At 40.0% G+C, this 72,089-nt stretch overlaps 3 protein-coding genes across 5 annotated transcripts; all 3 read right to left on the bottom strand.

Annotated features, from left to right (window-relative positions):
• Nucleotides 1–18,851: 18,851 nt before the first annotated feature.
• Nucleotides 18,852–51,361, bottom strand: rpa1 (replication protein A1). 2 transcript variants are annotated; one of them, XM_082501937.1, is made up of 17 exons: nt 51,055–51,361; nt 50,672–50,719; nt 47,902–47,980; nt 47,510–47,618; nt 47,264–47,352; nt 47,041–47,115; nt 45,143–45,257; nt 43,724–43,826; nt 43,516–43,584; nt 42,991–43,183; nt 40,808–40,944; nt 38,532–38,680; nt 28,938–29,067; nt 24,465–24,641; nt 23,270–23,377; nt 22,891–22,977; nt 18,852–19,615 (listed from the first exon to the last, which is right to left on the bottom strand). In XM_082501937.1, the coding sequence occupies exons 1-17, from the start codon at nt 51,082–51,084 to the stop codon at nt 19,508–19,510; spliced, it is 1,806 nt and encodes a 601-aa protein (XP_082358063.1). In that variant the 5' UTR covers nt 51,085–51,361; the 3' UTR covers nt 18,852–19,507. The 2 variants fall into 2 exon arrangements, with proteins under 2 accessions (XP_082358063.1, XP_082358062.1); XM_082501936.1 differs by having other exon boundaries at nt 45,143–45,260; nt 51,055–51,360.
• Nucleotides 51,362–52,056: 695 nt separating this feature from the next.
• serpinf2b (serpin peptidase inhibitor, clade F (alpha-2 antiplasmin, pigment epithelium derived factor), member 2b) lies at nt 52,057–56,036 on the bottom strand. Of its 2 annotated transcripts, XM_082504160.1 has the most exons (10): nt 55,407–56,036; nt 54,986–55,083; nt 54,711–54,779; nt 54,552–54,611; nt 54,124–54,424; nt 53,798–53,941; nt 53,496–53,684; nt 53,197–53,339; nt 52,891–53,095; nt 52,057–52,738 (listed from the first exon to the last, which is right to left on the bottom strand). In XM_082504160.1, the coding sequence occupies exons 3-10, from the start codon at nt 54,762–54,764 to the stop codon at nt 52,386–52,388; spliced, it is 1,449 nt and encodes a 482-aa protein (XP_082360286.1). In that variant the 5' UTR covers nt 54,765–54,779; nt 54,986–55,083; nt 55,407–56,036; the 3' UTR covers nt 52,057–52,385. The 2 variants fall into 2 exon arrangements, with proteins under 2 accessions (XP_082360286.1, XP_082360285.1); XM_082504159.1 differs by lacking the exon at nt 54,986–55,083.
• A 92-nt stretch (nt 56,037–56,128) lies between these two features.
• Nucleotides 56,129–71,091, bottom strand: wdr81 (WD repeat domain 81). Its single transcript, XM_082504158.1, has 12 exons — nt 70,770–71,091; nt 69,680–70,204; nt 65,725–69,230; nt 65,535–65,642; nt 65,136–65,335; nt 64,781–64,962; nt 64,285–64,450; nt 63,683–63,848; nt 62,743–63,552; nt 62,515–62,660; nt 62,193–62,375; nt 56,129–57,912 (listed from the first exon to the last, which is right to left on the bottom strand). Exons 2-12 carry the CDS (start codon nt 70,039–70,041, stop codon nt 57,586–57,588), a joined length of 6,156 nt encoding a protein of 2,051 aa, XP_082360284.1. The 5' UTR covers nt 70,042–70,204; nt 70,770–71,091; the 3' UTR covers nt 56,129–57,585.
• Nucleotides 71,092–72,089: the final 998 nt, after the last annotated feature.

Genomic DNA, 72,089 nt, shown 5'->3' with positions numbered 1-72,089 from the left:
CACTGGAGCCCCTGGCACACACAGAACAGAACCAGCAGGCACACGGGCCTCTGGCAGGAACGCAACAGAACCAGCAGGCACACGGGCCTCTGGCAGGGACGCAACAGAACCAGCAGGCACGGAGACCTCTGGCAGGGACAGAACGGAACCAGCAGGCGCACGGGCCTCTGGCAGAGACAGAACAGAACCAGCAGGCTCACGGGCCTCTGGCAGGGACGGATCAGAACCAGTAGGCACACGGGCCTCTGGCAGGAACAGGTCGGAACCAGCAGGCACACGGGCCTCTGGCAGGGACGCAACAGAACCAGCAGGCACACGGGCCTCTGGCAAACACAAAGCAGACTGCAGCTGCACTGAGCAGTGACTCAGCTCAGGCAGCGACAGTCCGGTGCAGTCCTCAGCTGGCTTCTTAACCTCCAGGGGTCCAGAGTCGGCTGGGGGCTGGAACCCAGCCTTTGGGGAGGCCCTGGAGCAAGTAACAGTCTCTAAACTAGCCAGCTGTTGAGGAACGATTGCATTTTTAACGTGTTTGTCTCTCTGCAAATAATACGTACTAGAAAAAGAGTCAAAAATGGCAGGCACGGACGCAGCCTCCCGTACAGAGGGAGTCTGTGAAGACGGAGACGGCATGAATGACTGGGCTAGCGGAGATACCAGAGTCCGAGTTGCTTGCGGCTGTGCAGCTAAACGAGGTAAAGACAGCTCAGCAGGAGAATGAGCAAGCAACACACAGTTCTCCTTGTCGTCTCCTGCACCAAACAAAGTCCCTGGATAAACTGTTCCACAGTCCAAGACAGAAAAAGGGTCCTTCTCACTCACCACGGCCGGCAGTTCTGAAGTTCCAATATCCGGCTGTGGGGTGACGCGCTGACGCTTCCTCCCGGGCAAAGCCTCCGGCGGGCCGGGCAAAACCTCCGGCGGGCCGGGCAAAACCTCCGGCGGGCCGGGCAAAACCTCCGGCGGGAGAAGCTGACGTGGCTGTTCCGGGGCGGCCGTAATCCGCTGCTGCTGGACAAAGTCTGTGGATTCCCGAGCTCGCACCACCCCCCGGGCTTTATGCAGGTTGCAAATTAAGCCTGAAACTCCCTTAAGCTGGCAGAGGTAGGGATTTTCTTCCAGGATTGCTTCGATGGCTTTTAACCCCACCACTTGTGCCCTTGCGTTGGTGGTGTGGGTTACCCAGTCCATCAGGCGTCGGATGCGTGCGAGGTCGCTCTCTCCAGACAAAGCTGCTGGGTCCATGTTTGGTCGGCTCGTACTGTCACGGCTGGCGGAGTGAGCCGTGTGGTGTGGAGGAAAGGGAGGACCCAAAATGCAGCAGTGACTGATGATACGAGTGATGTTTATTTACAAAGTGACAATGGCAGAAACAGGCAGTGAGGCATGACAAAACGACTGAAGAAACCTAAACTGGGAGAACTAAATGACAAACCTGAGACCATACAAAAGGGGTGCGGGGCAGAGAGACGCAGAGACAGGAACACCATAGAACGCAGACGAGCCGACAATGAACACAGACCGACACCCACTAAATATACACACACACACACAAGGTAATCAGGTAATCACACACAGGAGGGAAGAACAGCTGAACCTAATACACATGAGGACCGGAGGACACAAGCTGAACACAATGACAACAGACACAGACCTTCAAAATAGAATAGGAAATCCAGAACATGAGCCTTCAAAGTAAAGCAGGAACACACAGACTGATTTACAACACAACACGGGGACATGAACAGAACACCAAGGACAGACACAGGTAGGGCTGAATACACACACCAAACTACAGGTTCAACCCTAAACCAATACAAAATCAGAATAAACACAAAGCACAAAAATGAACTTCAAGGAAACACAAAACGCTGGGCCAAAATGACCCAGGACCATGACAGTATTGTATTGTATCTTCCCCTGTGCCATCATTGCACAGTCAAGTGAAGCAGTACTGACACTCTCTATTGTTCTTCTCTACTGCTGCTTTGCTCATATGTTTTCATTTGTTCTATCAAATGATTACAACACAGGCCATCTAAATTTCACTACAAACCTATCAGTGCATGTATCTCTGCATGCTTGCTGTCACTTCCAGCATCAGTAAAATAACTTTTATGCTGGTCCACAAAAATGTATTGAAAGTCATATTTCTCCACATCATGAAAGAACATGACCACGTTTGCGATGATATTGTGAATTTTGTTAAATTATTTCCTCCCTCAACCGTTCAGAGAGGTTGAATTTTGTTCCACAACCCAGCTCCTTCTTTTTGCATGATTTTGAGAGCTGCATCCTGATCTGGAGGTTTTGAGGTCTACCTTAGGAGTGCATGTATACGGTCTTCTAGTTATTTTATCTTCAGGATCATTTTCATGCAAGCAACAGGTATCCAACAAGGTTAGTACATAAGCCATAAAGGGTGCAAAGGTTGTGTGATGTTAGAATCACACCTAGTGTGTTAAATTAATTGCCAACATTTAAAAAAAAGCATACATAAAAGGGTTAGTCTTGAGAAGTCAAAGACTAAAACACAAGCAGTTCAACAACTTAAATAAATCTCTTCTCAAAAATCAAACTGCAAAGAATTTGGAAAGTTTCATCGTCTATAGAAGGTAATATTAAAAATCCTGATCTTGATAAATCTGTGTATACAGGGGACAAGGACAAGGCAAAACTAATATTGAATGACTGTGATCTTCAGGCCTCGGGGTGACATTTCATTAAAAACAGTCACAGCAAATGTGTGGATAATTTCTTGTTGGAGGGGGGAAAGTTCTGCACACTGCTATCTGCAAATGATCACACACTGCAGTGGTTCCTATTTTAGGACAGCCTTTGTGCACTGGTACAAACAAGCAGAAATGTACTAAACTGTTTGTACATTAGAACAGAGGCACATCATGTTCTGTTCAATTAACTACAATTTGAATTCATTTAAATAAAAAAGAAACTAGGAACAATAATGTTTACGAAACTGTAATTGAAATTGAATGTGCTAAAGCATAGGACCTAATGAAAAATACTTACAGTATAGAGTGTATGTATTATAAAATGCTAAGTATATCAATATTAATTATATCTTAGTTACCTCTTTGTTAATGTGGCCACAAAACACATACACATGTGCATGAAAACATTAAATCCACTGAAAAATGACACAAAACAATCAATGGCTGCAATAATTAAGGGACGGCTTTTGGCAGCATTTTCCGAATCCTACAGTTAAATGCTTTGGTTAGTGAGGGAGGATTTACAGTAACAATACAGGTGCACCCAACCCAATCAAGCTGCCAAGTGGCTGCCAATAAACCCAGCCTGGGCTCAGCTCCCCATTGATCAGCAGAACTGGTCGGGTCACTGTGCGAGTACGCCTCATTACTAGAGGTGGCCTTTTATATTAGCTTTTTTGTAATCAAAGAGAAAGCAGAGAAAGGGAGCCAATGGAACAACAAGGGCATTTACAAATCATTTTATTCCTTAGCTCTCCCCATGGGACAACATCAACAAATATGTGTGATGAAATGCTGAAAGGCTTTTTTTTTGCATTCATTCACTGTTTAAAAAGACACTAATAATTGACCCTTTTAGGGCTGTTTTTGTTAATAGTGGTCTCTGTCGGGTTTCATCTCACCCTCATCATTTAACTGTTCCTTTGGACCCTCTTCACTTGCATCTTGGCATTGACATCCCTTTATTCAAACATAATAACCCATTATACATCTCAAGCCAATCATTCCATTTCTACTTATCCATTTATCCATGAGAAAGACATTTCAAGACATAATCAATTTTTGCCAAATCAATAACTTGAAGAAATGAAATGGGGACTATATTCTCACTGAGCTGTCATTATGACAGTTTGCATTACTTGTCGCCATCATCTGCTGCTTGATGGTATCCAGTCAACAAGTACAAACATGCAGAAGTATAAGATGCACAGTTAGCACAGTGCTCTGCCATATCGGTCTTTCAAGGCAAAAACCCTGATTTTAATTACACACCACCTCGAATGATACAGCTCAGTGGAGCTGAGTTCGCTGCTCCAGTAAGCACAAGGTACCCTTTTGCAGAATCAACATTCCTTGAAACCCAATAAAAAAGTAATTTCCAATTATTTAATCATATCTACAAATGTTGACATTTGTCATTACAACTGCATTACCATGGCAAATACAAAATGCATTTGCATTTCGCTCTCAATGAGCGATGTAGCGTTACAGCTGGAGCTTTAGCCTCCCATTTCATGTGTCATCCTGTAAAACAGCTGAGCTTTAATTGGAACCGAGTCAAACAGCTTTGAGTGTTGTATTTACTAATGCAGTGTCTCGATGAAAGATAATGGTTCGGGCAATGTGAGTTAATAAAGGCTGCAGAAATTTAAACATTTTTTAAAAAGAGCTACTCTAATAGGTGCTTCAAAAGAAACTCTCACATAAGAGCTTCTTTCCTAATTGCAATAATGGGTTGCAATAGTTACAGTAGGGGGCATATTAGCTCATTGCTAATATGGTACACAAAATACAAACAAAACTGCTAAACCTGTAGTTTGTCTGTGAAATGATACAGCAGACCTGTTCAGTGTAAATATAGGTATTATGTTGGATATACTAGAAGTTTTGGCTTACTGTTATCATTAGCACAGCTAATGAAATATGCTACAAAATGTTGTACCCACAGCCCTCTAAGTCTCTTTAGCAGCATTTTCCAGAAAAATCTGTCATATGATTTGGTGAAGAGATGATGTCCCTATAGGCTCCCAAAGTCATCATTAAGGATTAGACAGCCTGACAGATATGTCAATATTTGTAAGGCCATTCAATTGCAAGAGGTGTTCCCATTTATCCTGAATGATGCTACATCAGCCCCATAAGACAAATCTTGAGTGACAGGTATTTATCACTGAAAGATGCAACTACTAATTAATCAGACTGGATTTAGAGCAGTTTGATTACAAGTAACATGTTCCCTGAAAGCAGTCCTTGATGGCTTGTGGATTTCCATGCGACCCGTAGAATGTAATTGCTCTTGGGTCCTCATATAAATCATTTTTCTTGGCTCTGTAGTAGCAGAATTAACTCTTTGTCATTTTTGAGGCTGTATTCTGCAGCAGTGTCGTGCTGGATGGCACTTCAATATGCCACGCTCAAACGTGTTCATGCATTTTGTCAACGTGCATATAAAAAGGTGGATAAAACATTGAAAGACCTCCTCAAAAGACTTTTTTGCTGCTTTTCTGATTACTTCTTTTCATCGGGGTCAGTTCACCAAATCAAAAAAAGAAAAGAAGAAACATTTTTTCAGGTTACTCTTTGCAGTGCCTAACCATGCAGACACTCTTTCTTTTATTACACCCAGGTTTTAAGATGTTTACTGCTCAGATTTATGCTTCACCCTAGACTAATGGAGTTGAATGGAATTATGTTTGTGGTGCTCAAAAAAATGATGGTAAAATTCAAACTGAGCATCAGTGTGCAAAAACACTGTCTGGGTTACACTGTTTAATCTAGAGACCTCGCTGTGAACTGCTTTATTTTAAACCAATCTCTTTTGAATAACATTGTCTGTTCACTGCAAAGTCTGTCGATAGAGTGTCACAATAATAGGCCTGCACACTGTGCACATTCAAATTAGCTTTGAAGTAAGATTATTCTAGAGTTTAAAAGGTGCTTTTCTCCACCAGCTTCGAAATGAATTGCTGAAGCTCAGTTTGACATACTTGTACAGCATTACATCATAATAGTTTTCTTACATATACACCTAAATATGCAAAACTAATTACTGATTATTAGTAAGTTGCTAAAATAGATACATGCTATTTTTAAGAACAATAGTGAGGTGTGTCTGCTCATAATTTTTTGAAAAAGTATCTCTGGCTGAAACTTTAATGGCTTACTAACTTCATATCAGCATTACAGCTGGGTGTGATCAGAAAGGTGATTTACTGTGTTGTAAACACACCAAGTAGTGATGTCACCGTGTACCTGTACAACACTCCTGCAAGGTGAGAAGTAAACCACTGGAGATTTAACCTGACGCACCAGATGGTTTGTTTTTCAGAACCATCTGGCAAGTCATCCTTTTAAAATGTTTGGAAACTTGCACTGGCACTTCCATACTTGACATGCAATTGAATGAATCATTTGTATTTTTTCACCATAAACCAATAATAATACTATGTAGTTAGCATGTCGTTAGTTGAATCTGGCTGTTATTTGACAAAGCATGCAGATAATGCCAAAGTTGGAGTCTCCTGGAATCATCTAGTCTTAAATATATATTTGCCTCACAATGTAAGAACAGTAACAATAAGAATAACAAAAGCAAGTTTTTCACATCTCAGAGAGAACAATTGGAGTTGCAAGGTGGGTGGAGGTACTCCAGCTTCAACCCCATTTTACCACAGAAAATGTTACATGACTCACAGTGGGTGCGTTTTGGAATAAATGAACAAACGTCCCTAGCTGAATAAAAGTCCTTGACAAAGCAAGACTTACCACTGGGCAGCTATTTTGAAGCTAAGTAATTCATTTCAACGGTCACTAGGACAAAAAAGAAAAAAAAAGAAAATGCATGAACAAACCAGTCCATCTAATAAAATACACTTTACTTTACTGAGCACTCAAAGTGCTTTCGGCTACACATGACATTTTAAACACACATTCATGCTGTGCTTTGATTCTGTACACTTCATCAAATTGATTTACCTTATATCCACGGGTAATTTATAATCCACAATTAACCTAACATGCATGTGTTTGGACTGTGGGTGGAAATCAAAGTACCTAGAATAAATCCACACAGGCACACGGAGACGCATACAAACTTCGCAACAGGAGGCCCCTGTTGGGATTTTAACCAAGAACTTTCTGACAATGAGCCAACAGTGCTAAAGAGTGCATAAATTTATATTTCTGACACCATCTTTGCTGTAACAGAAAAAGTTCATCTCAGGGTTCTTCGAATGCGATGTCTTTATCTGAATCATCTGTAAATCAGAATCAGAATACTTGATTAATCCCTAAGGAAATTATGTGGTTACGGTTGCTCCGTAGGATGTCCAAAAATGGTGCAACTACTGCACTGTGTACTGTGCATTATATGGAAGAGTTGTACAGGGAGATGGCCACAGACAGGAATGATTTCCTGTGTCGTTCAGTGGTGCATTTGGGTAACCTCAGTCTCTCACTGAACGTGCTCCTGTGACTGACCAGCATGTCATGAAATGGGTGGGAGGTGTTATCCAACATCATCCTTTTCTTAGACAACATCCACCTCTTGACACCTTAAGGGAGTCCAGCTCCATCTCCACAACATTACTGCCATTGCAGATCAGTTTATAAAGTCTGTTGGCATCTGCAACCCTCAACCTGCTACCCCAGCATGTAACAGCATAGAGGATGGCACTGGCCACAACAGAATCATAGAAAATCCTGAGTATTGTTAAAAGACCTCAGCAGCCTCAGATAATAGAGATGACTCTGGCTCTTCCAGAGCTCAGTTTATTAATAATGTGTATTTCGAGGCATATATAGTTTTCAATAATGTCCACATCGACCCCCTGGATTGAAACGGGTCACAGGTTTCCTGAAGTCCACGGTCAGTTCTTTGGTCTTTGTCACGTTGAGCTGCTGATGATTCTGCTCACACAACGTGTCATAGGAGTCACCCACAGCCTGGTACTCCACCTAATCACCCTGATGCATCCAACCACCGCAGAGTCATCAGAAAACTTCTGAAGATGGCAGGTCTCTGTGCAGTGGCTGAAGTCTGTGGTGCAGAGGGTGAAAAGGAAAGAGGAGAGGATGGTCCTTTGTGGTGCCACCGTGTTGTGTGTCTGACAAGGTGATCAGCAATGTTGAAGATGCACAATCGAGAACAAAAGAGAGGTATCCACCTGCATCATTATCAGACTTAAAAGTTCAAGTTCCAATTTCAGATTTTGCTACACAAAAGCAAAAATAATACAATGCTGAGAAGACTAATTATATATGATGCACTTAAAAAGATTCATTTTTGAAGTTAGTTGAATTCAGCAACTACAGCATGTGTTGTCAAGTGCAAGAACAAATGACCTACAAAGTCCTGCTATAAAAGAAAATGTTTAGAAAATGAAGGGTGGCACAGTGGTACAGCGGTTACAGCAAGTTCAAATCCAGTCTGGGGCTCGTCTGAGAGGAGTTTGCATTTCCTCATGTGTGTGTGGATTCTGGGTATTCTGGCTTCCTCCCACAATCCAAAGACATGCGTGGGGGTTAGGTTAATTGCCAATTCTAAATTGATCGTGGGTGTTAATGCGATTGTGAATGGTTGTCTGTCTCTATATGTCTTAACCCTGGAGCAGATTGGCAGCCTGTCCAGGGTGTACCCCGCCTCTTGACCTATGACAGCTAAAATAGTCTCCAGACCCTCTGTGACGCTGAACTGTATAAGTGGAAGAGAATGGATGGATGGAAAATATGAAGACAGAATTTGACAATATAATAACTAACCAACCTTTTTACCAATACCATCTTAATTAAAATTCACATATATTGTATTATACAGTACATAAAATGATTTACAAAATACAAATTGTATTTCCCTCACACTTAATTTTTTTTTTTTTTTTGCTTCATTTTGACTTGCTTTTGGAAACTGTCCATCCTTCCCTCTGACATGAAGCTTTTTTTTTTTTTTTTTACTGCACTGTAAACAGAAAGGCAGTCAAACAGAATCATCAGTGACTGAAGCATTTCTCCTGGTGGGCTTATTCTTTATCAGGATAACTCAGGTTATACAACATGGCAGGGGCCAGTGGCAGGCCCTCTGTCTTTATACACAGTGTAAACCCCCGTCTTAAGGGGTTGTTGTTGATTCCAGAACTGACAGGCATGAAAGAAGGGATTTAGATGTTGACCCAAACATCTCTCCACCTGACTTTGAAGCCTGTGAGTAAGGCCCAGTATCACACAATCCCGCCACATTGCTTTCTTCTGTAAAGCTTCCAGCACCGCTCCCAGTCAAAGATGTACCCGCAGGTTCCAATGTAACATTTCCCTCTGCTCATCTACTTTTGTTACATTCCCTGTGTGGCTCAGTGGTGCAGTGGCTGATGAGATAAACAGTCCAGATACTGCCCAGACACACAGACCATTAAATGTCCCCCAACGGATACCTCACCATGAAAGTCGAGCACCAGTAAGGAAACATATATGTTGCTGCTTGGCCAAATCAACACCTCAATTAGGCAAAAAACAATGACTGCTAGCTGAGGCTACTACTGGCCTGAGGAGATGTTCCCACCCACACAGCAGTGTTATCTACCACACTACAGACATGCATGCATGGCCTGGAGCTTCGCAGACAAGACACACAGTTGGCATTGGAAGTTCTTGTTTAATTATAGCTCTTCACAGTAATGCTGCACATTACCTTAATGTTTCCTCATTAATGGTTGTCATAAAGCATCCCATGGCTTCTCTTGTAACCCATATTTTCAGTTTGTTGGTTTTATTAGTCAAACACAAGGCACAATGGCTTGTAAGTAATGATGTGAAATGATAGCTGCAGGGTATTTGCTGAATTAAAGCCACCGAGTTGGCAGGGCAGAAAGTGAAACACCTTGACAGCTGGGTAGTGTGTGTGCAGTTCAGTATCTTCTCTTTTTCCCCACACATAATAATGTGAGGCTCAGCCACAGAAAGAGCAGACTACACTTCCAAAGTCCCCTGCCAGAAACACAAACAAGAGTCACTGATCTTGTCAAGACCTCTAAATGATCAGCTCTGCTTCTTCTGCATTGATCTCTCTTTGACAAAAGAGCTGACGCCACGGTATATGACACAAATGTTTTTTTTGTGTGTCCTTCACAAATGAATATTACAAGGATCTCACAGTAAAAAGATTATTTCACCAAACTAGTTTCTCAATGTCTCTTTGTAGAGGTCTATTTGTTAAGTTTGCATGATATGGTGTGGCATTTCACTTCACTAACTGCGAAGACATGCATCCTCTCGGTAATAAGCCCAAGACAGCACATTTTTGTAGGAATGCTTTAAATGAGACAGTCATAAACAGAACAACACATTTTAAAGAAAAGGAGCAAAAACTGAGATTTTCAAGAGGATTTTCTTTATTCATTTAACTCAAGCCTTCATTCATTGCCAACACTCCTTTTCCATCGCTTTCAGATAGTAAAGGGTTTCTCCAGTTTCAGCCTGGTCTTCAAGGGGGTTGTAAAAAGATGTCAAAATATCATCTCCTGCAGGAAGTGTGCAAAGCTGCCTGTGCAGGCATTCTGTCAGCTCCCGAGACAGCAAAGTCGCTCTCCCTGACTCCTACTTTTTTCATCTTATCCCAGAAACAGGAGAAGGCTCCACTGACAAGTAAGTAAGTAAATAAGCCAATTTTGCCTTGCTTTCTAGTTGTCCCTCCAACTGTGTCCCTCTGGCTGATCCGGTTTAGCATCTGCCAACAACAAAGAGATTTGCGAATATGGAGCACAGTGCAGATACAGGAGAAAAATTACTCTGTCACCACGGTGCATCATCCTAAGCATCCAGAGGGACAGACTACCGAGACATATTGTAGCAGGGCCCGAGGCTACGGCCTCCACTCAGTGGGTCCGTTTGGCCTAGCCTACTTGACATGGAGATATAATCTGCATCCCGGAGAGACACAGAGGAGCAAACAAATTTTGTTTTCTCAACAAGCATCAAACAAACATCTTTGAATGCATGAGTTCCACTTGGACTCCCACTGCACTGAGGCGATAATGTGACCAAGGACAGATATTGAGAAAAGATAACAATGTAAGAGAAAATTAAAAAATAAAATAAAATAGAAAAATAAAAAAATAAAAACAGGAAATGCTAAAAGTGAATCTCCACACTGAGGAATTCTATAAATATAGAAAGTACAGAGATGAGGAAAGAAGCATAGAGGATGGGACTGAGTGAGTTTGAAGTCATGTAGAATCCCCTTTCTCCAGCTTGCGTGTCCTCAAAGCACATGCAGACGCACACAAAGGGACAGAGTAGAGGTCACACACTCAAGCCTGAAGGCAGCAGCATTTCTTAACAATTAAAGTCCCAGTGCATGAAAGAGTGAAAATTAGAGAGAAGAAAAGAAAGGAAGGGAAAGTGAGGCACAAAAGCAGCATAAGGAGGAACCAGTTACGTAACTAAAAGGCCTGTCCAATTCCTACTCCACAGGGACATGTCCCTGTATAGAAGCTGGAAAGAATGGAAAATGGAAGCAGCGAGAGATGGAGAAAAGGGGCTGAATGGAGAAGGTGGATGTAGTGATGACGTATAAGTATCCAAGAACTGGACTTTACAGTACTGGCATCACAGTAAATTACTGTTTACAATGCCATCGGAGTTTATTCAAGGAGACAAGTGTTTCCAGAGGGAAGACAACAGACCCACACGCAGTACGTTCTCACTGCGGTTAGACAGCCTCTGACAGGCTCCAACACTTCTCCTTGGCCTGTCTAATCACTTGTTATCTTGACACTTCAATGAACTCTGAGATGATACCACTCCTCGATATTCACTGATGAGAAGCCCTTATTCAAAGTAGTGGGTCATCCAATTAAAGAGCCGAGACAAGGTCACCAGCACCTGTACATACAGAATGAAGACCAGTGCATGGCATGTCAGTTCCTTTGTGAGTTTTACAAAAGAGCAACATGAAACTTCAAAGTTATTTTGAAACTGGAAACCATACTAGAATAGTAATTCCAGTGACGCTCAGAGTCTTTGATGTATTTTTCTTTTATTTATTTTTTTCCTTTTTTCCTGCTTCAATGTAATGAGTAGATGGAAAATATACTGGCATGATTCAAAATGCCCCTGTGGTGCTGATACCTTCCCTTCAAGAAAAGACAAGAATAAATAAATATAAAATGACTGACAGGACAATCCCACCCCACATCACCACTGTCTCTCCTAACACATATGGAAAGAAAGCCAAAAACAGTAATTATATCAAAATGTTGCTGCTTTAAACACATCAGATATTCTCAAGTGGGTTCCTATTTGAAGAAACAGAAGATATATTTTGTACGCTCAGTAATTATGTTGAGAGATTGCATAACAAACCTTAAAGGATCATTAAAAAAAAAAAAAAACAGCCAAGGAAGTCAGCCACTCAATGATAAGATTTACTGACAAACAAATCAATGTAGCTGAGGTCTTGACAGAAAGTGAGTGCCTTTTCTAATTATTTCTGAAAATATGTTTCCCATCTTTCTTTTTGTCACTATTCAGGCTAATATCCATAAAATACTGTGCACAAGTCTTGAACCATTCCTCATTTCTTTATATATTTTCTTTAAAGGAGCCAGACTTTCTTCTGATTTTTATTGTGGTCTTAGATTCTCTGAAGGTCTTTAAATTATTCAGAAAAAAATGTAGCCAACTCAAGAGATGAACCAATGTTGCTCCTACACATAGCAAGGAACCTTTGTTACTAACAACCTGTCACAAAACACATCTTTTTAAGAAGTTAAATTTCTGAAAGATTACAGTTTTACAGTCACAAAATAATATTTTCCTACCAAGGTGATTCCCTAAGAGCCGTTTCCTGGAAACTTGGCAAACCTCAGCAGGGTGTGCTGTGTGTCCCTCAAGAATGTGGACAAGTGGAGGACAAAAGAAGAGCTATTTACAACATATGAACTGTATTTGGAAGTCACGTCCTTATAAAATGGGGGGGGGGGGGGGGGGGGGAGAATCCAGCAAAGATCAGTCACAAGACCTGAGAAATGCACCTGACCCTTTAGTAACCAGTAGACGGATCAACTGAAGGGTCATCAGGAATTGTATCAGCCATTCTTAATGAAAAGAAACCGAAACAGCTGAGGTGGACTATACTGGCATAAGCAGAGTGGAGGCTCTATCATGGTTTGGGGTGGCATTTCAGCCAGTTCTGTTGGGGATCTTGTCAAAAATTGATGGAACTATGAATCCAGCAAAGTACAGTCAGATACAGTCAGAAACTTCATTTTTCAGCATTACAATGATCCAAAACACACTGCCAGTACAGTAAAAAGCATACCTGAATAGAAAAACATACAGTGGAACACTATCAGTCATGGATTGGCCTCCCCAAAGCTCAGACCTCAACATTGGGAGGGATTGTGGGATCATTTTGGTAGAGGAAAGGACAAAAGGCAGCCAACATCCAATAAAGAGCCGTCTTTAATCAGTCTATAAGATTAAAGAAATGACAAAATGGTTCAGGCTGTGTTGAAGATAATGTTTAATACCAAATATTGATTTTCAAGCTTGTATTGTAAAAACTCTGGTTTTGCCTTACATAGTGTAATTCCATGTATGTTCGCATGTTTCGATAAATCACTGTATCCATTTCCCATTTTCCTAGAAAATATAAAGAGATTAGGCTTACAGTATTATTCAGATGTAACCTAGTAAATTACAACTGCCCAATGTACTTTGATGGCTTCTTGAAAAAAAAAAAAAAGAATTAAACAAATGTCGTCATGTAATAATTTATTAACATTGCAAAGTGGTTTTAAATTGCAGGGACTGATGAAAGCACAATGATATACTATACAGCCTGGCAAGCTTTGTCTCTGTTGAGTGACCCATTCTTGACTGTGTTGGAGAGCAGAGCTGTTTGCAGCTAATGCATTCACAACCCGTAGGTGTGAAAAGTGTTGTTCAAAACAAGTGAATAAATTGAGAGAAATCTGTGTGGAACTGGGGACACAAAGTCAGAGGAAAGTAAGCACCTTACAATTCATCTATATAACATTAATTTTTAATGACGCAGACAGCATCCTTCACACATACCAAATTGCCCAATACTCAGCTCTGAAGTATCCAATCATTATCACTTACATGTTGCAAGCAGTCTCCTGAAAGATTTTGCCAGACAAAATTATAGAGACCAAAACTATAAAACCCAAACTAGATGATGCTACCGTGCTCTGGAGAATTTACAAAACAGATGTGTCCGCAGTCTGCAATTCTGTTGAGAATATTTGTGTGAGAAAAACGGACCACAGAAATGAAAAGGATTCACTGAAATTGAATCAAAGTAAAGTGCATTTTCCAGGATCCTGACAATGATGAGGAGTCACTGCAGAAAACAATACAAACTCACTGCTCGGCCTTATAATCTATTTCTTGTGAAGACAAGCAGAACTTTATCTATACCCAAATCCAATTAAAGTGGAAACAGGATTGGGGCCCAAGACACAATTGTATCTACAGATTCAATCTGCTCTGCTTTTCAGAACAACAGTGGATTATTACTTTATTTGATTGCAACAATTATTGTAACGATCGGCTTTCCACCTGCCAGACATTTTGACTGTCAGTGTAATTTTCTGCACCCTATTTGAAGACTGAACACAAATCCTGGCAGAAGTATTCCCTCTCTCGTACAATCACAGTTCTCCAAGTGGCCAGTCAGGAAATTTTTTTTTTAAAAATAGCCATGCTGAGACAGTGCTACTTGTGTTTGGTCAACAGGTCCCAAGACTAGTCTGGACTGCTGCACGCTCAAATACAAACACAGCCTTCCACCGGTCCCAGGAAAGGACACCCGTGCACCAGGAAGGCAACAAGACTCATGAATCATAAGAAACACACACACTGCTAACTCCCATTCATTACAGCAGTACCCAAGGGGTCCTCCTACCGCCCATACATCTTCTTAATGTCAGTGCCACAGGCTCTCCTGCATTCCACAGTCTCAACCTGCTGGTCCAAACAAGCAGTAGTGGCGATAAAAGCGAATAAACAGCAGACTGGGAAAGGCCAAGGCTGAGGCTGTTGATAAAAACAATAACTTATTGATATACAACATATTCTCATTTTAAAAAAAGACCCTGTAGTCTATGTGTATTCTAAGTGACCATGCACTCCATAATGTCTGGACCGATTCCACAATCAGGAAGCTGAAATACAGACTACCAGAAACACATTAAATGCCTGTACTGAAATCAGTGCATTGCAGGAATACATTTTTCCATAGGATTAATCGATCCCACTCGCAAAATGGCTTTTGTTTGTATTTATGTTAAAGCAGACACTGAGGCAACAACTCAGATTTTTTTTTTCCTCAAGCCGTTATGTAAACAAATCGACATATAACACAGCTATCTATAACAATGTATTACAAATTTACCAGATGAGCAAATCATGGAGTATTATTGAACTGAACCCTATTGCCATTACTCCTGCATCCATAGTCAACAATGAAATGCTGTTTCCCAAAGACTGAAAAACAGCAGTATATCCACTTGATAATACACAATGTACACAATGCAAGATGAATATTCACATAGTGAACAGGGTTGTGTATTTGAAATGGAGATGGGTAGTCTAATTATGCACAAAGTTTACAATGCAGTGTGCAAAGTTGTATAGGTGGAGAAGTCGGGTGATCGTGTAGGTGAAAGTTGGTGTGTGTGTGTGTGTGTCACAAAGTCTACATAGTTGTAGGGATATAGGATGGTTCAGGAGGATGGGTAAGGGGTAAAAGGGTTCATCCTAAGGTGTGAAGCTGTTGAAAAATCTGTGTCTTGATTCAGATGCTCCCTGATGTTGGGAGGGGGAATAACAATTGGGAATGGTGAGATGGGTTCTGGATGAAGATGGAGCTTCTTTAGATGCAGACCTGGATAAAGATCTGCAGCATAGAGAGGGAAATAGCACTAATAATCTGTTTTCAGAAGTCTTTACTGGGTTTTCTTTAGACATCGTACAGCTTTGAAACCACACTCCATCCATTCATTCTACTTTTTCACCAAACACATAGACTGGTTGGGCAAACTCCCACACACCCTTGAATATCCTCAAGAGGATGAAAAGAGTCCAATGTTCCACAACCGGGACAAAAACAACATTGTTCCTAAAAAAATTGCTCTTATGCAAAAAAAAAAAAAAAAAAAAAAAAAGGACTCTGTAGCATTTAATCTTTAAAATTTATGACATAAAATAAAGATCAAAATATTTGCAGAGGTAGAAAGGCAACCAGCAACAGCCCAGGAGTCATCAAGCATTACAAGGTGCCTTAGGTGCTCCATCTTATTGGCAGTTGTAATCAGAATTAAATTCGTGTCATTCTTTAAGGGGACATGTAAACCTATAAATTATATTTTCCAGCACTGACACAGAAAATGTCAACCCTATAAACACCTCGATGAAATAAATGAGCACAACAAAGAAGCAATCAATGGCTCATCAACAGCACCGCCTGTGGTTCGCCAATATGTACTATGCCTGGTGTAAGTTGGGGCAACAAGAATACTTTCTTCATAACTCAGCAACACACATGCCCAGTGGTGTTTGGCACAGAGCACAACGTTAATAAGACTGATCCATTTTATTCTGCACTACTGAAATATGCTCATGCCTACTGGTCATAATCGTGTAATCACTACATCACAGAAGTGTGCTATGCTTTCAGGGAAATTATTTACATTTCAGAATATTTTACTCACATTTGGAGGAATAGACAGAAACCGTGTGACATCCTTGCACCAAAAGCCAAAATACCTTTGGCAGCGAGTATAATATAATCAGATGCATTTTTAAACTAATGCATATGGCAATAAATAAATATTTATTATTATTCACTACTGCAATTCTAATTTATCCCAGTCCAAAGGCGATGGCTGGATTCACCTGTTGGAAGCCCCATACTGACTGTTGCCAAAATCCCATCCTTAGTGCTTTGTGTAAATACCCGACTATGATATGAAGACAGACTCAAGCTTTTAGTTTATTCCGTAGATATTGTGATAAAATAATACTAGTGCCAAGTTTGTAAATAAAATTTAGATTTGGGTTGAATGTAAATTTTGAAATTACAAGACAAAGCCATAAGGCTTGGTAGTAGTTAATAGCTTGTCCCACTCAGTATTTTACATTATGAGCTCTAATTGCTACAACCAAATGATCACCTTGAGTTTGATTATGATGTTCACAGGGGTAATTGCACACATTGTTTAGTTGGCAATCAAGTCCTGTAACAACAGTTGATTTGATGAGTTTTCATATAATTTAATTTCACCTTCTTAAATGTGTTTTTTTTAAACTGGGAAGAGTTCAAACTGCTGACAAGCAACTCGTTTTCAACACCGCTAGCAGTCCTTTCAGTTAAACTGTATAAATGGACTACAATGCAAACATCTACCAGAGAAATGAGACAAATACAGTAACCATTTGTTATTTAACAGTTGATGGATGAACCCTGTCAAAGCAGGGTCATCAAAAAGAAACTGCATTCATTTATAGTAAAACAACTGTAAGCTTTCTCAATAAAACAGACTACTTATTAGAATAAGCTGAAGGGTAAACAAAAATAAAGCTAATTTATATTAACTAATTTACACAATGACAGACAAGTTTATCTTACTGCTCTATTATTCAAGGCGTCTCCAGGGCATTGAACAAGACCAGTTGCTGGGATTATTACTCTCAGCAATTTGCTTTTTGCACACTGCATGATAGAGATTAACTAAAAACATTTTGTGATTGAAATTAAGTTGTTGCTTCTGCCAAACAGTCAGTAGGTAGGTTAATTATTTAAATGCAATTATCTTTGATACAAAATGGCCTTTACTAGGGTGCTAAGCTTAAATTTATATCTGGTACAAACTTACATTTTCAGTGTACTGTACAGAGTCCTGGGAAGAAAGCCGTGAACTATACTGATGCGCCATCTCGCCATTTTAAAAAGTTTTTAAACTGTGCCCGATGGAGCTGTTCGAACCAGAAATGGGTCTTTTGACTGATTATCGGTCACAAACGTTTTGCCCAGCCATACTCACCCACTGCTAATAAAGCTGCAACTGCAGCTTATTCTTGGGTAACGAATCTAATTCAGTCCACTTTGTGTTATCAGTCTAACAAGTAAGAAATCCAGTTATAAACAGATTACGATGTTTTACGTTTTGTTTTTTTGCCTGGAACTATGTAATCATCTCAACTTGAAAACAGGTGTGAGAATTAAATTACCTGGTTATTTTACTTTAGCCAATAACAAGTTCTCCTTTTTCACAAAAGCTTATGGGGCAGCAGATGTAAACAAGGACAATGCCACCTCACCACAACAAAGTCCCCAGAGATGCTGCAAGATCTACAAACCTCATCCTCAACAGTAGTGCACAAGCACATGAATAAAAAACAAAAATCAGTTTGGATGCCTTAAAAGCCCCAATGTCTTTGTGTTTGGTAGACTAAACAGAATAAAGCATTACTGTCTATATTTGACACCATCTGACACTACATCCAAGTTGTGTTGCTCTGAAAATACTCTAAATGTACTGCAACATCTAGAAAAGCACTAATAACTGAAATGAAAAGGAAGAGAGGTTTTTTTTGTTTGTTTGTTTGTTTGTTTTTTAAAAGGCTACCTGGAAAGAAATGGAGGGGTCTGGTTATAGTAAACCTAATCCATGTCTCCAAGCATGTTTCCCCTCCAAGTAAAACTTACCTTTCCTTACCATTTAAAGACAGGTCGAATCCATTTCAACACACTACAGGCAACAGAAACGATCAACAGAAACTAGATGTTATCACAAGAAAAATGGGAAGGTGCAGCCTCACTGATGTTCTGCTTTAATAGAACATGAAAGTGAAGTTTGCAGGGAATCTGTTGCACATCTGAGCAAAACCTTTGGAGATTGAGGGCATTGTGCACCAGCTCTCGCATAAATCCCCTGAATGCACACTGGGGGCGGGGGGCGCACACATTATTGATGTTTACTATTTTTAAAAAAAAAAAACAAATAAAAAAAAAACAACGAGAAAAATGGGGGGGGTTCAGCCCAGGATCAGGTGTTCCAAGCACTATTGTTTTGCATTAATTATGCACAATACTTAACAGGAATACACTTTTTTTTTTTTTTTTTTAACGTGATTACAAATATCTTTATTCCGACTGATAATTATCACAAATAAACAAAACTACAGAATCTGTGAAACACACAGTGGACACAAATATGTCTCTACTTAACACAAAACAGAACGTAGTACATTTCCCATTAGGCCCACACTGCACATGTGTGTATGTGCTTATGTTTGCAAGTATGTGAGAGTCGGAGGAGGAAAAAATAAAATAAAAAAGAAAGAGTGGGAAAGCAAATGGTCTTATCTGGCATGCGCAGGTCCAGCCCTGCCATTCTAAGTGCACGTCAGAGGGTGAAAAGGAGTGCTTGCTACTTTGCTGGTTTTCTGCTTAAAAGCAGCTACCACCTCCACATGACCACAGTATACACATAAACAGGTGGCTTACTTAAGACAGACACTGTGGTGATTTCTTCTTTTGTGCCTTACTGACCCACTCTCTCTTCTGACTTCATATAATAACAAAAAAAGAAAAGATCCTTTTTATATGATCATGACAAAAGGACAAAGAGTACCAAAAGATCATCAACCTAGCTGATTGGGCAAGCAAAAACTACAACACAGTGACAGCCTTTTTTTTGTACAGAAAATGAAAGATTTGCAAGGACAAACAAAACTAGAACACTTGTCAAAGGTTCCTAGTGGTTAGCCGCCAGTTTCCTTATGTTCAGGATCAACCTCTTGCTATACTCTTTATGATCAACAGGCTTTACATCCATCACTGTAGCTTTAATCCTCGATTCATCCTGTCAGAAAGAAAATGACATTCATATGAGAAATGGCATAAAAAAAAAATCAAGTCCAACAGATAGATGTATGTACGTATACACATATATATATCTCCATTTCTCTATATCATATATAGATATCCATCTATACAACAAAGACAGACAGATCAATATATATCTGTCTCTATCGATATAGATAGATATATCTCCAAATGGCTGTATAAATATATAGAGCCATTTGGACTTTGGCATTTATCCCATGGTAAATGTTTTCAACAAGATTTTGCTAACGACTAAAAATCATTATGTAATATAATTAATTACCAATGAAAGACAGAGTCGAACATTTAAAGCCTTAGACATCTCCATAGCTGTCTAGACAGGGGAAGGCCGTTCTACCAGGGCTATTACTCTCTGCATTTAAACAGTGGTTACACTCCTTTTGTCTCCGCTGATCATCTGTTGCTTAAGTGGGTGAAAAGTAAACCATTTTTCTTTGGATATGAACCCAATTCTTTAAGAAAAAATAAATCCTTTTAGATCTTAATGCTTGGTTTTTTTTGTAAGTGAAATATGCAGACAAATATAAAGCGACCTCAAACTGCTCAAATTTAATCATATGAATGGAAATTGATGTTAGAATCAGGGCAGAAGACCTAGGGGAGCCCTGCACGGTGCACATTTTAGCACAGGAAGGCCAAATTTCACAAATGCTAAAAGCAAGAAGTTCAGATATAAATATGGGTGTTTTATTTAATTATCACGAAAAGTAAAGTTCATCAATTAAACACAAAGCAGTTGTACCAGTTCTGCCTAAACTGTAACAAAAATTGAAGGCTAATGAACACACTCCACGTATCCCACATAAAAAGGTGGACACAGCTTTCCACTCTTAAAACCAATGCAAAGTGTGTAAAACCTTCACTCTCTCCAAAAACCAGCAGGGGCGACTCATCTGGCTAGGAGAAAAGTCATGTACTGTGAAGAGATTACTATAGGAGAACAAGTGCACTGCTCACCTACAACCCCAGTAAACGCTTTCCTAGAAAGACTTCAGTCCTATTTATTACAACATTATGCTCTTTTTGTCCCCATAAGAGTCACGTAGTCTCACATAGTGCAAGACTGGGCAATTCATTTGCTTTACTCCAGGGCTACTTTGTGATTGGCAAGTTTTTACTATGTGCATGCAATGTCCCTCAGGTGACAGACTGAACTTCAACTACCAACAGTTGACATCATGGTAGATATGTCCTTTTATATACAGTCTGTTTATCCTGGGAGTGTTATACCAGTAGTTCCTTCCAGACTGGAAACTGGATGAGTGCAACTCATCCAGTTTGGAGTGGTGGAGTAAAAAGCCTGCTGTGCTGAGACCAATCAGTGCCAGAAACCACTTGGCTCCCCTCTAAACTCACACCCCTCACCTTGCACTAAAGCCCCAAAGTGTGTGATAAGAGAGGACCACATCCCATCAGACAGAACTCATGAGGGCAAAATAAGGGAGATATCCCTTCAAATCCAGCTATTTCTATTTAAAACTGGAATAGTAGTGATCAATGTGGGAGAAAAGCTACAATAAAAACTCTAGAGCTACTTGGTTCCAGGCAAGTAAAAGGTCAAGTACTGACTTGAAATATTTATGAGGTCAAATAAACAATTGATCAAAGTATTTAATCTACAGATTTACATTAAATTAAATTATGCATAACATTTTTTGCATGATAAATATAATTAAGAAGTTTCACCAATTAATCATAGTATTACACAGCCCCCATACTGCGCTTAAAAGGACAATAATATCATTTATTTAAGACCTTATGCATAGAAATGTAGTTCAATGAGATTAATAATGGCAACCTCAGGTTTTGACTTTGACACCAGCAACATCCCACAACCCTGTCTTTGTTTTTTATTTTAGTATGAGTTTCATTCTAATTTGAGTTTGTTCGCATCGTTAATTCCAAACATATCTCCTTCACACTCTGTTTTAACTGTACAACCATTAAATAGTGTGATAATCAGAGAAGGCGCTCTACTTTGTTGTACATATACATTTTTTTAAAAAAAAATTTTTTTGTACCAGTTAAAAAAAAATTAAAATAAAAGGAGAAAGATGTAATAAAAAAATAGCAATAAAATGGGAAAGGATTTCCTACAGTATGAGATGAAACTTTTCATTTTCTTTAACCAGCATTATAAAATACAAAGGATATGATGGCAACGATACTTAATAAGTCCTTAATTGCTGAAACAATCCAATAATTATCTAAATTGCCAGTGCTTGATTACCTTCTTAAGTTTAATTTGAATAATTGCACTGCATCGCATCTGTGTATTTGGCTAAAAATGTGATGGATTCTATTCTAACATGTGATATAGCTAGACTGACCTTTAAATGTGCTGATGGTGTGTTTCACTGTCTTACTGGCATTACAGAAGGTAATTTTATTACACTCCTTACGGGGGAACTTCATTCAGTTAAAACGAAGAGTGTAATTCCCTAAAATATTCTGATGATGCTCTTTAGAGGGGTCCGGTCAATATGCAAGTCACACTGTGTTACAGCGGACTGTTATCAACTGTTAAGAACCTGCTTTGTCCCACAGCAAGCCTATAAATCAAAGTACACAACAATGTGTGAGAGCATGACACAATGGCTGGATTGTAGCGCTGAGAAGTAGAAAATAAACTCAAAGAGGGGTTGCAGGTGTCTCTGTTGAAGGAATATGGGGTTTGGAGACAGAAGCCAATACATGCTTGTAGCAGTGCCATTGGCAGTTAGGATGCTGAGCTGAATGTGACAGACACAGTGGCCCTTTTTTGTGTGTTGAAGGCGGATGCAGTCTCTGGCTTGGCTCCAGACTTCCTGCTCAGAGTCCCAGCCCAATCAATTCTTTTATGTGCTTCCCTCAAAACAAACCTCTATCTGTGTGGCCTACAGGAAATACTGACCGCAGCTAATCTGTGTGTGCATCCTTCACAAAGCCACTGAAAATGAGCAGCATCCCAGGACAAACACTGACGGCTTCTCTTTTTTTTTTTTTTTAAGACGCAGTTCTGCCAGTCAAAATGGGAAAACTCTCCCATGTTAAAAAGAAGAACAACAAAAACAACCAGAACCTCTTATGTTCCCGCTGTGAAGTTTCAGTAGTTCAGGGACGCAGAGACACGGCCTCATTTTTCTCAAGATTTCTTTTTTTCTCTCTAAATGCATGTGGTCTGTCTGACACTGTGCTGCAGCGACAAAACCCTGGGCATTTTTTCACACTACCACAAAATTTTTTACTTACATTATACGTTTCCAGCTTCACTCTGTTGCGGAAGACAAAAGTGTTGAAGTTGGCATGCTGGAAGACCTCATCGAAGGCAGCTTCATTCTGAATTTTAATTAAAAGTTCAGATATAATCCTTTAATCAAAAGCCAGTTTCATCAAACAGTCTTGAGTGCAAAGGAAAGTAAGTGTCTGACAAAACAAACAAACAAAAAGCTTTGATTTTTCTAAGTAATTATAAATAGAAGAAACAAAGCACCACAGGTTTCAGACATATTTGCATTTGTCTACAGAAACGTATGTGTGTGTGCATGTTTGGGGAGCATGAAGCTTAAAGTTTAGCTCTGCCCTGGTTGTTCCCTGAGGAAAGTATTACATTCAGCAGAGAAAGCCTCACCGAGTCCTTGAGCTGCCCCAGGTAAGCTGCATTCTGGCCCAGGATAGCCTCTGCACTCTCCTGGAAGCAAGTCACCCACTGGTTGTCCCCATAATCTGCAATGTTGGCCTGACGGATAATAAAGGGGGGAAAAAAAAGTTAAATGCATAAACAACTATTGACCAGAGTAGCCTGGCTTATATCAAACAAACACCCTTTCACAAAATGTAACAGTTAGTGGATAGCCTATGTACTCCCGGCAAGTGTGACACAAACACAAAAGCGCGCGCGCACACAGGTTAAGCTAAAGCTTGAGCATAATAATAATAATAATAATAATAATAATAATTATAAGTCAACTGGTGAGTGGTACGAAACAAAACCAGCCTATTTCAGATGCATGCCTCTCACTGCTTGTTGCTCACCGAGTTTGTCTTTTATACTTAAAAATGCAGTTTGTTTGCATTCATGTCTGTGTTTTGTGTAAAATGGTAATGCCGACGGGAAAGCTGCTGCAATTAACCCAACGTAACTAACCACGCAAAATGGGAATACAACATGTGTCTTCATTACACTGTGTCACAGAAACTGCAGAATGGGATTTATACATCTCTAAATTTAATCACAAAGAGCAGATTGGGAATATGTTTAAACACAGAGAGAGCCATAAAAGGGGTGGATTGGATTGAGCCCCAGGATATAATAGGCAATATAAAGGTAGGGATGGGCTTTTTTTTTTTTTTTTTTTTTTTTTTTTTTTAAAAGCTACAACATTTTCGCTGGAAGCAATTTGATTGTTCTTTGAAGCTCGCTTTCAAATGACTGTGCACAGTTGTGGCAGACTTGTGACGTGCTAGTTTTAGTTAGTGGACTTCATATTAGACCTGATTTAATACATTTTTTTGCAGTCGAGCTACAGATAGACCTTCGTGACAGTTGCAGCAGTCTTTTGCATTGCACTGTTCTCCTCCTTGTACATGACATGTAATTTACAAAATCTTCACCAATCTGATGCCTGGTAGTTTATTAGATGTATTATTAGATTATTTATTAGACGTATTAGAAGAATCATTGACTCAGGATTCAACGAAAACGATCTTTCAATGTGTGCATGGGCATATATGTTTCTGCAAGTGGATGCCATCGCTTAAAAAGAAAAAGAAAGAAAGAAAAGACTGCCAGAAGCTTTTCGGGGGACCCACGCTGAATCACTTACAGAGAGGATGAGGCGGTACTTGAAGTTGGGGAATTCCTTGTCACACTTCTCACACCGAAACATGCCATTCTGCTGGTCAACCACTTTTTTGTTGCAGTCTTGGCTCGGGCAGGCCTGATAAAGACAGTTTTCCTTGCGCAGAAACACAATCGTAGCTACGCAGGTGTAGTAGTCAGCCTAAACAAAAGACCCAAAAAAAAAAGTATAAACATTGTAACTGTGACATACTCATCACGTCTCACTCTCATGACCTTTGTGTTGTGGATGTTGACTAATGCAAACCAAAATAGAAACAGGATAAAATTAATATTAAGATGGCATTTTTGGGACTATGCAGTGATATATGCGAATAGTCAGAAATAAACTTATTATCATTTAAGGAGCAGATGCATAACCAACACTGCCAACCAGAATGCTAATGGCAACACAAATGCCAACTATTGAGGGAGCTGCTGCTTTTCCACGGATTCAAACTTGAGAAACACGCTGCATGTAAACAGCTTCCAGGAAGTTTTCTTTGTTGTCATGGAAAACATCAACCAAGTGACATTTGCCATAGTCGATGGAAACAAATCTCCTGACAGTTCTAGTTTCTAGTTGTCCTTTTATTCTCCGTCTTTGTTGCAGTCCAAAAGCCGACTGTTTTTGGAGAGTCTCCCACCTCATACTAACCTCAGAATAGCCTGTCATAACATAAGTCTGGCTTTTCTATGGTTTGATGAAGGATGAATAACTGTGCCTTGGCAAAGCAACTGACCTTCCATGTCTGATAATGTTCAAGTCAGATGTCAGAAAACCATGAAAATGTCTGTAATAACTTGGTTAACTTAAATACAAACAAGAGCAAAGTGCAATAAAAATATGATTTTTAAACTGCTCTTCTGTTCATACTGACCATGGCTATTATGGCTATTACTATTTATTACTTTATTGTTAGGGCTGTTTTTTTGTTGTGCATCTGCACCTTATTGTTGTCAATGTCTACGCATGGGACAGTGTGAAACGTAATTTCAATTCCTTTGTATGGCAAGTACATTTGAAGAAATTGACAAATAAAAGTATTCTATTCTATTCTATTACATGACATACAATCACCTCAATTAACTTCCAGCTCAAGGACAATTGTTACTTAATGTCACTTGCCCTTAGGAATGAGGTAAATGACAGGGAGAAAATACGGGGGAAACAAATCTTGTTTCAACACACAGCAAATGTCTAAGCTTTCTTTTTTTAAACCCTTGACTATTTTGATTGAGCAAAAATATAACCCTGACACCAACCTCTACTAGTTTTCCAAGAGCTCCAATTAATCAAGTAAATACCTCTTTAATTAACGTGTGACAGACCAGTAGGAACAGGGCAGAAGAACTTGTTTTTTTGGCCCTGTCACTGGCTTTTACAAATGGGATGTCAAGCCAACAAGTGGAGGGTGACCACTTGCTGTCAGAAAGGGCAGAGGGGCAATGTGGAAACTTGAGGTTGTGGCACACAAAGACTTTGTGACGGCAACAATTAATTGCAACAAAGTTCTCTGGGTGCGGCCTTGAAAGCCTGACCCCATGCCCTTATGTATAGGATGCCTCAGAGGGTTAAAGACCGGACAAACCTCATTTGTCAAAACAGAGCCTCATCATGTGCCCAAAAGAAATTCACCTGAAATTGGCTGAATATTTGTGTTAAAAATGTTAGAAAGATTAAATCCATCAACAAGTTGCGTTGATGGACGAAGAAGAAGGAACAGATACTTTCAGCTGCACCCTTAATCACAAGGGGTCACCACAGTAAGTAGCTCCTCATGTTTTGGCAGATCCTCAATGCCCTTCCAGACAGGACACAAAAGGGATCTCGTCTCCTACTGGGATCGAACCGGAGCTCTTCTGCTTGTGAGGCAAATGTGTAAACCACTGCTAACCAATAGCGTTATTTGTAATTTGAAATCATTCATCTCAGCACAGTAGATGTTTGACGGGGGTCACTAATTGACTTATGCTCACTATTTAAAACACAATTACTCCTTAAACAAAGTATATTTTATTTAACAGTCTCACTCCTGTACTTTGTCTGAAGCATTTCCTTGCTTTCCTAAGCTTCCACGTAGCCAGAATATCAATCCTTACAGTCTCAAACTTGTTCTCATTGATCCCCTCATAACTGCTTGCATCTATTAATTGTCCCAGTTTTATGGGGCGTTTTCATCATACTGTGATGATTACTAATGTGTTAAATTATGTTAAACTACACAAATTAAGATCTCAGCACAGGTCACATTATCCATTTTGGAGAATTTATACACCTCACTGAGCTCCATTTCCCTCAACAGCACTGATGAAAAAACGAGGAAATTGAACATATATTACTTTACCTATTTGAGGGCAAGGAATTACATTACAAATGGGCAAAGAATAAAGCCAATGTAGAATCTAATCAGCACTAGAATTAAATGTGACTTTCACCAAGAACATACAACAGGGCTATGGAGGAGACACCCACAAGGCAATGTATTATATTGCATTAGGATTAGGAACTTTTGTAGGATTCGGTTTTAAGCGCACATACAGTGGGGCAAAAAAGTATTTAGTCAGCCACCGATTGTGCAAGTTCCCCCACTTAAAATGATGACAGAGGTCAGTAATTTGCACCAGAGGTACACTTCAACTGTGAGAGACAGAATGTGAAAAAAAAAAAAAAAAAATCCATGAATCCACATGGTAGGATTTGTAAAGAATTTATTCGTAAATCAGGGTGGAAAATAAGTATTTGGTCAATAACAAAAATACAACTCAATACTTTGTAACATAACCTTTGTTGGCAATAACAGAGGTCAAACGTTTACTATAGGTCTTTACCAGGTTTGCACACACAGTAGCTGGTATTTTGGCCCATTCCTCCATGCAGATCTTCTCGAGAGCAGTGATGTTTTGGGGCTGTCGCCGAGCAACACGGACTTTCAACTCCCGCCACAGATTTTCTATGGGGTTGAGGTCTGGAGACTGGCTAGGCCACTCCAGGACTTTCAAATGCTTCTTACAGAGCCACTCCTTTGTTGCCCGGGCGGTGTGTATTGGATCATTGTCATGTTGGAAGACCCAGCCTCGTTTCATCTTCAAAGTTCTCACTGATGGAAGGAGGTTTTGGCTCAAAATCTCACGATACATGGCCCCATTCATTCTGTCCTTAACACGGATCAGTCGTCCTGTCCCCTTGGCAGAAAAACAGCCCCATAGCATGATGTTTCCACCCCCATGCTTCACAGTAGGTATGGTGTTCTTGGGATGCAACTCAGTATTCTTCTTCCTCCAAACACGACGAGTTGAGTTTATACCAAAAAGTTCTACTTTGGTTTCATCTGACCACATGACATTCTCCCAATCCTCTGCTGTATCATCCATGTGCTCTCTGGCAAACTTCAGACGGGCCTGGACATGCACTGGCTTCAGCAGCGGAACACGTCTGGCACTGCGGGATTTGATCCCCTGCCGTTGTAGTGTGTTACTGATGGTGACCTTTGTTACTTTGGTCCCAGCTCTCTGCAGGTCATTCACCAGGTCCCCCCGTGTGGTTCTGAGATCTTTGCTCACCGTTCTCATGATCATTTTGACCCCACGGGATGAGATCTTGCGTGGAGCCCCAGATCGAGGGAGATTATCAGTGGTCTTGTACGTCTTCCATTTTCTGATGATTGCTCCCACAGTTGATTTTTTCACACCAAGCTGCTTGCCTATTGTAGATTCACTCTTCCCAGTCTGGTGCAGGTCTACAATACTTTTCCTGGTGTCCTTCGAAAGCTCTTTGGTCTTGGCCATGGCGGAGTTTGGAGTCTGACTGTTTGAGGCTGTGGACAGGTGTCTTTTATACAGATGATGAGTTCAAACAGGTGCCATTCATACAGGTAACGAGTGGGGGACAGAAAAGCTTCTTACAGAAGACGTTACAGGTCTGTGAGAGCCAGAGATTTTCCTTGTTTGAGGTGACCAAATACTTATTTTCCACCCTAATTTACGAATAAATTCTTTACAAATCCTACCATGTGAATTCATGGATTTTTTTTTCACATTCTGTCTCTCACAGTTGAAGTGTACCTCTGGTGCAAATTACTGACCTCTGTCATGATTTTAAGTGGGGGAACTTGCACAATCGGTGGCTGACTAAATACTTTTTTGCCCTACTGTACGTGTTGGTGCAGTGCTTTTATACAACGCCGATTCCAAAGCCTTTTTGCTTCAGGTTTGCAAAGCAGAGCTAGAAGTAAAAGCTACAATACAGAAGCCTATACAGAAATGCAGCATGCACCTTGGATTTTTAATAACAAATGCATTTTGACTGCGAGCATTTCATATTTATTGTTTGGGATTCAACAGCGGCCTTTCAGTGTGTCCTTGAATATCTTCAAAGAGGCAACCTTGAATAACAATATTGGGGTTACCATATCTTTAATGTTCAAGCGTGTCAACACAAAGCCGTGCGTGTGTGTACCTTGTCTCCGTGTCCCAGATGCTCAGTCTTAACGTCAGATAGAGACTTCCAGTTGGTGTTTCCTCCCCCGCTGCCACCTTTCACCTCTGTCAGAGACTGTCCATCCATAGCGTGCCCCTCCTTGTCATACCTGTGTAGAATACAGCAAATACCAGTTGCTGCTGATTTGACCCGAATAAATGGTTTTATTACTGATTAAGCTCTCGATTATTCTTTAGTTAACTGTTTGGACTACAAATTTGCAAAAGTGATTAAAATGTGTATTGCTCATTTTGTCAGACTAATAGTTCAAAGCCAACGCATTTTAAATTCACTCACAAAGGACCAAGACAAACAAAGCATTTTCACATTTGACAAACAAATATTTCCAGTTTAAATAAAAATGGCTTATTTGATTATGTAAATAGCTGTCATTTAATTTTCTGTCACTGATTTTATGATAAAAGCTGTGTTAAGTATATCTTTTTATTACATTCACTAGATTCCTGAATTATATGACAGTAAAAGTAAAAGAAAAACTATAATTGATAATATCAGAGCTCATATTTTATTCTATGCAATTCTCTCTAATGGACAGTTTGATCACTCCACTAATACATCAAAGGCGTTTACCCCTAAGCTGGAAAGCATTTTTACAGTTTGAAATGGGAGCGGCGCATTTTTTACAGATTCTAAAAACGTCAGTGCCGTGACAAGGGGTTGAGCATCTTTTCAGCACTGGGCATTTGCCGTTTTTTCTGATTTCCAATAGCCAAAATATTTTCAGCTTTCACAGTGGAGGACTGGCAGGACACATTCAATACCAACCAACCATCACATCACACTTGTAAAGGTGCTGAATAACAGTCAAAAAGTTAATACTGCTAGTGCAGAGTCTCCAAGGTACTCTCAGGCATTCCCAACCAGGCTTTTTCATAAGAGCACTTTCAGCTGTGGGGGAAGGGGAAAAAAAAAAAAAAAAGATAACCTTTGGTCTACACACCAAATAAGGAATCATAGGGGTCTTTACAACAGTCTTCAGCCTGAAAAGTGACATAATTTGTAGTGCTTTATAAGATTTTTGTGTAGCTCCCTCTGGAGGCATGAAAAGCTTTATACATATGCAGTTATGGAAAAACATGTTGATGTGTACAATCTGTGGTCTTCCCTTAAGTAAATGCACCATGGTAAGTTGATAAAATTATATGTAACATATTTCGACTCGTCACAACACTGCTGTGCACTGCTGTTCACATGACTATCAACAGACTGCAGGCTGTCTATTTAACAGTTGAGTTTAAAAAAAAAAAATAAAAAAAAAAATAAAAAATTGTTGTGCAGAGAATCCGTTTGTGTTTGTCAAAGCAGGGACGGCTCATCTGAGGGGAAGGCAGGCTGAGAGGCTTGTGAAATGAATCAACAGCAGAGGGACTGATGAGCTGGCCAGGGTCAGGGCTGTTACGGTGATATCAGAAACCCATTTTCATCTAGTGTTCCCGGTAATTCAGGGAAGACAATGGGAGGAAAAAAAAAAAAAAAAAGGGGGGGGGGTAAGGCAAGGTAGACTGAGAAGACGGATGAGGGTAAAATGCACTGGGGGGGGGGGGGGGGGGGGAATAGCAGTTTAAAACGGTCACCAAGATCAATACAGCTTCGTAATCTGTTGGCCACAAGGCAGAGCAGCGTACAATGGCAAGGCCGGGTTGTAAATACAGGGAGAACTTGCTGTGCTCCTGACAAGCATGGCTAATAGAAAATATCCCCATTAACATTTTACACTGCGGCCCAAGCGAAACACAGGTTGTCGATTTCCAGCTCCTCCTAACAAATGTAAACAATTCCTTAAAGTGGCACCAATTTCCTCACCAGTGTACCCAATTCTGTCTGCATCCAATCAGGAGCTTCCCCTGACCAATCAAATGACAAAACAGATGGCATTCCTTGGCATGGATTAATGTCTCTAAAGAAATTATCGCCAGAGAAGGCAAAGCACAATATTTAAGAAAAGAAAAAACTGCAGAATAGCAAGACTTCACATGGCTTCTCTGGTAACCTGATAGACAAATACCCAGAAGAAAATAGTGACTGAGTTCATTTTAAAAAAGAAAATCTGCTGCAGGAAACAGAAATGGCTCACAAAAAGTAGTGGTTGTGATAAAGAAGACAAAAAGAGGGCAAATTCGGTCTGGCAGAAAATGTGCAACAGACAAGTGAGAGTGGAAAGATCCAGGCCTGGAGCAGAGTGGTTTCAGTAAGACAAGAACACCATGATATCTAGCTGGAGGTTGGCAGACGCATGAATGTGCATAACACAGACATGTCAAGTGTCACTGTACAGGAATGGGGACATGTCAGATAAAGGGACATGAAGTAATGGTGGAAGACTAAGCTCCAGCCTAGGGCTGCCACGATTACGTCGACTATCAAAATTGTTGACGACTAATTTAATAGTCGACGCGTCGTTTGAAGCTTTGTAAGATCCCAAAAGACACAGGAATAAATAGTAGAATTTAAGAGTGTAATAACGGACTGAAACAGAAGATGGCAGCACTGCATGTACAAGGATGCCAGCTGCCGTTAAACCCCAAAGAAGAAGAAGCAGTGTCCGGTATCGTAGCTGTGTCCAAATTCGGGAACCGCATCCTCCTGTGCCCACATTTGTAGGCCGATTACTTTACAGCGACACGACAAAGACTGTCCAAATTCGAAGACTCCGACAAATGCGCCCTTCATTTCCCCAGATTTGAAGGATGGGTCCGGGTGTATACTTCGTGGCCCAACCTATCCCAGAATTCATAGCGCGGCCCAGCTCAGTTTCCAACAATGGCGGCAACTAGTTAGTTTTAATATTACTCTTATTATTCTTTCTGGGTCACAAAATAAACATTTAACTTATTTTCAGGAGAGAATGTAGCTGTGTAAACCTCAAATATCTGCTCAGTTTATCAAGACACCACATATTTTCAAAAGTGCTCCAACGTTTTCGAAGACGTCTGTTATCCAACAGCTCGATAGCTAGCCGGGGTTCAAGGCTCACTAGAGCCGGTGAGAACACCGGACTCCCGGCAAATCGTTTTAAAACCCACCACGGTCTTTCGCTACTCAGGTTAAACATGATATATAAGTCACTTAGATAACTTAAAAATCTTATTGTTTGACTTTTTTCAGTATTTTATTTGTTCCTGAGTAAATCGGTTTGGCTTTTTACACAGCTGAATAAACGTCAAGCAGACAACTGATTATCAGAAGTGTGAGATGCTCGAGAATATACTCCAGTGTCCTGTTATATTTTAGATAGCAAGGAGCAGACGGCTGAGTTTATTAAACTCACAGATCACAATCTGCAAATTTCATTAAAATTTAATAAACTATCATCTTGTCTTTATTTTTAGTTAGCACATACCTTAAACACTTAAAGCTGTAACCTAATGATAGTTATATAAGAACAGATGCTGCTGGTGCAATAAGCTGTACATTGTACGTCCAAGCAACATATTTTACTTTTTTTTTTCTAAATCAAATCAATACAGCACAGTTAAAGATTATGGTAACATAACAGTCAATTCAATGATAGATCATGTTCTCCACACAACTGTGCTCAAATTTGTTTGCATCTTAGCTGGCCTAATTACATATGCGCTATGCACAAATCCAAATGCTGTAGTCACAATATGCAAGACAGAAAATGTCAGTTTGGACTGTGACTAAATGAGCTGATGACGAATGTCTGAGGTTGACAGCTTAAAAAAAAATGAGTATAAACCTGACAAAAATGTCAGAACAGGGACTACACCACCTGACATTTTAGGAAAAGACAGGAAGGCGATCTAAATGTGCTGTTGCCACCTAATGGACAACCAAAACTTCACATTTAGATACAAAAAAATGCTAATGTGAAGTCTGATTCTGGAGATTCCTGCAAAGGGCGTAGGCCTTCACTCTGATGTCTCAGAACAAGGTACAAACATCTAAGACTAACAGAAGGCCAAGAATATTAGTGCTGGATTGTTACCAAAATAAATGAATTCTCCAGCAAGGTCATGAAATGTTTTAACAGGGATATTTTTTTGGTCTTTTTAATCACCAATAGAGTTTAGAAGAAACAGCTGCAATTCAGCTTTAATTCAAAGGGTTAACCAAAATATATGAAACCCTCTGTTACCATAAGAAATTAATATAATCATAAATAAACTACTCAATTTCAGTACTTTGTCAAGAGTCATTTGCAGGCAATGCAAATGACTCTGTAGTCATTTGCACTCTGTTGCCTGTAGTCAATAACATGTCAACATCAAAGGATGGGTTTGCTTTGTGATGCTTCGCCAGGGTTTTCACTGTAGTGGTCTTCATGTGTTTTTGCTGTGTATTGGTCTTTCTGCCCAATGCTGCTTGACTGGTCTGAGATTATAGACCAGTATATAAAGGATGGATGTAGCCACAGTGCCATCACCCACTGGTTTGGACTCTGCTTTAAAGGAGCTTATCCGACTCACAATTCATCACAATTCTAAGGTTATTTCCCATAAAATGGCCCAATCTGGGTGAAGACCAATTACTTAAGTAAGTAAGATTAAATTCTGACCAATACTTTGGAGATGCTGTGATTCTTGGGAATTATAGACAGCTGGAAACCTCGTCATCGCAAAAGTGCCGCTTTAGACCAAATAAGCTTACAGTGAACACTTTTTTTTTTTGTCATAATGCATTTTTATTTTATTTAGATTTATATAACTTAACTTATTGAAGCACTTAACTTTTCGCCTGTTACTAACAAACTATTCCCCAAAATCTTGTCATATAAACTGTTCACAGAGATACGTAAACAGCATGTTCTTGTTAGTTTTAAGTAAGCTAATATAATAGTAGCATTTTATTGAAAAAAAAAAAGTTGTCTGTGGTAGACTGTAAATGTGCATTTTAATGCCTTAAACTTGGGCATTTTAACATGGGACTATGGGGATTCAGCTTCAAGTGGCCACTAGAGGGTAGAGCTGGGCGATAGAACGATAACGATATGTATCGCGATATAACTTTTACTCGATAGAGAAATTAAGCTATCGCGATAGACCTCGCCGCTCTTGTCCTCTTTAAAAAAATAAATAAATAAATAAAATAAAATAAAAAGGTCAGCCAATCCAAATTAAGTAGCGTAGAGCCGAACCAATCACAGCCGCAGCGTCACGTCGCGTGACTTGTTACAGCTTTGTTTACTTTTTCCCACCGAGGCTTCTAGACTTCTGATTGGCCAACCTTTCTGCACGGTTAGGAATCTAGCGCCACCTGCTGCTTTGGCATGTTCATAGCAGCGTTTTCCTTCATTTCTGCCTTTATGTGTGGACGGGATTATTTTTTAAAACGAAAACGGAAAATCTCCGTTTTCAAAAATACCCGTGTACGTGTGGATGTAGCCTCAGTCTCTGACTGGAAGCGCTAATTTGTCATTCGGCTTTTGTCAGACTAAAGTAACTGTTAAAACTGTTTGAAAAGCTCAGCTATACAACAAGGAGAGATTGAGAATTTCCTTTTAGTTCTCAGTTTATTTGATATTGACAAAAGTTAGTCAATTTTGTCTCTTCTTCTGTAAAACAAACTAAGATTTATTTTTAGAATTAATATTTTGTTTCTATGTGGAATTGACAATTTAGTAGTTTGTTTCGTTTGTTCTATTTTGAAACTTAAACGCTTTAGCGGCTGCCTTTTGTGTAGTTTGCAATATTTGCCTTTATTTATCTGAAAAAGTCTCATGTTCCTTAAGTACATCTACCCTGTTGAATTTATTATGGGAAATAAATATTTAAATAAAAACAAGCTGCTGATTATTTCACATTTTACTTGTGAGCAACGGCACATTTAAATCTTACAAATATAGTTATTTGGCTTATCTCGTGATAGATATCGTTATCGCCTGAAATGAAAAAAACATATCGTGATATGAAAAAATCTCATATCGCCCAGCTCTACTAGAGGGGCTGTGATTTTTGGCACTGCATGTTGGCTTCATTTTTCAGTCCTGGAGATTTCTGCTTTGTTGCGACTTCAAAAGCTCTTAGGTTATGTTAACATTACTTTTTGAGTTAATGCCCATCTGTAATGAGCAGACAGTGGATCTTTATATACTTCATACTTCTAAGGCATTTGGTCTTCTGTTACATCACTGAGAAACACTAGTGACCCTAGTCCCACAGGAAACCAAACATTCCCATGCATCTCACTGCTCTACCATGTTTTACAGAAGATGCTGTGCACATTAGATCGTGAGCACTTCCAGGTCCTCTTCATAGTCTTGTACCATCATTCTGGTTTAAGACAATTCTAGTTTATTTAAAGCAGTCTTACCTGACCTTACTGTTACCAAATTGATGACTGGTTTCGATCTTGTGAAATGTTTTTATTTGTATGAGGTCTTCTATTCATAAGTAGCCTACTGTTATGAAGATAAATTAAGTGTTCTGTGTTCACCACTGTTGTCCTCACTGTAGACATTGAGGGGCCAAAATAAACATATTTGCTGGTAAGCCTGGCAAAGTCTACTTGACTGTCAATTTGGTAGCTGTCTTGCCAGATCTCTCCCGAGTTTGACTTTTTTGGGCTCACTGTAACACAGCTTGGAACACATGGAATAAAATCTAGTCCTTTTACATGTTTAATGAAGGAACACACCAAACTTGCCTATAAATGGCCTTTGTAACAGTTGTCCAATTACTTTTGGTCACCTGAAAACCCTAAGGTTTCTCATTAAAGAACTTTAATTGCTTAACTTGTCATCTAATTGGGATGTGAATGCCCTTAAATTCAAGCTTAAAGTCATCTGTACTTCAAGCTCAGATCCTTTATGTAACTAGCTTGAATGTATTTTGGTAAACATGGAAAATAAAAACTGTCAATATTCAAATACATATGCCCTAAACTGTATTTTTGCCTCTCCCAGATTAATTAGTGTGCCAAAGGAATGCTACTCAGCTTTCTATATAAGACCACTGGCAAGCACTGAGCAGCACTGCTAATATGCTGCATGAGTTTGAGACAACAGCTCACCAAGGATAGACTATTCATTTGAGAAGGTCCCAAAGGTCTGCGCCAAAACACAATCAAATTAAGATGCCTCTGCAGGAGTAAAACAATGATGTTTCAGCAGCCTTGGCACATTTAAAAGATTTTTTTTTTTTGGCTGATGGAGAGAACACTTTGGATTCTCTTCTGTGCGAGATTAGAAAAAACAATTATCAAAAGATTAATTTAGAGTTTAATTGTTTTTCCTTCCCTTATCTCTGTTTGTGAATTTCATGTCTCAGCTTACAGAAAGAGAGAAACACAGTCTGTAACCATGGCCCAAGTTTATCAACAGCACAAAATCCATGTTACACGTTTCACAGCAATCAGTGGTACAAGAGAGAGAAATTTCTTCTCGTGTTACCTAGATATAATTTTGGATATAGCCTTTACAAATATATCATATAACTATAACAAGCAATTATTTTCATCTTCACAGCTTTAGACAGTTAAGGCTACATTTTCAGATAAGCTATGTAATGGTACTGTCTACCAATGCTTGTCAATGCTTTTCATTTGACAAATGAGTCAGGATTGGCATTTTCCATTCGTGAGAAGGGAAGAGAGAATGTAGTAAGTGTATAAAGTCTGCTGCAAGGGTCTGGAAATGCGATTAAGGACTTCATGGTGTACAAGTAAAAGAAAGCGTAGGACCCCAGAGTGGTCCTGATGATGCTCAACTTCAGCGAAGTTCAGTGTAGTTGGCATTCTGAGAAATGAGATCTAAAATATTCAGAGAAGCCAGCGGCTGTTCAAAAACTATCATAAAGAAATTACCATCACCCTATACATTAGATTAAAAAGCCACTTTGAGCATAATTTATCGTCTGCTGCCTTCTCACCTGCAAAGGAGAGTCACATTTCACTGCTCCGATTATGCAGATCAGGTCCCGAGTATAAATACCCAGTCACATTTTATAAGGCAGAAGAAAAGATTACGCCGACTTGTCACAAAATAAATTTCAACTGTTTAGTGTCTTATTTCTTAGCGTAGAGCAGACACTGGTATTGGAAGGTAAATAAACAAAACCCTTTGGATACAATCGATTGGCCCTCCACTCACAAACATAGACATTTGCCTTCATGTCAGTGAGGAGGGGTCAGACACAGCCTGCTTAAGCAGGATCAATACAGAGGACAGATCCATTAGTGCGCCACAGTGCAAGAGTAAGGTTAAGTACCACCCTCTTTAGTCCATGTGAGGACTGCCTCATGTATCAATCATGTGCCAATCGAAACAAACTAACGCGCAGCCTATAAAAATACTACCCACCTCACGTCTCACACAAAGTGGACGGCTATTTCAGGTCATGTTGAACACTAGGGGATAATTGAAAACCTGGCACATAATGCAAAAAAATAATAATAATAATAATATTTTAAAAAAAAATGTTGTAAACTTGTCAGCATACTCAAAGGAGCTTGGAAAGAAAAGCGTCTGGACTTCTTTAAGTTGCTTGAAGACGTTTCACCTCTCATCCGAGAAGCTTCTTCAGTTCTAAGGTCAAATGGTGGAGAGTCCCAGATTTAAACCTAGTGGGAGTGTCCCCCCACAGAGGGACAAAAGGACCCCCTGATGATCTTCTAATCGCCTGAGCCAAGGTGTGAAAACGGGTGTGGGTCCCAATCAGCCAGAGTTTCGGGTGTGTTCATTGTGAAACCTGGCCCCACCTTATACCTACACCCAGTTTCACACCTTGGCTCAGGCGATTAGAGGATCATCAGGGGGTCCTTTTGTCCCTCTGTGGGGGGACACTCCCACTAGGTTTAAATCTGGGACTCTCCACCATTTGACCTTAGAACTGAAGAAGCTTCTCGGATGAGAGGTGAAACGTCTTCAAGCAACTTAAAGAAGTCCAGACGCTTTTCTTTGCAAGCTCCTTTGACTACGATGACCTGGATGACTGAGAACCTTCACAGACATATTGTCAGCATACTGTTCTATAACTCAGCATCCACCTCTTAATAAATTCAGCTAAGCGTCAACACACATGACCACATGTACAGAAAGAGCCATGAAGACACACTTTATGGCTAATTTCCACATAACTGTATGTGTTCAAGTGAAAACACACACAAACAACATACATATACACACACCATAGCCACGCAAACACACGCACACAGCAAGAGAAAAAAATATGCTACAATCAACATAATCACACAGAAATGAGTCGGGATTTCGTTTCTTCTGAAAGGCGATTAGAAGGGCAAAAGACACATTTTCATAGATTAAATGTGATTTTCATTTTTATCTAATGCTTCACTGAAGCAACCCCCAAATTGTGGCTAATGGGGGAAAGCTAATCTTGATAATGAGAATCAGTGTATGTACTCTTACAACTTGGGAAATGCAAACTGCCTTTTAAATCCTTAGAGTTCTTTATTTGTAACCAATATCTGTATCTATGAAGCAGTCTTTAAGTTTGTGAAAAAAATAAGTAAAGCCTTATGGCAATAAATATATACCAGATTTTACACTTGCTGTAAAGCCACTTTGTATGATTGCAAGAACACATGAGCAATTTCTACACTGCATTATCTATGAAACTCGAGCCTACTTACCAGCCTCTGAGCTTATATGCCTCAGGGATGTCTGGGTTGATCATAAGAGTACTGCTGAAGGATGCAGAGAGTGACCGGCCTCCAAAGTCTGACAGCTTTGCCCCCTTAATGGCAACGACAGGTTGGCTAGATCCGTCAAACTTTTCTGCCTATGAAAAGAAAGAAATACAATATTTAATTTGCTTTCTCCTTCATCTTTGCAAACTGACAACATCAGATATACGTGTTTTTGGACAAAGAGATCTTTTATGGTTTTAAATAAATATGGGCAGAGGTTCATCAAAAGATTTAGAAAATCCCTGTCCACAAAGGACAAGGCAGAAAATCAATATTGGATGCTCATGATCTTCAGGCCGGCGGCACCACATTAAAAACAGGCATGAGACTGTTATGGAAATTACTCCATAGGCTCAGGAACACTTCCTCAAATCATTGTCTGTGAACAGTTTGCCATGCCATTTACAAATTCAGGTTAAAAGCTCTCTCGCGAAGAAGAAGCCATTTGTGAACATTGAGAAACACTGCTGTCTTCTCTGGGCCAAAGCTCATTTAAAATGGACCGAGACAAACAGGGAAGCTGTTCTGTGGTCAGAAGAATATAAACTGGAAATTCTTTTTGTAAAACATGCATGCTGTGTCACTGGACTAACAGGGAGAAGAACCATCCAGCTTGTTATCAGCTCTTAGATCAAAAACCTGCACCTCTGAATGTATAGGGGTGTACGGGTGCCTGTGGAATTGGCAGCTTGCACGTCTGGGAGGACGCCATCAATGCTGAAAGGTACATACAGGATTTAGAGCAACATATGTGCTATATATGTTGTTGTTTTTTGGGGTTTTTTTTGCATATTTTAGCAAGACTAGGCTAAAACACACTGCAGATATTACAACAGCATGGCTTCATAGCAGAAAAAGGTTGGTGTTGAGCTGGCCTGCCTGCAATACACATATTTCACCAACTGAAAACATTTGAAGCATCATAAAACGAAAAGTACAACAAAGAAGACCCAGGACTGTCAAGCAGCTAGAGTCCTATATTAGACAAACACGGGACAACGATTCTCTCCCAAAGGTCCAACAGCTGGTCTCAGTTCTGAGACTGTGGTGTTGTTAAAAAAAGAAAGGACACTACACAGTGGTAAACATGGCCCTGTGTCAAGATGTTGAGTTATACTGATGCTATCAAATTCAAAATGACTCCCCCCCCCCCCCCCCACCTAATCTATCAGTTTGAACATTTGATTATGAGACTTGCATATAATTTTATGTATGTTTTTAATCTACATTTTACACAGCACCCCCACTTTATATTTTTATCGTTTTGGTTATGTGGTTTCATTTTGGATTCAATTAGTTTTGCCATAACTTTAAATTGTTTTTGCCTTAAAACTAGAAACTAAGGATTACAAGAGGTCTGATTTCCCCCAGTAGTGGCAGCAGCAGGGTAAAAAAAAAAAGTAAATAAATAAAAATCAAATGTCAAACATATTTTGCCTTCTAACAAGATAAAACTATAAACACACTTGCTGTTCAGCTCATAAAACCAAAGAAAGAAGAGCAGCGCAACAGTAAAGCTTTCATATATTGGGGGAAATATTTCCAACACTTGATTTTTGGCAAATCTATTGTTCTTTATAAACTATACATCTTGTGCAGTTCTCTGAATCCCTCTGGAGAAAGTGTAAATGTCGAACAAATACAGGGAACACTGCTTCTTGTCTGGAGGAAAAGAATTGGTGGTGAACTCAGCGCAGTCCCTCTGAGCCACAGGTAAAAATCAACTGCAAGAGCACGCTTACTTTATCACACAGTGACAGGAAATGTAGTCAATAACTTCAAATCTATCGCCTTCTATCACGCAACACGCACACTGTTAAATCAGTGCTCAGAGCTGTTCACCTGTGACCACCGAGTGCACTGAAGAACCTTTTTCATTCAACGCCTTTCTGACATAATTCTAACCAAAAACTAAGGATTAAAAGCTGCACACAAGGATGATTTAGCGTAGGCATTTGCTTTACAAGTCACTGGGCTCTAGCTTTAGACCAGTATCTATCATTTACACCAACTACTTTTATCCCTCCTACGTAGAATAAAACCATCTGCTTAAATTTAGTTCAGGTAATAATTAATTTTTGGAAAGAAAATTGTTCTGAGAAGAAAGCTTTAACATGTTGATGCACTGAAAACCTGTTAATGACTTTCACCACTTATTTGAAAAGTCTAGACACACGTTCCATTACACATTTTGTACTTTTTGTCAAGTCCATACTCACTTCCTCTCCCCACAGTGTGACAGTCACCACCTTCCCAGACATATCCATCAGACTGAGTGTTCTCTTAGACACTTCACGGTTGGACTTGGTTGTCAGGCGGGATATGTCGTCCACACTCTTGCACACTCCAATTACATCTGAAAAAAGGATATACAAAGCAGAGAGCATTTGTTTTTCTATTCCACATCCTTGTGATTCACAGCCTACAGCAGAGTTACAAGTATCTAGCACAAAACACAAAAACAACAACACACAAACAAATAAATACTGTGTCTGATTTGTTTTTTTCCCCATACACAATTACATCCACACACATGTCATTCCATGTCCCACAGCTTACGGCACAAATTGGCAGTTGGCGATTCATTCAAGACGTCAGAGGCCAGCACGCCAGGAACTTGCATCCATAATATTGGAGAGAAATCAGTAAAGGGCTTTAACTGACTAACGCAATCAAGCACAGTAAACCGGCATCTCCATCAGCAGTCATTTTTAAACTCCAACTCTGAGCCACCGAGGATTTTAAACACATTTAACCACTACAAAACTTCTTGATGCTACCTAGCAGGCAGAAGAGAGGTTACTCAAAAAGCAATTTCCATTGAAAGAATTACAAGCCAGCTTCTTATTACCGCCTCACTTTACCTATGACAGCAGGTTCTCATTTTCTTACCATAGGGCCCAAAGTCAATCTGCACCTCAGGCCATTACTGTCATCAGGTTTATTAATACCACTTTTATCTGTCTGCTCGTATAGTGTAATTACCTCAACCTCCCAGCATATCCAGTTCGACTTTCCAATTCAGACTTTATTCTCACCTTATGATCACTTATTATTGGGCGCTCGGGAACGCCTCTGTTGGAGCTGGGCTCAGAACACCGGCTGGTTGATTTGTGCTTTTTGTAATACACAGTAGTTAAGAGAAATGTAATGCGTTTAGGCCTCATAGTCACCTGCAGTTTGGTGAACAGTTTGCTCACCGATTGAAAATTACATTATCGCTCCCCTGTGCACTGCGTTATGCAATTCTGCTCTATTGTTCCGGTTACATAAGGCAACATCAGAATTAATGTCTCATGAAATAGATTGGGGAAACATGGCTACCATTTAAAAATATCATCCTCCTAAAGTACTGCGGTATAAGGGGGTGTAAAATGTCAATCGCAACGATTTAGATATGCCCATTCTGAATAATCAAGCTTATACCAAATGGTTCCCCAATATCAAAAATCAAATGATTTAAAAATAATGTAAAAAATTATTGCATGTGTTCTTAGAAACATGCTCTCTTTCATGACAGGTGTAGCAAGCTGTATGCAATATTTTGTACTTTAAGATGAAAAATGTCAGCATAGTGTAGGATTTCTTTTCAGAATTAATTTTAGCCAGTTGAGACTTTCCGAAATCTTTTAATGAAAAAAAAATCCTGATGTACCTTTACGATTTTTTGCTGCACTGATTATTGTGCTTCTCTTAATTACCGACTGCTTGATTGCGCAGCCAATTCCTAGGTGAGGTTGTGTCTCTCTCTGTCACAAACCATTTGTCTGATGAAAGTCTTGCACCAATACAAATTAATTCATTGCATGTTAGATTATGTCTCCAACTTCTGAGGTACTCAGACACACATGACACACCTCTCTCATGTGATAGATGTCCAGTTTTTTTTTCTCTGTACTTTTTGGGGAACATGTTGGAAGGATTAAGAGGCTTTAATGAAATGAATGGATATTGTCTGACGAGAAGACTTGGTGAACAGATCGGCCTTTGCCATATATTTATGAGGACTACAGGCTAAATTTTTATGTTTATACAGCCTCGTCTTCTTAACAGTATTGCACTTTGAGAGTTTCAACCTGCCAGCTTCACTCACTGGACTTTGCAAATACCCACAAACACACTGACAAATAAAAACATAAACTGTCACAAGTCTAATTTTCAGCAGGAAAACCAGACTTGAGTTTTTTGCTGATAATATTTCAGGAATATGCAAAGGCACTTTTGATTTCTTTTTCACACAAAGTGCCATTTATTTGCAGTTAAAGGCTGCAGGCTGTTTATCAGTTCACCTCTCAAAATAAACTGTGCGAACAAAAGAAAGAACTGACACAGTTATGTGGGACCTTAAAGACACATGCTGGGTTCAGAAATTCCTGTCTAGATTGTTACTTCTACTCCTTACCAACAATAGCATCTTTGTCTCTGTTCTCCAGGTCACCGATAGAGACAAAGTCACATTGCACCATGGGAACGTCACAGCTGTCCTCACAGGGGATAATGGTGGACTCGCCATTGAGTGTCATCTCATAGTCATTCTTTACTGATGTGTACTGCTTGTTGGCGAGCTTAAGGGAGCCCTTGGAGATGTAGTAGACCTGGCCCACACAGATGGATGAACCACATGTTAATCAGAGATCTGGGTAGCATTTCACCTGACTGAATGGTGCAAACAAGATAGGACTTCAGGCAGTCAGTGGGAGGGGGAGAGGTGATCAACAAAGGCTGGCAGATGATCATAAGCAGCTTATTGTATGGGTACAGTGCAGCCAGATGACTCATTCATAGTCTCTGTGGTTTTAACTCACAAAGTACTGGCAGCTGTTGATAGCACAATCTACAGCCAAATCAGTCTTTGACGGCGCAGTAAAAGGCGGTTTTGGCATAATAATTAGGACATATTGAATCATTATCTGAAGGAACATCTCACCTTGCCAGCCTCAATAAGACTGTAGAACTTGTCCACTTCTTGGTTGAAACCAGTCACTCGTATCTCTCCCTGTGGAAAAATATAAATATTTAATTTAAAACAAAAAACATATGTCCAAATGGTTTCTAAATCAGGAGGTGTTTGGTGGGGGGGTTTTTTTTGTTTTTTTAAACACAAAAATTAACAGTCAGAGTACAAATACACTTACACTCTCATCAACAATCTCCATGGAGAATAGCTTGCCATCCCCCCGAGAGTTGCTCCACGTACGAATGGAGCTCTTGTTGGTCACACGAGCGCGGATCGTCCACCTATTACAAAAAAAAAAATAAAAATCTGAGCTTATCATTTCTGCATTCTTCATTTTTCGGGCACCTTATGAGCCCAGATGTCAGCTCCACACACATGTAGGGATTCATGCACTTGGTATTGTGACCTTTTAAACATCTGCCCCCTAGAAGACCTTTGCATAAATATCACTGAGCAATAACATCATTAAACCCGTTTAATTTACTTGCTTCTTTTGCAACAGGTTTTTCACAGACATTTTGATTACCATTTAGAAAGAAAATAACAGATGTACTTTAATTAGCCTAATATTAAGTTAATTGTGCCAGCAGTATGAGCTCTGCACTGGCATTCCTCTGTAAGATTTGGTCGATGGTTAGTAGTGCCTGTGTTGGTTGTTGGAAAGGCTTGTGCAGTCTAACATGCATACATTCATATTGGGTTGTAGTCTCCTTGATCCATTTTAAGACTGAAACTGACCTTCCAAAAAGTTTTCCAAACACGCGTTCCATGCAACACTGTCGTTACACTGTAGAGCCTGACCAAGTCTTGGCTATTTGACATTTGCGTGTCACAGAATTGTGAACCTTAGAGTCATAATTACTTCCATCAGTCATGGCACCACAGCTGAAGCGATCAGCGAGAAGGGCCCCAGGATATGTCCAGAGTTTCCACCAATCACCATCGACACCCACGGCAAGTCCCCCTTCGTACCGAGCCCCGCAAAGCCACCCCTCAGATCCCATCCTTATTCCAAAGTTATGGATCTGGAATTCCATTGTCAGTATAGTGGTACAGTGGTTAGCACTGCTGCCCCAGGGCAGCGAGGGTCCTGGGTATAAATTCAAGGAAACTGCATGTTCTTCTGTTCAAGTGGATTCTTTCCGGTTACACAGTCCAAAGACAGTGTGATAAACACGGGTTTGGCTATTTTAAATTGGCCACCAATAACTAAGATAATTAAGGACTGAATTAAGGATTGAAATGTAATTGTAGTTTATACCTTCTACTTTATTTAGGGTTTAGCAAAAATACTGCAATAATGTTTAGGAATTATCGGGTTCAAAATTACTGGATTAATGACTCAAAAGCAGTTTTAGTGCCAGCTGTTCCCTGGTTTTCTGCTATTTCTTGACAAACAGCATCTCCCAAGTATTAATTTTGCATTTCCTAACTGCACTGACAAACAGCTGGCTTAATGATGGCCTCCTTTCCTCACATGAATACTTCTTTGGTTGACATTCAGTTTTTTGCCATATGTACACAATGCCTTTTTGCTGACCCAGAAATATCAAATATATAGCATTTAGAGATTAACGTGACTGGCAACAATACTTACTTGGACTGGTAGGGGTTGAGGCTTGCAATGGGCACAACTTTGGAGCTTCCCCCTGGAGTATTTGGCATAACAGATGGAGCTTTCTTCCCAAAGTCTCTGTTTAAACCTCTGTTCACTGCTGAGGGAATGAGGAGAAAAATAAATGATCAATGAAGAGCAGTGATGAAGAGTCATGAGAGAGGCACATTATTCAGAGACAAATTACAAAAAGAAACCATCCAGTTTCTTTGGATTGCAATTGCTTGATCACTGTAATTACCTCGTATCATGAGAAAGAAGTCCATCCCACCAAAACCCAACAAAAACAACCCATTGACTTAAAAGTACATTTACCATCACTGACTCTTGAAACTAGCAAGCAGGAACAACTCAAAGAGGAAACAAAAATCCTGTCAAGCCAAGTTGTTGGCGATGTGTGATCCAGCATTTTGGTGAGAAGGATGATTCACATTTCACAGAATCAGGGCAGAGTGTGAAATGCTATAACAAACTGGAGCTGCTCTTCCCCCGGAGAGCGGTGCTGCCTGACTTTGAGATTTTCCGTTTGAACAAGCGCTGCACATTTGATTTGTGTGCGTCTCACGCGGAGGATTAGAGTTCAAAGTGTCCACTTAAGTCCTCCCGCGTTGCCAACCACTGCACTTCTGGTAATTAAGCCCCCAGATCAAGCAGCACACACAGAGAAATGAACAATGACTGTGCTGATGAGGAGGGTGGTTGCCACAACCTCAATTCCCACACGGCAGATTAGAGGGATGAATACCTGCTATGACACACTGGAAGACAGCAAAACCCTTATGATAGCTGGACTGCACACCTCACCTGGTCCAAGTTGTCCGCTATGCTGTGATATACTGCTCATCTCTGACATGATCAAGTGACAGTGTTTCAAAAGCAAATTCAATACTTCATTCATCTCTTTCACACTCTCCTGCGAGCCTGTGTTGCTGCGTGTTTGTTCAGTAGCGCTTTCAGTCAAAGGAAGATAAACATGGTGATTGACACACGCAGGCACAATCAGCTCTCCATCTAGACAAGCTCAAGTAGCTGTTGAATTTCATGATGCTACACAGTAACATGAAACAAGACAGTTGGAAGATGTGTGTCAATAATAGGACATTTGAGGCAGCTAAAAAGAAAAATATTTCACAATGGGGTTGTCAAAATTACTCAAGTCCCATAAATCTGTGGGTCACCCAGAATACCACAAAGCAACAGAAAAATGCTACCACCTGGTGGTCCTTTATGTACTACATGCTCACAGTGTGTTTTTCTGTTCCCATATACAACCTCCAGAGCTGAAAATTGAAGTAAACATGGAAAAAGTTGAAGTTCCTCCAGGTGCCACTTGAGGCTGGTCACAAAACTGAGTCAAGTTTAAATGCCCAATTTTGCAGCATTAAAAAAAGAAAAGAAAAAAATCCTATGCAGCACTCTACCTCCTGAGCTACGCCCTAGCCCTCGTACAAAAAAAGATTTTGATCACAAGGAAAGTTTCCCCATTTACAACAACTCTGAATGGGATTTTTTTTTTTTTTTTTTTACATAACTCAACCACCTGGACAGTTGTATTAGGGGTAACACCACACTGATTGGCAAGTGTACCAACACAGGCGTTTTTTTAGTCCCTTCCTTGACACTAATGAGCCAGTGTGTGTCTGCGAGTTGCACTTAGTTTATGAATGCCGCGTGCTCACTAAACTAGTATTAGCTGATACATTAAAAATCTCACCCTTTCATCCACATAAAGGTAACTTCTGACAGTGTTAAACCTTCAAAATGTAGAATCCAAAGCCAATGGGTGATGTCACAATGACCCCCCCCCCCACACACACACAAATCTTAAGATTTCATTAATTTGAATTCATTTTCAAGATTAAAATAAACCTTTCACTCACCTTCATTTCTGTTCTGTGGCTGCAGCGGGGGTCGGTTTTCAGGGACAGGAGCTGACTGTGGGCCTTTACTTTGCCCTGTAAGAAAGACCTGACATTAGTGTTACCCTGCAGTAACAGTATGACCCATTATGTGTGACTAATGCATCTCTAAATTAGTCCCACTTCATAAGCGTATTCACTGAGCACTGCTGTAATATTAATGAAGTATATTTCAAAGACTTACCCTCAGTGTAAGGAGTAGGGTCTCCTATTCTACCGGCAACATCTTTTGCCGGCTTAATGACATCAATTTCCAAAATGATTACTACTCGTCTGTAATGAGACATGTCCATTAACAACAGAAAACAGCCCTCTGCTCCGTATTTATTCATATTTAAGTGTTTTTAAGGCCTGCTTGCTTCCATTAAGTCGAGAACGTAAAAAAAAAAAAAAAAAAAAAAAAAAAAAAATGTGCAGAAAATGTGTATACCGTCCATCCTTCAGTATATTGGTCACGTGTCTCTTCAGATTACAGATGCAGTTTGGGGCCAGTATGTTTTCCTCAGCCATATGGTTCAGCTGGGTGGAGAGCATGAATGCTGCAGATGGTTTAAGAGAGGAAAGTCAGACAAGAGTGACCCAGGTTCCCCCTACTTAAGAGCCTCTTGAGAGCAATAGCTTCGTCTTTAACCCCATGCAAGTAGTCAATTTAGTAGAACATCTTTTAAAAAAGCCAGTTAAAATGGAATTTCATGTAAGAGATTTGTCAGAGAAAACTCGTGACTCTCAATAATTTAGAACAGATGGTTAGAATGGGTACATGAACATGTTTAAAACTTCAATGCAAAATACATCAGTGAATAAACTTAATAAAAACCTCACATGACAGAGTGTGCCTTCCATCACTCATCATCACCCGAAAGCGAGAAGGACCATTTCCTCCATCAAGCTTGCGAATATTCTGAAAAATATATGATTAAAACTGTTCAATAAATAAAATTTAAAAAAAGACAAAAAAAAAAAACAAAACACATTTTTTGACCAATATTGTGTCCCTTATGTAAACTTACACATTCTGTGATTGCATTATTTAAAGTATAGAGGATATTTAGTTATTGCCTATGGGCCTATACTCCTTATTCCCAGCTGCTTTCACAGTGAGATGGATTCAGTAAGGATGGTTTTCCTGTAGTCTTTCCTCTTAAGTAAAGTCACTGCTCAGAGAGAGGTTTTAACTAAGAAACTAGCCTTTTGAAGTCTTATAGTGATTTGTCAGACATGCCCCTTAAGAGGGGTCAGTCCCTAAAAAAATTTAACCAAATCTTTTACCATTTTTAAACATGTTTGAGCCCTCATAACATAACCGCAGGAAAGTATGTGTTCAGGGGGAACTGTCAAGGGCCATCAAAACAAGTAATAAGATATGAACTGAAATACCTCAGTTTGATATTTAGATTTTTATAAATTCAGTAAAAAGGACTGCCACAAGTTGAACGTGGAATGAATCGACAAACTCCCAACAGAGCATCCAACCGTGTGACTTGATTATTTACTTTTTCAGTAAATAATCGGAAAACAGACAGAAAATCCAGTGTCCCATTGTTTGTTTGTGCTCCTGTCACAGGCAATAACAGTCGAACCGACAGCAGTTTTTAATAGAGCTTTTCAGCCCTGTACATATATTTAGCTACTAAGTTAAGAGGGCTCAAAACTGACGCAAAATCTCGACCCCACACACTACACATACTTTCAGGGACAGAAACCAGCTTTAACCCTTAGATGCACATGTGGGGTCAAAAATGACCCCAGGGGTTGTTTTTCTTCAAAATCTTTAAAATGCAAAGTTGTAATATATTCATATTCCAGGTATTCCTCATAAAACATGTTTGTAACATGAGGTCATTTGCATTTTTATTTATTTTTTCATTAATTTTAGAAAAATGCAGTTTTTGTATCACTACCCCACTCTTCCACAAGCGGGGTCAAAAATGACCCCAAGCAGTTCCTGTGGAATCTTCTGTGAAACTTTCATTCTTAGCAACTCTGACTGACCCACTTACACTTCTGATGGATCAAGAATTAATTTTTACACAGTAACATACGTGATTAATAGTAAGGGCTGCGCATAAGTGGTCCGCAGGTGCGCATTCGCTGTCAAAATAAAAGTATTCCCGGAAATTCAGAGAATAGGCGCTTGTTTTGTTGTGGAAAAACACCAAAGTAATTGCCTACGGAGCTTGCTTTTTCGACATCTTTAAGAGTTCTGAACAAATGTCTGTCCTCCTCCAGAACATCTTATGTTCGCAAACGCGAATTCCAACTTCTTATCTGGTTCTGCAAATGCGCACCTGCGGACCATTTATGTGCAGCGCTGTTTATAGTTTCCTGTGCATTTCAAACATTGTCCTTTCTGATGTTTTTTTTTTTTTAAATATTTAAAGTAGCATGGCTGCTATGAGGCCAGCTAGGATCCCTGTGGACCTACAAATGATCCAGGACAGATGGGATGAAGAGCCCATCAGAGGCACTGACTCAGAATCTGACATCTCAGATGTAGAGGACCCAGACTACTGTCCCCCCCACTTAACAAGGCCAGTCAGATACAGGAGCCCTCTGATGAGTCCTCTGAAGAGCAAATGGATATTGAGTCAGAATGAGCCCCTCTTACTGCTCTAGCCACAATATTCTGAATTAGTCGGCCAGGGCTTGCAGTTGGGTTTAGTACGGTCTCCCCAATAGATGCGTGGAAGATGTTCATGTCTGATAATATAATAGAAGAGGTGCTGTCATACACAAACATGGAGGCACGAAGAGTAGCCACAGACAGGGGAAAAGAGTGGAAAAATATAATCAAACATAAGCTCCGGCCTTCATTTGATTGACCATTTTTGCAGGAAGTGAGAAGAACTGGGATGTACCAGTCGGTGTGCTTTTTGGGAGTCCTCTGCATAACCCATTGTACAAGGCCACTATATCAATTCAAAGATTTAAAGATATTTGACGTTTCTTGCACTTTGATGACAAGAGGACCAGAGCCTACCGACTGAAAACAAACCATATGGCAGCTTTCAGCTACATATGGGGCCTGTTCCTGGTCAACTGCAGGCAGAAATTTATTCTCAGTGATTGTGTTACAGTGGCTGAACAACTTGTGCCTTTCAGAGGGAAGGCCCAGCTTCTGCAGTATATGCCGAGCAAGCATACACAAGTGATACAAAAACTGCCATTTCTTAAAATTTATGAAAAAATAAATAAAAATGTAAAGGGCCTCATGTCACAAACATGTTTTATGAGGAATACCTCAAATATGAAAATATTACAACTCTTCGTTTTAAAGATTTTGAAGAATAACAACCGAGTTTATAGCAAAATGCATTGTTTCTATTTGGGGTCATTTTTGACCCCACTCGTGGAAGAGTGTAGGTACTGGTAAGTTGTGCATCCAAGGGTTAAGTTAAAAACGTGCAGGCCTCCATTAAAAAAAAAAAAGTTAGGCGGGGACTACGGATTGATTTTTCATGGAATGACCTAGAACTAATCCAGCTTTGTTTTGCAGAATTCATCCCATCTCATTTAAATATATGTGGTTGTGTTGAGTAATATTAAATATACATTTTCAAAAAAATAAATAATTAAATAAGTTGCTACTCACCACCAACTGAAGCACTGCGTCGCTGACACCGGTGCCATTTGAAAGAGCCTATAAATACGTTCAGATAATAAATTCTACATTTAATATAACTATTGTCGAAAACAAAACCACCCTTTCCCTCCTTAACTTTAACACATTTTGCTACAATCACAGTTTTTAGAAGACAAAAACGTAAATAACCGCTAATGTCAAATTAAGCTACCGTCGAACAACGTTCGCAGTTCTGATTACAGCGGATGCAAAAATATGCAAACAAACGTACGATAGCGAACAACTCCACCTAAACAAAGACACCATTAAGTAGACGGCGCCAATTTACATTGAGCTTCTACAGCTTGCAGTATTAAACGGCGTAATATTTATGCTGTAAAAATATACCATACCTCTATTGTTCCCTCCGAGAGTTTCGTCATGGCTGACAAAGGGTGATTTTAGCTACCACAACAAAAGAAAAATATCTGAAAGTTTTAACAAGACAGAACCTCAGTACTACTAGCACTGACAGTAAGCAACAAAATTATGACCGTGGCGCCAACAGCTTGTAACAACGCGCCAAGGCGCGTATGCGCAGCCACGACTTCCGTTTCCGTTTACAGATCTGCGTTCAGTTTAGCCTTTCTAAACATCGTGCATCTGCGTGTCTTGGTTATACTAAAAACTGATCAGAGATCAGCTTCGCTAAAGTCACCGCCAACAATGACGTGACGTCAGGCGGGTTTCATGGTGCCTTCCCATTTATAGGAAACTGGGATTCTTCAGACTTTACCGTAACATTTTTTGTAAGATACAAAGAAATCCCTTAAGGAACATAGATTTGATATGTTAATATTTTTATTTGCCAAATAAAAAAAAAACAAAAAAAAAAACGAACTGTAATGTTAACTGAACATCTGCTTCTTTTCTTTGCATTTAGGAAGATCGTGTCCGTTAAGTCTTTTTCATAACAATCACAAAAAGGAAAATGGTGAGGTAGAAGATACCACTTCATTACCTGAAAAGAAGAGGCAAAGACAATTATCCACAGCAAGCAATTGCTGAGACAATATATGTAAGAATACTCCCTACCACTGTTTGCGTCATTACATTTTCCCAGTTTTAGAAATGCAACAACTTACAACAACCCTTTTCTTTTAAAGATATGTCATTTTGAAAACAGAATGAAGGTTTTCACCACAACTTCACCTACTTCTAAGCTGCATGGTGAAAAACAAGGATCTGGAAAAAGTCAGCGTTTCGGTCTGTAGCCAGGGTCATCCACAGGCCGAAACGCGCTGGTCAAGTAATAAAGTTGTAGTCTTAGTGTTGCTGAAGCTTCGACCTGTTTTCACGATGTGTCACAATGAAACTCATAAGCATGACGTGTGATTCAAATCAGTTCAGTTTATTGAGTCATTACATCAAACCATCCAATACACATACTGATTCATACTGACACTAACCAATTTACTTTGTGTTGAGATCAAAATGTATGTGCCATCAAATTGAAATAGGCTCAGTATAAGCAACAATGACCATACTTTTTTTGTTTAATTATTATTTTTGACAAGGACATCTCATCTAATAGCAACTATATTATTTTAAAGGAATACTCAAGTTTTGGGCTCCCCATTTTGTTCACAGAATCAGTTTTCACAAATATTTTGATTGAGTTAACTAATAGTCTTTCCTGTACTGGTCTGAGTTTCTCTGGAAGAGCTGTAAAGGGTTTTAGTCCTTACTTAGGTGGGCCTCCAAATTGGGCCCCATCATTCTTGTCAATGGGAAATCCCACTTTATCCTTGCTTCCAAATTCCCCTTTCTGTAGGACAGGAGCTCCGGGATTGGGGTTGTTGATTACACCCATAAAAATCGGTATTTTAGTTACATCATGCATAAGTGCAAAGAAGAAGGGTTGGCTGAGATGGAAAACTGGATTGGATGCCCTTGAAATAACCACAGTAGTAGCTGCAGCTGCCTCTGCACCATCCTCATTTATCTCCATGCTGGACTTATGCATTACACTGGACACCAGCAGAGGGCCATCTGAAATCTCAGCCAAGTTGGGAGAAGAAAATATCTCACCAAGGCCTAACAAAGAGCACAGAGTATAAGGTCAGTTCATGGGTTAAATGTCGCTACCTTTATCTCACACAAAGTACAGTAGTTTCATCAAGCAATAATGTAATGTATAAGTCATGAATTATAAATGTAACACTAAGTTCACAGAAAACAGGTCTTACCCAATTTGATAAAGACATCTTTTAACTCTTGTCCATACTCTAGTTTGAATTTGGGGACTTTTACTTGAACTGCCCTCTCTTTGGGCAGTCGATTATAAAGGTTAGAGACATCGATCTTTGCAGCAAGTGAAGAGATATTTGTCTGCAAAGACATAGGCACGACCACCAACAAACTCATAGACTTCAGGAATGGGAAGCTTGCTACCTGCACAAAGAAAAAGAATGGCGCTTTAGTAAAATGGAGGGTATCCAAGGAATTTAATTTTCTCTTCAAACATTTGAGGTTTGAAAATATTTTTGTTTTACCTGAGCCTCCAGTTCATGATCAATGAAGAAACTCAAGGGATGTTTGGCATCTTCCATTACCTCTACATCAACCATGTGCTGTTCATCGAGATAGAACACACCTCTGGAGGTAAAGCGGGGGTCAAATCGAGCTTTCCACTCTCCTGTGGGAGCAAAGGAGGGAGGATCTCGGTTTGAGATAGCAGCAAAATGTAAAACACTTCGGAACAGTCGATTTCATTCGGGATTAGAGAGGAAACAGTATCTTATAAAATGGGCAGAATTTTACAAATACAGTGGCATTTAAAAATCTCACTCACCTTTGAAATGGACGGCATTAATGAGCACGAGAAGCAGATTGGGAGGTAAAGCAGAAAGGAAGTCATCTATCTTTCCTTGAGTTGCGTTCTCTACCCATGTGTTTATTTGCTCCAGATTCTCCAAGATTGCTGGTTCCGAGCGATAAAAGCGATGAGACTCATTGACAAATACTTCCTTTGGCTTAAACCCTAAAAACATAAACATCCCGACTTTATTTCTCCTAAATACTCTCAGATCATCTTTAAGGTGTAACGAGAAAAATTGTTTTAAAATTTAAAGACACAATCTTCTCAGTCATAACCTTCACGCAGAAAGATACGTGTGGCAATGTGTAGATCACTGTTTTTTAGCTGCATCAAGATACTATGCAGAGACTGGTGGTAGCAGGGGAGAGTGTTTTCATGAAGATGATGCATCAGCAGTTCCCTCGTCTCATTTACAGCACCTGTAAAAAGAGAAAAAAAGAGGGGTACAATTACTGGATGAGAAATATGGTGTTCTCTAGACAACAATAAACTAGGGTAAGTTGCTGACACAATTCATCAGATGTGGTAACACCATATAAAAATAACAACTTGCTTAGATAAAATATGATGCAGTAAAAGCACATTAACAAGACATGCATACCTAAAGCCAGCTGGGAAAGGCCTAGAGATATGCTTAAAGGAGATATGATAATATTTGGCTGCTCTGGCGTCATCTCCAGGTTCTGCAGCAGCTGCACACCCATTTTCTGAATGGCAGCAGCAACAATTTCCTTGGAATGTGGGCTTCTGCCAAGAGACAGACAACCCCCATCATCTTCTTCTGTCGACGAGGCTCCAGTGGGCCCACTACTTGTTGTAGGTGGTTGATAGGATGTTGTAATTATAGAGGCTTCTGTAGTACCAGCAGATTCTGGCTGTGCTGTACTGCTGTGTCCTGTTTCCTATAGACACACATCAGAATTCCAAAGCTTATTATTTTCCAAGTTGTTAATTTAGGAGTCCAGAACCATGACCACGGAAAAACAAAAAGAAAGAAAAAAAAAACAGCAAAAGCGTTTTGACTCTAACCTCCTCTGGTTTTGTAAGAGGCACCAGCGAGACTGGTTGATTTTCTTCCACCTCAGCATTCTGTTGAGCACAAAGATAATATAGATTAACAATCGGCACAGGACGTAATCATCCAGTATAATCTTAACAGTGATTTTTTGAGATCTTTAAGAGGTTTACAGTGGCTCCTTGGCTACAGAGATAGATCAACAGGAGTGTCAGGCAGAGGTCCATTTCCTCACAATGCAACTGTGAAAGAGAAAATTAGGTTAACGGCAAAATTCTATATCCTGCTTAGATTTTATGGATCGACACAATTACCTTTCATGCTCACTGCAATTTAGCATGCTATGCGATAAAAATGAGTATGCCTCTGAAAGCACCATATTCATTCTTCCAGCTAATAGTTACAAGCTATTGAAAAAAGAAAGAGATTAAGACACAACATTCCTCACCTTTATTTAGAATTACTTTGATGGATTGTCTGAAAGAATTGAGCACTTTCACTCTACTTAGTTGCGCTCACTTTCAAAGGAAATCCCCAGAAATGTGCCTAAAACACATGTGGATTTCAACCATAAATTGTGTACTTTCAAGTATTATTCAAGTTGCCAAAGCACATTATAATAGAGCAGATTAATCTCTAAATAATTATTTGCTTTACAAATATTTTGAAAACCATTTGTACTGTGGAATTTAAACATGGTATGGAAATCTAAGTCAAATGTCAAAAAGGCATTAACTCGGATTGCAACATTACCTCCCTTGCAGACCTTATACATGAAAAATGTTAAAACAGTGATATTTTGTGTAACCATTTAAGTCTTTAAAGTATTCAAATGTGCAGGAGTGTTTAAATATGTGAGTATGTCTTACCTTATATTTAAATTAGAAAAAAAACTTGCTGGCTTGTCCAAAAAAAGAGCAACTAAGTGCGGCGCATGTCAGGATTCCTGGGAGTAAGAGATTGGCATTTGCTCAGCAAACAGTTAAATATCAACTTAGATTGATTGGGGCCTCATTTAAGCCACTATTTGTTTGTAAATGTAGCTCTGGAAACTCTTGCAGGGTTAAATGTTGAAGCTAAACACGAGCAGCTATTTAGCACGTCAGTGGGGAGGTGATAATTTCATGACGCATTTAAATCCAAAGGAAACACGGCAACTTATTGCAAAGGTCTGATTAATCCATCTTTGTGTCAGTAAACAAATACAAGTGGCTTATTTCAAAGTAATACATTTGATGTCAGAGAACACACCCCCACATTTCCCAGAAGCCCTGGATTTAATCCATAATTAACTTAAGATCTCAGGCAGCAAAACCAGAGGCTTCGGTTAACAAATCACTGTTTTGTGTTGTGACCAATAATACCCTTTAGATTCTCAAAGAAATATATATATAAAAAAAGAAACTCATTTGTTGGACTTGGTCACATTTTACCACTAAGCAAAAACGATATCTTTCAGATCACATGACTGCAGTCTGCAAACACAAAGAGGACTTTGTACAATCTGAGCTTTAGTGATTCAGCCAAGATCGAAGGACATGCTAGCAGTCAATGTATGTGAATCACAGAACAACTGGTACACACACAGAAAAACATTGGAGTAATTTTTATTAATCCAGTTAATAAATACGTTTTTCACTGACTTCTTGTAAAATGTTCGGAGACAGAATATCGATTGTAACCAATTATCAATGTGCAACTACAAACTTTAAAACAAAGTTGGTCTTTTTAATGGTTGCGCTTTCACTCTGGATTTTCTAAAAAACAAAATTAAAACAAAAACAAAAAATTCAAAACATGTAGTACACTTAACAATTTTGAACTTTAGGCAAATAATTAGAAAAGTAGGCAAAGAGCAGAGCTTTCATAGTTAAATGCTACTAAACTTTGTAAACTTGAGATTGGGCTAATTTTAAGGAGCAAAATTTCAACTGTATGTTAATTTGCATCACACCATGACTACATTATACAATACATTTATTGATCTGTAGCTTCTGTTGCCATCTCAGCAGTTTAAGCAGTTAAACATAATGGTTAAAATACAAAAGCAGTTTATCTTGGCATTGACTGTTCTGATGCTAGCTTTTAAAGTCAAAAATTAGAAGAAGCTGATTACAGAAGTCTCTGCAATAGTTGGCAAACCCACTTAAAGCAGCATCTGCCGGGTTCCGCTTCCAGTGTATTGTTGCTACAGGTTTTTGTGAAGTGTTAAATCAAGAATACCTAAACATTGTTTAGAAAATCCCAAAGCAACTTCAAGTAATTTATTAGTGGATAAAAAAAACCATTCAATCTTTAAAATCTGAGTGAGACTCTAAATGTTACAATTCAGGCCATACTTGTGCAGTAGAATAAAGGCTGTGCATCAGTCACTAACTTTTTAATGTGACAACTTAAGTGTCTCCTCTCTGAGAAGATACACCAAGACTGTCATCACAACAGCGAGTGTACTTTTATTGTTCGTGATGTATACACAAACACTGAAATATCTAATGAAAAACACTAACACAAACAAAGGATGTGATCTACAAATACTGCATAGTTTAATCAGTGCATTTGGATACATATTTGTTCTATCATGAGGGAAATAAAAGGTGAGGTCAATGTATTTTTGGTTTTGTTATGCATCTATTTGGAAAAGTGTAAACACTACATAAGACCTTCCTGAGCTTGTCTTCCAATTCATTCCTTTGAACAGAATAAGGAACCTAGTCAAAAGAATAAGTGACCTTGTCTATATGAGAATCTCCTCGTATATACATTTATAGGTTTAAAAGAACAAAATAATAAAGGAATTCAATATCAATGTACATGATGCATGTCAATAGCCTCAATGGCAATATGCAGTAGACATGAAGCTTATACAATGCCTCTACTTGTGCTGCCTCATTCAACAAACAGTTTAAAGGATATGACAACCTGCCCTATCAGTATAATTGACCAAAAGCACAGAAGGGACAGAGGAGCTCAGACACTTGGCATCTGGCATGAATAAGACACTTTGAAGGTCAATGCAGAGAGTGTTTAGTATAGCTTGTAACTATTGATTTAAGCCAATAACCTAATGGCACCGTTCTCAGAGCCCAGCAGCAGAAGCCTCTTGGTGGGCAGGACCGCAAGGCTGGTCAGAGTACCGCGGAAGTTCTCCGTGCTCAGTTTTGTGCTACTAATGGGGCTCAGGGAGATATCAGCCATAGAGTACACTCCGATCTTATTAGCCACTGTTCCCGTTACAATCTCTGAACCGTAAAGGTCAAAGGCGTGGATGGGGTCGGATGGTGACTTGTACAGGCGAAGAGGCTTGTGTTCCAGATCTTTCCACACAGTCAGTGTGTAGTCAGTGGAGGAGCTGATAACAATATTTGCTTCTGCAGCCTGAAAAATAAAACAAGAAACAAGAATCAGTGATTGTGGATGTCGTGTCCCAGTAAATTAAAACAAAACAAAAATTAGGAAAAAAGACTAAAATGTCAAATACAGCAAAATCATTATAGACCTTGCAAATACTCTAAAATTTAAGGAATACAACAAAAGATGAGCTGAATAAACACAGAAACACAGACTCTTAGTAAATAAAATTAAATGGCAAAGGGGTTTTATTTGAAAATATCTTTAAAACAGAAACATTTCGCACATATTCAGACAGACAAAAAAAAAAAAAAAAAAAAAAAAAAAAAAATCAGCCTTTAGCCTTGTTTATATTAAGTTTCTAAATAATCATTTACTATCAGTAACTACCATTGAAAAACAAACAAAAAAACAAATTAAATAACAACCACTGAATAACATGTTCTGTATCCATAGATTCCTAACCTTCAGTTAGAAGCAAGGAAAATTAATATTTAAAGTACATTTGGAATAGGCTGCTGCAGGTAAGAAAAAAAAAAAGAAAAAAAGGGGGGGGGAGGTCCGAGTGATGTGTGCGCGCCAATGAGAAATCTCCGTGGTCTTTCTAATACCTAACCTGTGTCCATATTTGCCCAAACTTGTGAGTTTAAAACTGGGGCCCTTATCTCTGACCTAATTTGGGGTTAAATAAAGTTTGCACTATGTTAACAACATATTTGCTAGGTACAACTTTCACCATCTCTGTGCCCCTTAGTATCTCTGAATCACTACCTATGGGGAATACCAAAAAATAAAAGACACTTGACTGACTGTTTTAATATTTATTTACCTGACCACTGAACAACACAGCTACACTTCCTGGCTTGAGTAAATTAGTTTAGGAATCCAACAGCAAAAAAGTCTGACCCCTTTTTTGGACAATCCTGGTGTCAGGCAATATCTGTAAATCTTAAATAAACGCTGGTAAATTATCACTACTTTATTACTACACTTATCAAACTAGAGGTTAGATGCACATACATAATAAAATGCATTTTTCAGTAATCAGAGGAGGAAAATGCGATGATGCTGCTATTATACCAAGTACATCAAAAACAGTTCAAGTAGGTAACAGAACAAAATTTTCCATTTTGTGTCTGATGTAATGTGGGTCACTCAGAGCGATGGAGTCTATGCAACTGACGAGCGATTAGCTGTGCACTGCGTGGGCTGTGTGGTCATCCAGAAGTTTCCACTGTTTACCAGAAAGCCCGATAGTGATTTTGTACAGCCCAGATTCAGCTGGTTGAAGTGTACAATGAAATGGTTACATTATACCAATAAATAACTGCAGGGGTCTTGGATTTTATATAATCCAATCATCTGACCCCATACTAACTGCTCCTGGTGACAAAATAAAAAGCTTGACCAAAGCAGAGACCAATATATCTAACAACCTCATGATTCCCATGCATCCAGCCCAAGTCTTCTGTAAACAACTTGACTGGTACTTGGTGTAACAAAGGCTACGTTCACACTGCAGGTCTTAATGCTCAAGTCCGATTTTTTGATCAAATCAGATTTTTTTTGTCTGGTTGTTCACATTACAAATAAAATGTGACAGCAAACACGCTCTAGTGTGAACGGTTCACGCCCCTCAAGGCGGCCCGCATGCGCAAAAGACATCACAGCCAGGTGACAGCTGGGTTTGTCGCCCAAACTAATCATAAAACGGGCAGGTGACTTGACCACGTCCGCTTTGTTTGTTTACATCTTCAGCTTCTTTAAACTTGGCTCTGAGGCTCTTCACTTTCCTCTGACACTGTAGCCACGTTCGCCTGTGCCCTCGTTCAACCATTTCTTTGGCAATGCACTCGAACACAGCCTGGTCACGATACGACCCTTCAAGTTTAGCTTGAATGGAATTGTCACCCCATATGCTAATCAAGTCCAAAACCTCAGTTTCTGTCCACTGACTCCCTCTGTCTCTAGTTTCGGCCGCCATGCTTTATCGTTTGTCTTCTCCGGCGCTGATAATTGGCGTCCGTCTTGTGTCAGTGACGTGAAAGATGGATTTAATGCGACATGACCATTCAAACAGCAGTCGCTTTCTAAAACATCAGATATGTATCTGATTCAGATCCACATACGAAAATGACCCAGGTCTGAATTGAAAATATCGGATTTGTGCTGTTCACACTGTCACACCATGATCGGATATTAGGGGTGCAATGATACACAAAATTCACGGTTCGGTTCGATACTTTGGTGTCACGGTTCGATATTTTTTCGATACAAAAAAAAAAAAAAAAAAAAAAAAAGAATGTTCATGCCTTTTTAATTTGTCATTTATTAAAATTATAAATATATATTTTAACTCAAAAGTACAGTTTTTAAATTTAATGTTGCTGAAACAACAAAGTAATAAAAATAAATATATCTGATTGAGGAATCACTCATCTTTGGAAAAGAGTTTATTACAGAGAAATGGCTCTTTCCAAAATAAAAGCTATACTATACGCTTCTTCTGGGCTATATTCTCAGCAGCATATTAAACATATCAGGTCCCCATAAGGAGAATCATGTGCTAACGGCTGTCTAAATGACTCTGCTTCCACTTGTCTTTGCACTAGGATGATGTCAGCGTAAATGTGCAGTCATATTTGTTGTGTTCCCACTAGTGCTGTCAGCGTTAATCTGAAATGACGTTGACGCCACAACACGGCAAATCTCCGTTAACGAGCTACCGCGGAACGCTGGACGGCCAAAACCTTAATGAGCTAACTGCGCTAACGCACTAGTTCCCACCAATGTAATTGAGCATTGCGTGGCACATCCGACATACTGTTTTACTTTTGTCCATGACGCGCTTACCTTCAGGGTCATACGTCACATGAAAACCAAAATAGTTCCAAACGTCAGATCTGAATGAGGGTGGGGGAGGTTCAATTTGCCATGTTGCAAGGAGAGCTTAACTTCTGTCTCGCTAGCTTGCCCTGCGCTCAGTGAATCTGCGTTCGACTACTCCGCCTAGGCTGCACTGTCGAGCGCAGATCCACTGAGCGCTCAACACAGACAGCATCGTCAGAAGGAAAGTTGATAAAATAAATTAAAAGTTTTGTATTGTTCGATACATATGGGTACCGAACCGAAAGTACTGTATCGAACGGTTCAATATTGATACGAATATCGTTGCACCCCTATCGGATATGGGTCGCATAGGGTCAAAAAAAGTCAGATTTGATGCGCTTTCGCCTACAGTGTGAACGTAGCCAAAGATTGAGGTTCATGAATCAAAGTATCATATACATTGAGAAAGTATTATTCTAAGCTGAATAAACCTTTACCTTCTTTTTATCTACATTTGATCTATCTTAAAATAACAGCATCACACAGTTACTGCAGATTTGTTGACTGCACATCCACGATGTCAAACTCCTGCTCCACCACATTCCAGACGTGCTCGATTGGATTGAGATCTGGTGAATGTGGAGGCCATTTGACTACAATGAACTCATTGTCATGTTCAAGAAACTAGTTTGCACTTTGACACAGTGCATCATCCTGCTGGAAACAGCCATTAGAAGAAAAGAAAATTTTCCTTTACCCCATTATACCACCACATTCAGCCTGCTTTCATGTTGTTTATGCCAAATTCTCACCCTACCATCCCAATGTTGCAGCAAAGAGGAGACATTAGGCAACAGGCAACATTCTTTCAGTTTTCTATTGTCCAACTTTGGTGAACCCATTTAAAAAGTAGCCTTAGTTTCCTATTTGAAGTTTATTGGTGTGGTAAGTAGCCATCTGCTTAAAGGTTTGATACTTTGTGCATTCAGAGATGCTCTTCTACATTCCTTGGCTGTAACAAGTGTTTGAGTTATTGTTGCCCTTCTGTCAGCTGAAAGCAGTCTAATCATTCTCCTCAACAAGGCAGTTTAACCAAGTTAACTGATAATTTCTCTTTTTCAGACTATTCTCTGTAAACACTAGAGATGGTTGTGTGGGAAACATCCCAGGAGATCAGCAGGTTCTGAAATAATCAAACCAGCCCATCTGGTACCAAAAACTATCCTAAGTTCAAAATCACTTAAATCACAATTCTTTTCCATTCTGATGCCAAGTTTGAACTTCAGTAGTACTAAGTAGTAGTCTGAAGACATAAATAGGTGTACTTGACAAATTGGCCAGCGCACGTATAGAACAACAGTCAAAATCTGACTACATACTCCCCTGACAACTCAAGCTGTCACCCAGACATACCACCTTACCCATTTGACTGAAAGGTGACTGAAACTGCATACACCACATACAAACTGTAAATATACCTTCATTTGGAGTATGTCTCCTTCATGAGCTGGCCAGCCTTTCAGTACAAGCCCTGTGCGTGCATCTAGCAGAACAATGAAGCCAGATGAAAAACCTGCCGCCACTGTGCGTCCTGAAGGGTTTACAGCCAGATAACGGATGAGCCCAGCACTCACATTGTTGCATGCCAGACGAAATTCATGCTGAGTACATGGGGAAAGATTGCTATAATTATTATAGTAGAGAAGCACAAAAGAGCTATTGCTTTCAAAACACAGTAATGAAAAATAATTGGTGGGTGATGTATAAACTAGGCCTTAACAGATAGATTGAAATTGTTACCTGCAAGCCAGGCTTGCGAGGATCAATGAAGCGGAGAACAGAATCTGCGCTGCCGTACACAACACTGCTGTGTGGAGCAGGCATGGTGGTGACAGCTGTAATGGGATTCTTCCCATCCACGGTTTCATGCAAGCGGATCTGTTTGCCTAAGGAGATAAAAACTTATATTTAAGCTAAATGAAACAGTTGAACTTGTGTGTAGTAATGCACTGCAGTTCATCTCCCTACCTGTATACTGGTCCCACAGGTGCACGGTACCATCACAGCTGACTACCTCCTGTGAAGCCTCCAGCTGTCCAACATAGAACACCGACTTTCGATGGTCGTTGTACGTCAGCCTGGGCTCCACATCCTGCGTACCATCACCGTGGTTATACAGCGGCCAAAGCTTCACAGTCTTGTCTTTACTACCAGAAAGAAAGTAATCCTCTCCTGCAAGAGGTGCCAAACACTTTGTGGTGCCCGAGTGACCCAGAAAGCTCTGTAATCTGATCTGATGGAAGTGAAAATGTGGATCTTGTTGATTAAGACCAATTTCATACTGCCAGTAGGCCAGCCAGTTGCCCTGCAGGGAGCGGCTACTTCGGGGGAGCTCCTGTTTCAAGACGCTGTCCTCTGGCGTGGGGCTTGTCACCCAGGAGGAGGAGAAAGAAGCTGCACCAGTGGATGGTGTTGTGAAGGTGGAGGCTGTTGTAATGATAGGTGTGGTATGACCAGAGCGTCCCCAAGGGTGAGTCAAGCCAACGTTTGAGCAGCCACCATAGTCAGTGTCTCTGGATACTTGAATTCGGTTTCCTACGAGGTGGCTCCCAAATGTGCCTGACTCAGGAAGCAAGTCTCCTTGCAGGGTGGAACTAGTTGAGAGGGATGAAAACGTGCTACAATCCACACGTCTGCCAAAACCAGAGGGTGGAAGTGGATCCACCCTGGATGCTATGGTGGTTGTTTCTTGACTCTGACTTACACTCTGATGGTAAGACTGGGCCAACTCCCAGACCAGCTCATGATTAGGAACTAGTTTCCGGATTGCTGTATCACCTAGAGCAATGACAAAAGAATGCTGTTTTATATCTCTTTATTATTAAAAAAACAAAACAAATATTACTTTTAGCACAAATAATTTCCATTAGATAAAGTATTACATTACAAAACATAAGACATCTCCTACCGATGAGGCAGTAGAAGGGGATGTAAGAGGCATGAGCCATTTGAGGGTTAAATACAGTCTGCAGCTCTTCCAAGACCCCCAGCTCATATGTCACATTTGACTCTTCAGTGGTACAGACATCTACCACTGTGACTTCTCCCACAACCCTGCGAGGGGCGTTGTTGAGCTACAGGATAAAGACAGACTATACTGACATATTTGACATAACTGTCATTTTAAATTGTATTCCTTTTTTGCAACTCCAAGAAATAAGTGTAACTAAAATACACCTTTACATTTATTAAAAAAAAAAAAAAAAAAAGTTATTATAGGTTTCTATTTTTTTGTTTGTTTTACTGTTTTGTCACTTCGTGTCAAATATTTCTCATGAAGCTATTTGTGACAAATTTCTAGTTGAAAGCCTTTTAGAAAAACAAACAAACATGCAACATAACACTCGCGAGTCATTATGTATTAGTTGTTGGGTTATCCATCTTTGTGAGGACCAAACTGAGACCCTGACCCTCTGTGTCAGAGTTATGATTTAGTTTTTGGTGGTCAGCATTTAGCTGTGACGGCTAAGGTTGGAGATTTTGAAAAAGCACGCGTGTGTGTATGCATACCTGGGGCTGCAGAGAATGCAGTAGCGAGAAAACAGCAAAGAATCGACGCAAAGTGTCAGCCATATGCTGCTGCACCATTTCCCTCCCAATGCGTAGACAGATGAGAGCCATCAGGCTGAGTGTCTTGAGACAGACAGCAGTGCGTGTCTGAACTCCACTGGGAAACCTACAGAGTACAGCAGAATGGGAAGAACAAAACAAAGGATAAACAGATCTAATGTAACAGAGTTTTTTTTTTTTTTTTTTTTTAAATAATCATCATCTTTCTGAAACAAAATTTAAAGCTTTTTCACTTCAAAACATAACAACAACTCAACAAGTTAAAGAAAAAAAAAAAAAAAAAAAAAGCTAAATCATCCAACAGTTTGCTGTTTAAAAAGGTTTTACTGAATTCTGGAACCCCTTCAGTGTCTATTATACACAGTTCATATATACAACTTTATATATAAGTACATTATATATAATGTACTTGTATATAATTTAGTTTGTAAATTACCCCATACGAGGTGTAGTAAGCAGGTCCAACAATGGCAGAAGAATATCCTGATTGATCTTCATAAGCATGTCCATTAAAGTGGTATCAGAGAGAAATACAATGATCTTCTGTGTAAGTGCAACAGCTCCAAGCAGACTTGCTTCCTTGCGTGTGTTAAGACGCTGAGAAGAGGGTGGAGAGACCTGGAAAACATGAACAGTTATTAAATGAATAGCATATTTTCATTTATATTTTTACATCTTAAAATACATTTGCTTTCCCATGACAAAGAAAACTAGCCTCAAAATGCTAATAGATGGCTTCATGTGTAATTGTCAGAAAAAAAAAAAAAAAAAGTCTATTGTTCCCTTCTTACTAGATATCCAATATAAGGCAGGTACTGGTAAGTCAGTACAGGCTCTCCATAAAGCTGAGCTATATAGATGAGGCAGTCCAGCACAGGCCCTGCAGTGTGGTCACCCACAACCGGTTTCTTCTCATATACACTGCCCATTCCCACACTCTCTAGGCTGCTCCCGTCAGATGTCGGGGTCACAAACTGGTGATTTTGAGGTCCTAAAGGCAAAAAAAGAAAGGAAAGAAGGAAGGAAGGGAGGGAGGAAAAAAAAAAAAAAAAAAAAAGAGGAAAGAAAAGGGAAAATTAAAACAAAACACCATAAGATATAACAAGAGTTAAGAAATGCAAAACTCCAGAGCATCATTTTATTAATTACCAATTAGACAATTAAGCTTTACCTGTCATACATTTACATACCAATGTAACAATTTGTGAGCAATCGCAGCAAATTTCTGGCTACATATCGAGATGTCACTGTTGGTCCAAGTTTCGCTGACAGCCATCTAACTGTTTTGCAGACTGTATCTGTTTTTAGAAACATGATCAAAATGTTAGATACTGCCACTTTATGTAAAAACATTTGAATGAACCACCGTCACTAACTCACCAAGAAGAATTTTGTGCTCTTTTCCCTCAGATTCTTCTGACGGATCATGGTCATCCTCTTCGTCTTGTCCTTCCACAATCTCTTTCTCTGTCTCTTCCAGTGTCATCCCATTCACAAACTCACCCTCTAAAATGGCAACTGTGGCACCTGAAGCTTCTGTGCAACCAGAAAGAGTAAGCTCAAGGTTGAAGACTTCTGGGTCATTTGTCCCCTCTTTATCCTCACCAGCATCTGGCCCCTCATCTTCCTCCAGCTCTCCTCCCTCCTCTCCTTCACTAGTGTGTTTCAGGTCCTGGCTGCTGTCAGCTGATTTCAGGCTGGTTCGATCCCGCATTGAGTCCTCACCCAGAGAGAGTTCACTTGCGCTACTTTTGTCACTTAGTTTCCCCACACTGAGAGACTCTTGGTCTTGTTCCCTGGCTGCAGAGTTCTGACTCTGCTGTTTCCCAGTAAGCACCCCTGCTCCGCTGTTGACATAAAACCCATTCTGAAAGTCTTCTGGCTCTGAAAGAAACACTTGGTCACTAAGACTGATGCTGCCGCTAGCCCCCATATTACCGCCAACAGACCCAGACGTTGGCCGAACCTCACCACACTGAAACTCCTCTTCTTCCTCCTCTCCCATATTACACATGCCATTTCTCAACCCTTTAAAAGGTTCTGTTCCAGAGCCTGAGTTGCAGCTTTCAAAGCCAGTGATGACCTGGAGCACATGGGGAAGTAGGCTGGATAGAAAGGCCTGCAGGCCCAGTCTCACAATCAGCTGCAGAACGAAACAGTCAGTGTAAAGATAGAAACGGCCTCGGAGGCAGTGAGGGCTTTCATAAACATTAATCAGCGGTTTCAGTAAGTATTTGTTTGCATTTCTGGGACCCAGTACTGTAGAGATGGGCTCAAAAAGGTACCAAGATGCATAGACAGCAGTGGACTCCTCAAGCATGAGGGCTAGAATAAAGGGCAAGAGGATCTCAAGACCCTCTGCTGTGATGTTACTCCGCAGCAGTGCTTCAAGCTGCTGCCACAAGTGAAAGACAACATCTCTTCCTTGAAGGCTACTAATATTTTCCATCTTAGCATGGTAGGAAAAAATAAAATGATGAAGTGCTGCAAAATAAGAAGGGAAAGGAAAGGGAGTGATGACAGAGTTCAGTAACTGAGAGGGGCTTGGAGGAGGCAGACCATTGAAGATGGGGTCATATTTGAAGAGGAGAGGACTTGGGTAATCTGATATATCTTTGTTTGCCTCTCCAGAATGTTTCTCTATTAGCAAAAGTGTCTCAAGAGCATGGTGCAAACACAGTGGTACATCACGGAGGCTGGCAGAGCATAGCTTTATAACAGCTTGGAAACGCTGTTTGAGTGCAGTATCTGGTTTCAGTCCCCTTAGTTTAGTGGCGTAAAATATCTCAGCGATGAGAACACCAAGAGCCTGCATATCTCTTTGGTAGAGATGCATAAGAGAGGGGAGGGATTCGCTCATTAGGTCAGATCGTACACTAGAACCTGAAGAATGCCATACATCAGCGTGCAGACTTTTTACCAGAAAATTGTTCAACTTCTCCAGCTCTTCTAAAGGCTGAAATGGGTTAAAGCCTTCAGGGAGAATGATCTTCATTTCCTCTGTACTGGAGGCAGTCACACTTCCTTCCCCATGCTTTTTGTTCATCGTCCCACCTCGTTGCAGCATGGCACTTCGGAAACCAGGACCAACACCACTTGAGAGGTCACCAGGGAATGAACCTGGAGACTGAGATACAGTAAGTGCTGTGTGCTCTCCTCCTGTCTTTCCACCTGATGCACTAATACCTGGCATTGGCACAGAGCAAGATGCAGAAGTGGATGAGCCAGTGGATGCTAAAGAGTCCAGAGCTTCTGTACCTTGTTCAAGCTCTTCATCTTTGTCCACTGTGGTCCAGCCACTGGACTCACATCCTGTAGATTCTGGCACCATTCCATCCAAAGTGTCGGCCAGAGTCTCATTTGGAGTGATGGGTAGAGAAGGCACAGTAAGAGCAGCAAGGCCAAGAGGAGGAGGTTCTGCTGGGGCATACTGAGAAGGAGATAAGCGAGGTGGGTGTGGCTGGTCAAACAGCTGAACTACACCATAGGTAGTTAGATGAGTGTGGTTGTCCACGAGATGCAGGCACACATTCTTGGCCTTGATAGCTTCTTTACCTGACAGCTTATAGCCAAATGTGAGATCAATCCAGTGATGCAAATGCTGGGACACCTCTCTGCTCTCCAGAAGCCGCCGATGGACCTCAACGAACTCTTCAGAAGACTTGCACCACGAAGGCACATCCAGGTCTGGCATGTCAGGGTGAATTGAGTGGAAAATGGAAGGGTCTGTGTAGAACTCTGGAATGCACTCATCAGGGGTCCAGCTCTGCATGCGTTCCATACTTGCTGGGTATTCATTGGGCTCCCACTGGGATCGAACATGGCTGCACAAAACTGACTTGGGAGTCTGCCTGGCTTTGTAGACATAGTATGTAATGTCTGACAGAACATCGGATATGTGATGAGGTACATGGAGGTGGTCAGACTGTCCTGCACCAGCACCACCTCCACTGAGGTCTCCACCGACACCTCCTCCACCAACCCCACTGCCTCCTGCAGCTGCCAAAGCCTCTTTGGTCATCTCGTATGTAAAATCCAGTTGCTTATCCCCTTTATTGAGCCTGAACTTTGACCTCCTGAGATCCCGAAATTTTCCCTCTGGCACAGTGAAATCCACCACCCAAGGCAGAACTGGGTGATAATTTGGGTCTCCTTCTCGCCGCCCCGCTAATCTGTTTAGTTCCATCAAGTAGCGGAAGTTACTGACCCGTCCATGGACCCAGTCCAGAACCAAAGTCCTTAATTCATCAAAGCAGTTTTTGCAAAGTCTTTTGTTCTCTTGGCTCACACACAAAATTTCCCTTGGCAGGACACTTTTTGGCTCTTTTCTGCGACTAACATTACTTTCTGCATCCCCTTCTGTTCCCAGTTCCTCATAATGAGCTAGGTTGAGCTTTAGGCGGCTGCACAACTGATCATCTACTGTTATGTCCTGAAGAGACAGCTCTCCACAAGATAGGCCTGCTGCATGACATGCCTGCATAGCTATTAGAACCTGGTAGAGAATGAACAACACTTTGGCATTGCTGTTAGCAAGCTTGGCTGGGCTGAAGGAGACAATATCACGAAGTGAATACTGAGTGTAAGGGAGAATCACATAGAGCATTTCTGCTGTCTCCAAAAGACATTCTGCAGGCAGAATGTTAGGACACAGACTGTCTGACTGGGATTTGGAAAAACAAGAAGAGCTAGATGGCAAGCAGACTTCTTTCTCCTTGTCTCTGGCAGGAGAAAGCAATGGAGATACTTTTTCAGTTGAGATAAATGTGGAATTAAAGAGCTTCTGTAATGCATGGCGTACTGCATCTACAGCTGCAACATGCATCTGTTCACTGGCTCCTGAATATGGCCGCACAAGTTTGTTATGAGCTTCACGCCATAGATTCCTGGAAGAAAAAAGAAGGGCAATGAAGACTGTTAGGCATTAAACTTGCTCTTAGATCATAATGCCTAATGTTGTTAGGACTGCATGATTAAGAAATGCCTCTAAGTAATGAGTAACCATGTCCTAACTAAAGCAAGTAATTATACCTAACACAGCTCATTTAATATGAAAGCATTACACACTAACATATTAGCTGTGGACCTAAACATATTTTCATTACTGACTAATCTAACAATTTTTAGTAAACTATTTATTGAATAAAAGCCCTCACAAATACTCTCTCACACAGTCTTTCAGTCCTCAACAATTAATTAAGTTGATCAGCTCTACCCAATATTGCAGAAAATGTTTTCTTAGACAAATAATCTTAGCTTAATCGGGATCTAGAACTACAATAAGGTGGTAGGCAAAGACATATTTTGCATTAGAATTTAAAATTATGTTGAGTACCTGATATTATGCTGTGATACACTCTGCATTGTTTTGACGTAAGAATCCTGTGACAGAAATTCCATTTGTTGGTGGCATGGCTCTTTGGCCAGTCTGTAGCTCAGCTTACTTTTCCTCAAACCCTGAATGCACACTCTAGTCCACCCAGGGGGCAGTTTCGCCTGAGAAGACTGAAGGTATGTGCAAATTTCTGCCTCACTGATGCTGTCAAAACGGGCACAGCGCATGACTCGCCCCTCTCTTAGGCCCATCACCCAGCGCACAGGAACAAGGGCTACAAGCTCCTGAGGACGGCGCCCTGGGCCTTGCTGCCGTCTTTCAATCCCCAAGTCTTTTTCAACTGCATGCATCAGCCAATCCATGGTCAATCTGCAACTGGTTGTTCTCACTTAGACAGTTTTCAGCTACTTTCCACTCGCTGTCAGCCACTAGAAGTTTTCAGTTTTCAGATATCCATGGTGGAAGATATAAAATCACCAACAGCAAACGTTATCTCCTCATCCACCTGTCCCTTTAAAAAAAGAACTGTAAAGTATAAACAGACAGTTAGATGAGCAACCACTTTAAAAACAATACTGCTTTGATGCTTTCTACTTCTCACATAAAGTTTGAGCTCAGCTCACATAACTCAAGTTCTACCCGACAACAAATCTAATCTGCCCTGTGGGCAGGTTTTGAAGTCACTGCTTTTCATAAATGCTCACAGCTTGCAGGCAGATATGACACCAAAGAAACAACATTTCCCAATTTAAAACGACTCTTTCGGGGATGAAAACTTAACAAATTCACGTAACTGTGTCTACATTATGGCAACCTTTTTAACATAGTAAGTAACTCAACGAACAAAGTTAATAAAAACCGTCGGTAAGGTAAAGAAATGACCATTAGGGAAGTAACGTCGAAAGTTATCGCTAGCTAACAGTTAGCTTAACAAAGGGACTAACCTTACGAGGCATAACTGATGGAAGAAAAACGCAACCATGCAGTTAGTTGCTGAAAATTCTAGCACAAAGCTAAACGAAAGCAACTACCTCGTTAAACAATAACGATAATGCAATTGCAGACCAATTGCCACCAACGTATAGCTCACCTCTCACCACTTGTAGCAGTTGACAGCTAGTTAGCGTTGAGCTAACAACGCACCCCGGTTCCATGCATGATGAGTTTGTCCGACATTAACTTCATAACACTTGAACATCCTGCATGATGACATGTGTTTGCTTCATTTTCTGGCATTTAGAGATGAGTGTCAGCAGCCAGACGACAGTCAGTCAGCCGATTGTGTTTTGCTCTGAGCTATTTGGAGCCATGTTTTAGAAGCGATACCTCACGTGACATAACACCAGGCCCCTCTCATGTGATTGCTACTGATGCTTGCTCCCTGCAGCTGTGACGGCAGCGCTTCCTCTGCACTACACCTATATTTGCTCTTCAGCACTTTATTCTGCCATAAACCGCAGAAGTAATGTTTGTAGTTACCTTTTTAGAGAAGATGTATTGACAGCCTACTTTTGATGTAATACATTAAGGATAATATATTAAAGGTAAAGAATGTCCGAAATTTAGCCAGTCCTCTTGGCACATCGTGGTTCTTTATGCATTGGTTAATAATACTGTTTACTAACAATAAATCCCTCGTATTACAGAAACACTAGCACTACCATTAATGTCTAAATAATATGGATGAAATCTAGCCACAATTTCCAGGTTTTTATTCATTTTTTTCTGACCTTTAAGGACCCAGGAAATCACCTGATCATATTTAAGGTCGCATCACATGATAGGTACTTCCCAATTTCCAAGTTCACAGAGAGAAATACTGTATTTACCTGATTTCTGTGTTGTACGGGTTCTCTCCACAAGGTGGCATGATGTGTGTATTTTTATAGACAAATCCTTCACTTGTGCAGACTTTGCAATCTGCACAAGTGAAATTCTTCCGATCTGCTTGAGTTTATAATATTCCAAGCAAATACCTGCTTTCGGATATTTGCCTGCCACTGTTATTTGCAATGTGCTCCTGTCATTATAACTGATGGCTGGCATTCAATAATGGTCACTTTTTTGTTTGTAGTTACAACACCAAAAACATGAAATCTGCTTAGAGTCAGTTGTTTCTATCCCAACTAAATTAGTGTTAGTTTTCTATCCCAACTAAATCCTATTTAAGGACGCATCACATGATAGGCTACTTCCCAATTTCCCAGTGTTCCAAGTTCACAAAGAGAAATGCTGTATTTACCTGATTTCTGTGTTGTACGGATTCTCTCCACAAGGTGGCATGATGTGTGTATTTTTATTCCTTGGAAGTGAAGGATTTTTAAATCCTTCACTTGTGAAGGAAGTGAAGGATTGTGCAGACTTTGCAATCTGCACAAGTGAAATTCTTCGAATTTGCTTGAGTGTCTGC

The sequence above is a fragment of the Aulonocara stuartgranti genome (genome assembly GCF_965226115.1).
Source record: "Aulonocara stuartgranti genome assembly, chromosome: 14".
In the NCBI taxonomy this organism is placed as follows: domain Eukaryota; kingdom Metazoa; phylum Chordata; class Actinopteri; order Cichliformes; family Cichlidae; genus Aulonocara; species Aulonocara stuartgranti.
This window is presented reverse-complemented; position numbering and strand designations above follow the sequence as displayed.

Bases quoted from the DNA above. Each gene is read 5' to 3' on its own strand.
- rpa1 (XM_082501936.1), bottom strand. From the start codon at position 51,084: ATGACGAAACTCTCGGAGGGAACAATAGAG. The intron at 40,945-42,990 runs GTAAGGAGTAGA...TCCTTTTTTCAG, and splicing joins AGACAAAGATGCTATTGTTG to ATGTAATTGGAGTGTGCAAG. The intron at 29,068-38,531 runs GTAAGTAGGCTC...TATTCTACACAG, and splicing joins GCATATAAGCTCAGAGGCTG to GTATGACAAGGAGGGGCACG.
- serpinf2b (XM_082504160.1), bottom strand. From the start codon at position 54,764: ATGGACCTCTGCCTGACACTCCTGTTGATCTATCTCTGTAGCCAAGGA. The intron at 53,942-54,123 runs GTATGCATGTCT...CTCTTTTTACAG, and splicing joins CCTTTCCCAGCTGGCTTTAG to GTGCTGTAAATGAGACGAGG. The intron at 53,685-53,797 runs GTTATGACTGAG...TTATGTTTTTAG, and splicing joins ACGTATCTTTCTGCGTGAAG to GGTTTAAGCCAAAGGAAGTA.
- wdr81 (XM_082504158.1), bottom strand. From the start codon at position 70,041: ATGGATTGGCTGATGCATGCAGTTGAAAAAGACTTGGGGATTGAAAGA. The intron at 69,231-69,679 runs GTACTCAACATA...TTTTTCTTCCAG, and splicing joins GTATCACAGCATAATATCAG to GAATCTATGGCGTGAAGCTC. The intron at 63,849-64,284 runs GTATGCATACAC...TTTATCCTGTAG, and splicing joins TGCATTCTCTGCAGCCCCAG to CTCAACAACGCCCCTCGCAG.